Source organism: Phocoena phocoena, chromosome 7 (genome assembly GCF_963924675.1).
Source record: "Phocoena phocoena chromosome 7, mPhoPho1.1, whole genome shotgun sequence".
Classification (NCBI taxonomy): Eukaryota; Metazoa; Chordata; class Mammalia; order Artiodactyla; family Phocoenidae; genus Phocoena; species Phocoena phocoena.
Genome location: NC_089225.1, coordinates 36,230,017 through 36,283,404, shown reverse-complemented (window position 1 = coordinate 36,283,404; position 53,388 = coordinate 36,230,017). Strand labels below are relative to the sequence as shown.

General features: G+C 35.7%; 2 protein-coding genes across 3 annotated transcripts; one reads left to right on the top strand and one right to left on the bottom strand.

Annotated features, from left to right (window-relative positions):
- Window positions 1–2,530: 2,530 nt before the first annotated feature.
- On the bottom strand, window positions 2,531–52,769 carry RIF1 (replication timing regulatory factor 1). Of its 2 annotated transcripts, XM_065880220.1 has the most exons (35): window positions 52,666–52,769; window positions 51,845–51,923; window positions 49,733–49,829; window positions 48,502–48,629; window positions 48,314–48,408; window positions 47,260–47,449; window positions 45,376–45,468; window positions 42,987–43,125; window positions 40,604–40,755; window positions 37,845–37,962; window positions 36,806–36,970; window positions 36,210–36,320; window positions 35,472–35,534; window positions 35,105–35,205; window positions 33,516–33,602; window positions 30,329–30,399; window positions 29,936–30,116; window positions 28,474–28,581; window positions 27,959–28,108; window positions 24,237–24,336; window positions 18,523–18,787; window positions 17,343–17,385; window positions 16,395–16,597; window positions 15,741–15,840; window positions 14,479–14,598; window positions 12,883–13,034; window positions 12,426–12,506; window positions 12,290–12,344; window positions 8,684–11,917; window positions 6,425–6,571; window positions 6,038–6,115; window positions 5,833–5,948; window positions 5,158–5,311; window positions 3,224–3,332; window positions 2,531–2,745 (listed from the first exon to the last, which is right to left on the bottom strand). In XM_065880220.1, exons 1-35 carry the CDS (start codon window positions 52,767–52,769, stop codon window positions 2,531–2,533), a joined length of 7,404 nt encoding a protein of 2,467 aa, XP_065736292.1. The 2 variants fall into 2 exon arrangements, with proteins under 2 accessions (XP_065736292.1, XP_065736293.1); XM_065880221.1 differs by lacking the exon at window positions 6,038–6,115.
- LOC136126076 (signal recognition particle 14 kDa protein-like) lies at window positions 19,370–19,841 on the top strand. Its single transcript, XM_065881136.1, has 2 exons — window positions 19,370–19,466; window positions 19,606–19,841. Exons 1-2 carry the CDS (start codon window positions 19,370–19,372, stop codon window positions 19,839–19,841), a joined length of 333 nt encoding a protein of 110 aa, XP_065737208.1.
- Window positions 52,770–53,388: the final 619 nt, after the last annotated feature.

The window sequence follows — 53,388 nt, the reverse complement described above, 5'->3', positions numbered from 1 at the left end:
ACTTATAAAGTTCACATTTCAATCTTATTTTTGACTGTATTATCCTACTGCATAATTACTTGAGCAAAAGCTCTCCACTATTCAACAATGGCTTTCGAACTTGTTCAAACAGCAGAGCATCTTCAATAATGGGCTCACTGAAATAATGGAAATTTAAATCCACTATGAAATACATTTTGGAACATGGAAAATTATACTATGGCTCTGCATTCAACTAGATTCTTTATAGATACAAAAAATAAGAAATCACATTTGAGTGTTCTCAGTAACATTTGCCATGTTTTATTAACCATTAGGAATTATCTGAAAAAACTGATTTCACTTTAATAGTGAAACAACACACACTGGAGCTGATCAAGGAATATTAATGCTTTCAGCTCTTCCGGAATCACTCAGGAAAAAATTTGCAGAAAATTTTAAGGCAAGAAAATTGAAAATAAGGTGCCTCACATACACACTTATAACTATATCAACAATGAACACTTAGCAAACTGGTTTTTGCCCTCAAATATTTAAAAATATATCCTCATTAAACCACAATGTTTTAAAATTAAAATCTGTGCTTGCATCAAACTCAGTGATTTAAGTAAACGGTAATCATTTTGGTCACATTTTCTGCTATACTGTTCACCTTCCCAAGAACTTCATTCCACCAGCAAGTAAGTTTAGTTCACACAAATATTAAGATACGAAGTCATGAAATGAGCTAATTCTGACTCCTCTCAACACACATACACATCCCTTCTTACACATGTTTGCAAAAACATATATGCCTCTTTACTGTCAAATACAATTTGGGAAATAAATGATAGACAATTTAAACCACAATTATAAATGTTTAAAGAAATTCCTAATTTTTCATTAGTTATTTCTTTAAGCTACAATCCTCAGTTTAGTGGTCCCAGAATTTCTTTTAAAATCATCCTCAGCATATAAATATCACACTTAGACCCTAAAATATTTGCGATACTGATAATGGATTTATTATTAAAGAAAAACCAACTTTTACTGTGAATGGGTGGCAGCCCCTTTCTGAATGTAAAGCTAACCAAGACACAAGGATTAGACTTTCTATAAGTTGCTGAAGAATGTGTGCCTTTTCAAGTAAGGGTTAGTTCTGAATAAGTCTGAAACTGAGAAGATCACTCGCTCATTCTATTTCAAAAACAAATGAAATACTCTCATTGTTAAAAAGATGAAACAAATATGGGAAAGTCAGGCACTAATACCAGTTGGTAAAAAATCTACAAATGGTTTAATTACATACACCCTACTTTTTTACTCGGTAAAACATAAATATTTTGAACAGTTTCAAATTTCTCCCAAGTTTGCTTTAGGTATAGGTAAAAAGAGCAGATAAACTCTAGATTCCTTATGGTCCAAGTTATAATAAAAATACTCAAGCTAAATCCCCATTAAAGAGAAATGTAATGAGGCATGCTTTCTAGTGGCTGATACCCTCTTCTAAACCAAAAGGGATGGGGGTTGCAGGGGAAGGTTATGGGAATGAATGGCAAAGTTGTCATGTAACACTTTCTCATTTCTATTACTTTACTCTTTCTGGCTACTTTAGAAAATAAACTCATGTTTTAACTAACACTATTAACTAAGTACAAAACTATTTGTTGTTTTATTTGTAGAGACAGAATCCTACAAACATCTGCAGCAAGCCCATGAAGCACTTCTACCATCCATACTGATATCTCAGTATTCAATATATACAAAATTATGTTTCTATTAAACAAAGGTATTCACAAGAAGCTGCAGAAAAAAACTCATGCAATTAACGAAGACTGAAATTTATAAATTAAAAACTTAATCTATACATAATGTACAAATAGTCGTGCATTTTAAAATGAATATTATATGTCTCATAAGTATATTTTCACAGGCAAATGCTGCTGAACAAATATTTGCTAACGCAAATGAATGGAATTTTAGTAAATTCTGCTTTAATATTTAACCCCAAAAGTTGAAACTTTTAATATTTTTCTTGAAATATAAGTATTTTCTTGTCCAAATAACGTTGATGTCTGCGAAGAGCGTTCCATAAGATTCTCTTGCATCTCATTTGGGGTGTTTTACCAAGAACAAATTTCTTAAACCTCAGGCACAACAAATAGAAATTTTAAAAAAGGAAATCAAGTATAAATACCTTATCAGTTCAGCAAAAAGTTCAAATAAAATTTTTCATTTTTACTTACTGAGAACAGGTATATTACATAAAATGTTCCATTAAAATACGCATGAGTAAGTGAAATAAAATGTATGCTATTTAGTTTTTGCTTTCACATTTCAATATTTAAATTTTTGGAAAAACTACACATAGCAGCCAAGAAAACATGTTATACAGGAAAAAATGATCTCACTAACAAAACTGAACTTAATAAGATATTGCCCTTCAGCGTCTGAAATGTTACCAACTTTGCAAAACATTCAGTCTGAAATTGTGCTATATTTCAGAACTTACTTTATGAATCAACAAATCCAGTGATTTTTTTTTTTTATACTTCAATTTTCTCTTAAAACACTAAATAGAATTTTCATGGGCTGGTGACCTCCAACGTGACTGCAGATTTTTAATTATAGAGTTTGCCATGCTACCAAGTTTCTCATGCATTTCAAATAGCTGGCTTCCTGAATAATTATGGAGATCTTCTGAATCTAGTTGAAGAGCAAGTGCACTAATCTGGGCCACAAGGTTTTTAGATAACGGAGTCTCTAAAGCAACAGGATCAATTAAATCTAAAAGAAAGGAAAAAAGCACAATTAAATCTATTCCAGATAAATCTTAAATTATATCTCTCTCCTTTTAAGGTAATAAAAATTTAAGTGCCCAGGTTTCAAATTAAGAATGCAGGCTGAGGTATACCTGCTCAAGGTCAAGAGAATAGGCAACAGAAAAATTACCATAGCTTATTCTGTGCCATTACAGAAATCATGACTACTTCATTTTTATGAACATAACTGGAATGCAATGTTTGTAGTTTATATCCTCATTTGAGGCCTTGATAGAGCAGAAGTTGACAATTAGAGAAAAAGCAACTAGACATACTTGAAGTCGTATCAGTTATTTTTTCACACACTTGGCAACTATTACACAAAAAAATACTTGTCTAATTCACAGGGCATGGTCAAATTAAAACTAAAAGCACAATAACAAAATACTTCTTCAAGAAAGTCAGCTGATCTTATAAAATTGTCCCACTTTGCTAAAATATACCTGAGGCAAGTCTTTCTTCATCAGGAGAAATAGATTTATTTTCCATTACATTTACTGTTTTTTCAGAAATATCAAAAACTGGAATCTCTTCTAGTCCACGAGACTTCACCTTGATTTATACATTCAGACCAGTAAAAAAAAAAAAAAAAAAAAAAAAGCGACAAATTGAAAGTAATTTTTAACAGGACTAATAGTAACAGGACCACTAATGCTGGAAAACAATGTGACATACTATGTTTCACAGGCCATTACATGATAAGCTTAGCTAATACTGCTAAGAACCCATGTTCTACTAACAACACACAAAAATAGCATTACATAGCACTGTTTTTTCAAAGAGGTGGTTATGGGGTTTATAATATTTCCTAATGGACTTGTCACGAATTATTGCAAATGGTAGCCATGAAAAACTACACTATATTCCCCAGGTTCAGGAACAGGGAAAAAGCAAATCTAAGGCAAAGATTTCCAAGCTTAAATAATATATGGACTTTTTTTAAAATTTAAGAACACAATTTTCAAAGGTATTCCCAGGGCTTACTGATTGTTGATTGAGAAAATACTAATTTCAGAACGTTAGAGTTACCATATGACCGAGCAATTAGATTCCTACATATATACCCAAGAGAAATAAAGAATGTTATGTCCACACAAAAACTTGTATATGAATGTACCTAATAGCATATTCATAATAGGAAAGTGTGTAAACAACCCAAATGTTCATCAAGTGATGAATGGATAACCAAAACGTTGTATAGCCATAGAATGGGATATTATTTAACCATAAAAAGGAACGAAGTACTAATACCTGTGAACCTTGAAAACATTATGCTCAGTTAAAGAAGTCATTCACAGAAGACTACAGGTTATATGATTCCACTTTTATGGAATGTCCACAATAGGCAAAACTACAGAGACAAAGATTAGTGGTTGCCTTGGGGGTGAAAATGCAGAGTGACTGCTAATGAGTACAGGGTTTTTTTTTCGGGGTAGTAACAAATGTTCTAAATTTAGGTCTTGGTGAGGGTTGTGTAACTTTGTGAATATACTAAAAAACCACTTAATTGTGTGTTTTGGGTGGGTGACTTTTATGGTATGTGGCTGGATCTCAATAAAGCAGTTGAAATGCTTCAGCTATCAGACTGAAAATTACTAAGAGTTCTTTTTTTCCCCACTGGTTAAATGTTTTTAAAGATCAAGTAAAATTAATAGTAAATCAAGGACTTTCACGAATACAGCAGAAGTCTTCAGTAGTCTGCAAACTCCAGTCCCAGAAATTCTAATAGAACACCAGCTTTCACCCTTAACAAACCCTATTTTTCATATATTCACAGTTTTGCATAGTATCAATGAATACATAAAGGGTTTCTAAATGGGTTTCAGGAGAGTCTGTGAATTCTTCTGAAATGATACACAAAATTTCCCATATATTGATACATTTTTATATGGCAAAAGCATCTTGGCTTTCATAAGAATCTTGAGAAATGTCCATGACCTAAAATGTTTGTGTTAAAAGTTGATAGGAAGAACAAGTAAAAAAAAATTGGCCACAATTGTGTTGGATATCAAAATCAAAATACTGTTAACTACAAATACGCAAGATTTTTGTAAATGTTTAGATTTGAACATCTAGGTTTTAGAAATGGCAGCCATGAAACCAATCACCTATTTGGTGGAAATAAAAGAGATAAGAGGGTAGGAAAATAGAATTCAAAGAATAAAGAGGTATTATACACAATAACAGTACAAAATGAGCAAATCTATGGAATTATAAATGAATCTTTTAAGTTACTCTTAACTGCAGGGGAAGGGAAGATAAGGCATCATATAAAATGAGCTTTTTAAGCAAGAATAGTTTAAATGCAAACTTCTGTAACTGTATTGCTCAATCATTTATTTATACATGATGTTATGACTAACATCAAAGTTTTTACCTGCTGCTCATGATATACTCTGAGAGCCTTTTTTACATTAGACACTTTTGGAGAACGGATAGGAAGAGTTTTTATTTCAGATGCTGTAAGAGTACTCAAATCACCAATTGTTTTTATATTCTTGGCTCTAATGAGTTGTCCCAGTCCTCTTGCCCTAAAGAGATGACAGAAACAGGAAAAATGTCATATAGTTTTATATTTATTCTGTTTGTAAGGGCCTACCCAATTGAATTTCCTGATTTAAGCTCAATCATAACTGAATTTATATAGACCCACCTAGCCCACTCTGAGGACAGGCATACATGCATTTACTTTAAAATTTGAATCTGATGTGTATACCTGGCTTAAGCAAGACTAACCTTTACAAACATCTTATAAAATGGAACTGATTATACTCCTTATAGTATTTATATTAGGATTAAATAAGATAATGTATGCAAAACCTGGCAAATATTAAGCACACAATTATCTTAGCCATTACTGTATTATGATCAATGCTTCTATTATTGCCATATCTCACCCATCTTCCCAGCTGCATTTTCATTCATTTCTAAAACAAAGTGTGTGAAAGTACATATAAATCAATTCTAAACATGAGAACCTTGATCATTTAAATATCCCTCTTAAGTAAGTGGCATCTCTAGGTATAAGCCAGAAGCCTAAATAACCACTTACCACATGTTGGACGTAATCTGAGGTAAAATGATGTCAACTGGTGCTACACAGTTCACCAAAGCAGGGTAAACACTTTCTGTTGGGCATGGCACAGATTCCTTAGACATTTCTGCAATCTTAGAATAAATTTCAAAAGCTGTTAAATAGAGGTCACCTGACTGAACATGAAAATATAAAGTTGCATGAAAACTAAAGCACTTCTTACTAAACACTTCTTTGAGCTCTTAAATTTAGCGCTACGTGATCCTGGGGACAGAAATCCTTTGGCTGAAGTAGTATTATGCTAGATAGAAGAAAGGAGAAAAAAAAAACTCAGAACCCTAGATAACTGTAAATTTTACAACTCTATTTTCACAACTTAAGCCTGCAGTAATGTCTTAAATTTTTCAGAAAATGTAAAATTTAACAGTATTACTGGATCAATGACTTGCTGGATCATCATTGCCTCTTACCACCTCTTGTCTGCTTACCAAGTAAGCAGACAAAAGAACAATAAACCAAACCAAATAAGTTTTGTGTCTTAGTTAATTTTAAGACAAATTACCCAACACAATTCTGTCTGCATGTGTATTTTTTAAAGCCTACAGCTTACCTTAGATTGCGCAGTAGGTGAAGTTTTAACACTTTTTACTACGGGAGAACTATTTGAAGAATGGCACCTAACAATAGAGCATCGCCTATCAATGTCATCTGCCAATCCTGCCTGGTATATAGGATCTGCAAAGGAGACACGGCGAACCTGAAAACATAGGTCATGTTTTTATTTAACAAAATTAAAAGTTAAAAAAAACCCCACAACACTGTAAATTCTCATTATAAGGTTAGCCAAAAACAGAATGTGAAGCTTAATTTAGTTCACTAGAAGCCAACTGCACATAGTTGTAGTTCTTCCTGGTGACTGCTTTCACAGATATTACTCAAGACCAAGGGTCATTCCAATTATCTATAGTCTAAACTGCATAATACAGCAACAAGGAGAGTGAAAGAAGGATAACAGCAGAAACTTAATGAAATTGCATGTGACAGTTAAAATTGTATAATCAAATTCTATTAACCTTACAGGCTTACTATGGACTGTAAAGAACAATGTAAAGAGGCAGAGACAGTACTAACTGGCCTCTGGTATATCTTACTAAGCTCAGTTCTTAACTCTTTGAGGGTCCAAGAGTCAGCAATTGGGTGGCTTTTTTTGTCTTTCTTAGCCCAGCTTGAAGTCATTTTGGCCTCTTCTAAACTCTTTATTCACTCTTTCAGCTATCTAAGCACACAAAAGAGCACTTAAACCATTAAATATGTATATAAATGCCTCCTGGTCTTGATTCCCAAAAGACTGGGCAGATTTTGTACATATCTGCTACAGAAAATTACTGTATGCTGTACTGTTGCCTAAATAAAAATTAAATGAGCTACTATGGAACAAAACATGACTAGTTAACTGATATTAACAATCTAAAGTACTGAAGAAATCAAATGCATTTTACCTTATGGCCTATTTAAACTTAAAAAATAATAATAGTAAGAGCCTCAAAACAAAAGCAAACCAAGACCAAACTGAAAAAACCTCAAGTGGTGTTAAGTCTTCCCAAGAACTAATCTCTGAATTCTCAATATGAGAATTTTCAGTATATCTTGGGGAAGTCTTCAAAATGTGCTGACTAAAGGCAAAATTAAGTGCCAGTATAATTATATTTATATATACACGTTTGTATACATAAACACATGTGTCCTACAGTAAACGGTAGGTTCAGTTTCAAAATTAAGTTAAGGAATGCCTACATTGTACTTTTTCAAAACATCTACTTTGATAGAGAGGACAAGTTATGTAAGCACATGCAACTTTTCCTTTCTAAATTGTATTTATTCAACAAATTATGTGCAAGTCACAGGGCCAGGGTTAAAACAGATACATAGGTAATCCATATGTTTACAAACCAAAGTAGATAAACTTTAGTGAAGAAAATGGGGACATAAACAAAATAATTACAAATGAAATCATATCCAGAAATTAATGAAGGCACAGCCTAAAAAGATTGCTTTTTCTTTTTAATTAGACAAGGTGTGAAAATAAGTTTATATAAATACTTAAATGTGAAACAGCATAATGTCCTAGTACATAGTAAGTGCCAACTAAAGCTACTTTATCAGTTTCTAAGTGTTTCCTCATATATTATGATACGAAGAGCAGAAAAAAAATCACCATGAGAGATTATCTAAAGTTTTCAAAAAGTGAACAATGGTGATGGTTGTATGAAGATCTGTAGCTTAGTGCCCTGAAATAAAGGAATATCTAAAGGGCTTCAGGGACTTCCCTGGTGGTGTAGTGGTTGAGAATCCGCCTGCCAATGCAGCAGACACGGGTTCGAGCCCTGGTCCAGGAAGATCCCACATACCACGGAGCAACTAAGCCCGTGTGTCACAACTACTGAGCCTGCGCTCTAGAGCCTGCAAGACACAACTACTGAGCCCACGTGCCACAACTACTGAAGCCTGCTAGGCCTAGAACCCGTGCTCCACACAAGAGAAGCCACCAGAGAGAGAAGCCCATGCACTGCAACCAAGAGTAGCCCCCGCTCACCACAACGAGACATAGCCCGTGGGAAGCAACAAAGACCGAACGCAGCAAGCAAGCAATAAATTAAATAAATAAATAAATAAAATAAATTTAAAGGGCTTCAGTCTCCTTTCTCAACCTTTCCTTCTACCTGCCCTTTTCCCTAGCCACCATGGTAAATGTTCAAAATGAATGGTCATATAAACCTAATATTCTGTCATTCACCAGGTATCATCACCATATGGCCAAAATATTCCAATTAAACATGGACTCATTAATATTCAGCTTCAATCCCCCTACCTTGTGAACAGGTGATGAGCTTTCATCTTCTTGGGGTCTTTTTAGTCCTCTCTTTAAAATGCTGGTGGATGGAGAAGCCAAAGGAGACCAGACACAGCGTGTCTGCATGCCACTAGGACTGTCATTTGCTGACATGAGTAAAGGATCAACATCCTTTAATTTTTGAGGAGATGTATTATTGTCTTCTGATACCAGTTCAGAAACAGCTGTTTCAGCTGTCAGAGATTGTGGTGTCTCCTCCACTTTCTCTGAAATATGGTGAACTTCCGGTAAAATTCCATCATTTCCTGCTACCATCTGACTGTCACCTAATTTTGTTTCCTCAAATTTATTAGGTTCAATATTTGTTTCAGTTTTATTAGAGTCAACCTTTCCTTCTTCAGAGCTCATCTCAAGTGTGTTGGGAACAAAACTATCGATTTCTGCATTCAATCTCTTTGTTTCAGCTTCTATAGGCTTAGAGGCTTTGGTAGTTAAGTCCTCATCCTCTGTTTCATTGACACGGTCAGTTTCAGTAGTCACCTCACCAATCACTGTTTCTTCACAATTTTCCATTTCAGCATTCATTTCTCCAGATGAGCCTGGATCAGATTCATCACTTCCTCTGTCTAGTTCCCCAACTGCTATTTGTTCAGAAATCTCTAACTGAGCACTCACTTTTACAGGTGCAGTATTATCAGAATGACCAATACCTGAATTAAATTCCACAGCTATTGCTTCATCAGCACTGAGTTCTTCAGGTGCATCCGTACTTTGACTGTTTTTCTCTGTTACCTCTTCCTCTGAAATATCAGTTTTGACACTCTTTTGTTTAGAGAAGCTAGCTTCAGATTTATCATTTTCTGCATTCAATTCCATAGCATCTACTTCTCCTGGATTTAATTCTGCATCTGCTTCAACATTAACAAGGTTCTCTATAATACTCAATTCCTTTTTGGGGATAGCCTCTGGCTTTTCTTCTTTGGTCTCCAAAGTTAAACATTCCAGTGAAATATCTTTGAAGTCACCCAAACATGGGTCAATAGTTTTACATTTTTTATTAGATGGCTCCTGGCTTTCAAGAGATATTGCTACCTCAGAATCCCTATCACAAGTTTCTTCTTTAAAATTTACCATTTCAGAAGGAAGAAAGTCTTTAATAGTATTTTCTTTCAACTCAGTTTCAGATATAATTAATGAATCATTAATAGTATCATTCTCCTCCTTGAGATCCAAATGAAAATTCACACTATGATGCTCATCTAAAAGTTTTACTTCTGAATACAGATCAGCTTTAGAAGTTTCTGATATAGTTACAGGTGTCTGCACATCTGTCTTTTTTGTTTCGCTGACTTTTACATCATAATTCTCTGTATTCTTTAACCCAATGAATGACTTTTCCTGAGGTTGTGATTTTTCTCCACAGCAATCACAACCTTTAGATCTCCTCACCCTCTTACTTCTCTTGTGTTGGCATTCAAGTGTTTGAAGAGTTTTCTCAGAAAGCAAAGAAATGTCTGATGTTTCTGTTTTTGAGGATTCACCCACACTATTTTCTAGAGAATCTCGCTTATGCAATCTTTTATTGGCATTTCTAGTCCTTAGATTTGATTCTGGTACAGAAGGATTTGAAAAGGAATGTTCTGCACATTTGTTAGTTTTACTTTTTCCCTCATAAGTATTTGATACATCACCAGAAACTTGTAATAATTCTGAAGATATTGTAGAATCTTGAAGAGTTACAGTATTACTTTCTTCTCTTTTTTCACAGATCTGAGATTTTGTATCTTTGTCTACTTCAGAATTCCCTTTATAATCATGTGTCTGACTTTCAACCTTTATACATTCCTGTTTTACCATTTTCTCTTCTTGATCTTCAATGTCAACACTGTCATTGCTTTTGTTTTTCCATTTTCCAGATCTTTTCTTTTTAGAACCTTCTTCTTTTGCCTCAGAACTATCAGATTCTGAGTTTTCAATGCTGGAAAGTAAACCCTGGGATGCTCTTCTTGTTTGATACCGTGTTCGTCCCCTTACTGTTATCTCAGAGGATTTATCTGCAATGTCCTGGGCACCATCTCCCTCAGATTTAGTAGTCTCAAGATCTGGCTTTCTTCTATTTTCATCGATTTCAGCATTAGCGCTGGTTTCCCCAAAAGTCTTCTCATGTAAATTATTTCCTTTCTCAATTAAATTTTCCTGTACAGTTTGTTCAGAAATCAGTTTTTGCTTAGGTAAAACATCATCTTTTACATGCAATGGACTCCTCTGCAGAGTCTTTTCTTCTTCCTTACGTCTTTCCCTTTTTTGATTATTTTCTTTATCTTGGCTATCAGTGGTTGGCTCTGCTGTTTCTGAACGTCGCCTTAAAGATCGTCTAAGGGTTTTATGATTTGGAGTTATCTGAACATGACTATCCTCATTTACTGTTTGATCTGTTGTTATTATGGCTGGGGGTGTGTTTTCTTTGGATTCCAAATTAATTTCTAAGGTTTTCTCCTCTACAGTACTGTTTTCTAATAGTACAGTATTTTCTATTGTTGGTTTAAGCATCGTATCCTCATACTCCACTGAAGACTCAGAGAGATGAACCTGATTATCTAATGCACATTCTGTTTGATTAAGCAAACCAGGTGGGTTATTTTCTAAGGCTACCATGCCATCAACAGATTCCCGAGTACTTTTCTCCTGATCAGATCTCATCAAGGGCTTAGACTTTTTATTCCCTATTGGTTCAGGCTTACTCGACCTTCGGACTGATCTCTTAATCCCATGCACTGTTTTTGCAGAGTCAGATTTTGAAAGAGCCACTTCTCTTTTCTTTGCTTTTGGTGGATTATCTGTTTTAGCCGTGCCTTCCTGATTATTTTTCACTATAACAGCTGATGACATATTATTCAAAGGGGATGGACTAAAGGGTCTATTTTCTGAGCCATCAAACTTCTCCAAAGTAATAAAGGATTGCCTTCGACTTGTAGGCTGTGGGGGAGGAGTTCCAGAAATAGTGGCATTAGAAACCGAGCTACTGCTGACACCAAATGTATTTTCTGTACTAGATGCACATTCAGTTGGCGTCTTCTTTGATACAATTAAAGCCTTTTTTCTGGCATCATTACTGCTCAGTATTTCTGGATTGGTTTCCTCAATAGAACCACACTCATTATTCGAAAGGGAAGCCTTTTCAAGGTGTTCATCCATACCACAGTTTTCCATGACATGTTGAGGAATGACAATGTCACTCTCCTTTTGTTCCTCCTGCACAGAAATGTACATATACATATAGATTAACCAGCAAACAAGTCTGACTTTCTGGGGAAATTTTTGTGTAAAGCTTTAGTAATTCAAAGGGCAATGTGACTTTCAATATTTTGCAAATTTTCCAAAGGTGATGGTAGATGCCCATTAATTTATGTTTCCAATTGTAAGTATTCAATAAAGCCAAATACATTTAAACACACATGCACTCACACACAGATGCAGACCCACACATATAATGACTATAATTCTGCTAAAGTCTGCTAAGGAAAGTTAAGAGATTATACAATAAATCTTAACATTAATATAAGAGACTCCATAATAATGGAAGGGTGATTCTAAAAACCCCAAAATATGAAATACCAAATATACCTTAAATATCATCTTGGAATCTTCCTTGGATTTTTCAGTTAAAGTAGGAATTTCCCTGAAATAAATAACTGCATAAATTAGAATACTGTTAATTAAAAATTAGAAAACCAGTTACTTCAACAACTTCCATACTTACATAGACTCTTCCTGACCATACTGAGAAAATAAAGTATCTTGTGAAACATCCAGATTATTATACATGGCAGGAATATCACACCTGAAAAGGATTTTTTATAAGCAACTTCAATATCTGATATTCCTACAACTAGAAATTAAACTTACAATTCTACATCTAGTTACATTTTAAGAATAATAAAAAATCAAGGTTTAAGTGCTTCCAGATTTTCCATGAAACCATCTCCCCTACCTTTTCCTCCCATACCTCAATAAAGGAATTGTTTAGAAACATTTAGCGCATTTCAAGGCAGCCTTATACATTATGAAATATAGTTATGCAGTCTATCTTTTTGACACTTAAAATATAGCAGCACAGAATACACAGTATCTTAGTTATAAACTCAAAATTATGGTTTGCCGCATGAAATCTAAATGTAAATATGGAATACTCTATTCAAGATTAAAGTACTACAAACCTCTTTGTTTTGAGTACTTCCTTCTGGTGTTCAGTTAGTATCCTTTCCTTTGTTTCTTTTCCTTCTGGAGGTATAAACACAAAGTCAGTAGACTTTTCTTCTTCCAAAGGCATTTCACTCTTTGCTTTTGGAGTTGAAGACTCTAGTTTCAACTGCAAATTGAAAACGTTAATGCGCATTTTGAGTTTCCAAATTATTTTCCAATACTTCAATCAATCTCTCTTCGGGCACTCTGATAAAGGTTTTTGATAATGACTAGGAAGTTTGAAGTTCAAACTCATACAATATTCCTGGTTAATAACTAACAATTAGTACCATGTCCGTAACTTTCACTCTGCCTCTACTAAATACTCAGAAAATAAAAATTATTATACCTCTTTAAAAAGTAGGCAAGGACTTCCCTGGTGGCACAGTGGTTAAGAATCCACCTGCCAATGCAGGGGACACAGGTTTGAGCCCTGGTCCAGGAAGATTCCACATGCCACGGAGCAACTAAGCCCGTGCACCACAACTACTGAGGCCTGTGCTCTGGAGCCCGCGAGCCACAACTACTGAAGCCCATGCGCCTAGAGCCTGTGCTCTGCAACGAGAAGCCACGGCAATGAGAAGGCCACGCACCATAACAAAGAGTAGCCCCCGCTCGCTGCAACTAGAGAAAGCCAGCGTGCAGCAGTGAAGACCCAATGCAGCCAAAAATAAATAAATAAAATATATAAATTTATTTTAAAAAAAACAAACAATGGATCTCCATTTCCTTTAAAAAAAAAAAAAATGTAGGCAAATGTGTGCTTACCAAAAAAGCATGGGCAAATGTTTTTCAGGCCAACACACAGAAATCAAGTGTTTTGGCAGGAGGAAAGTATATCTGCAGTTTCAAGGTGAAGCACAGACTACTCAAATTAAGTAAAAGGTGCCAAAATAATATGTCCTATATACCAATAATATTGGTACCATAATGTCATTTTTACAAATTTTCAGCACAGTTGTTCATTCTACTTTTCAGTTGCTCATTCTCACAGTTGTTCATTCTACTTTTCAGTTGCTACAAGACTGTGTCAAAGTTATTCTTTAAAAATAACGTATTTCTTTCATTTTGCCAGGGCCATGGTCTCAAGATTCCAGAACACTCCTTTACTGGAGATCCTGGAAGAAGATTATCTGAAAATTGGTTAATTGGTCACTAGCTACTAGATATTTAGTTTTATATGTGAGCTTACAACAGATGTCTTGTGGATGCATTCTCTTCCTATTCAATAACAGAAGTTCTAAAACATTCTCCTTTCATGCTACCTATGTTATAGTTAATCTTATTTAGTTTCATTCCATCTCAAGGGGGCTGCTGCCTCGAGTAACTATACTAAACAAATGCTCAGTGTTATGCAGACTTAACTTTACTAAGAAGTAATCATCTCCCAAGGCTTCTAGGTTACCATGCCATCTTAATAGTCTTCCCAGGCCACACTTTACTATTTCCCTACAATCCCATCTTTTATTTAGTGTTTAACAGGTTTTTCTTCCAATCAGAAGTTGTATATTTGCAAGCTACCACATACTTTAATTTTAAAAGTTCTATTAAATACACTTTGAAAAACATACTTTAGCTGGTGGTTTCATATTGTCTTTTGTATCCTTTGTTTGTGCCAAAAAAGAATCTCTTTTTCCACTTGAGGTTCTTTCCATGCCACTTATCTTCATATTTAACTGTGAATTTTCTGTCTGTTTTTGTAAAAGTAAAACAATTTCATTATGTGCAAATGTTTTTTATTTATCCTTTTCACATTTTGATAATTACAGTCTAATCAATATTTCAAATTTCTTTTGACTATTCATATCTACTAAGATCATGTCAAAGAAAGCCACTGTCTAATGCAGTAACAGCAAAGATTTGTTGTCTCCAACTTATATAGCAATAGTTGTTTTGCATCCTGAAAATAAGATATATCAAATAAACACTATAAAAATGAATCGAATTATTGAACTCAAATACCCCTCTTATTACTGGAAATTGTTTTAGAAGAAAAACCAAAGCCATAAAACTTTAAACAATAAAATATACATGACAGAAAATACTATCAGGTCCCTCCCAACAGAATATATGGCTTTTTCAGGCCAAATTACACTGAAGGAGTCTAAACAAGTCTAGATAATTATCTGATAAGAATTTTTATTTTACCCAAAAACCAAAACTAAGTAAGAGCATTTAGCTAGCTATAACACTTTTTCTCTTAAGGTTCTAAACAAAAAATAGTGGGACTCCATTTGTTGTTGAATAGGAAAAAAGTGCCTAAGGGTGTTCTACCTGATGAGTATATATACATAGTGCTTCTATCTTTATTCCTTAATCTTTAGACAGTAATCAAGTACTATTAGCCAAAGTAACCTTGGTCCAAATGGATAATGTGATATCAAGGATGTGTTTCTCTGGCAGAATGAATGAGATTCAATGCAAAGAAATGAGAAAATGAAGTGTAGCTCTTGCTTACATAGGGATTAGTAACTAGTATTCCCAGTTTATATAAAGCAACATTTAACCATATATTTCAATAATTCCAACCTTTGCAAAACAATATACGAGGTGCCATAGTTAAATAAAAAAGATCGTTAATGAACAAGAACCAGAGATTATTTAAATGAGACTCCATGGTGAAACTGCCCTTAATTCATAAGTTTTCTAGGCCACACAACTAACTTTATGGAAAACTGTTACGGAACACTTCTGTTCAGGTTTTACTTGTTTATCACTTCAGTAAAACATTCTAAGCTTTTGTCCTTTTTAAAACTACACTGAAACGCAATAAAAGAACTACTCAAACATCATGCAAAAGTAAACAACGCCCCCCCCCCCCCCCACAACTTACTGTATCTGAATATGGTCCACTGGATTCCTCAATAATTTCAACATTTTCCAAACCAGGCAACAGAAGCAGAGATTTTTGTTTGGCTTGTTTCAGTATTGGTCTTCAAAAAAGTACATAAATACATATGCCTTAAGTAAGCAGTACTGATGACACATTAACAAGAACACTTTAATTATAATTTTAAAGTGGCAAAATACAGCCAACTTAAAGACTGTTTTTTACTCCACATACATAAAACTGGGAGAAATTACAGACAATATTTGAATTTTTCACTAAACTCTTCAGTTTCTGAATTTTATTCTTTAAAAAGTTTTCCAATTTTCCAAATTTTAATCATAAAATTTTGAGCAAAAGTAGACTGTTACATTAAGTACATGTCACTTAACAGCCACCAATTTCCTGCCTTTTGCTGGAAATTTCTTTTGTTAAGGATAATCTGAAATTGCTTTTTATGTTCCTAAAACTAAGGTTACTCTAAGGACCAAAGCAAAGGGTCAGATAATTTTAATAATCACCATGTACTCCAAATAATAATATTTCAACTAAGAAATCCTCTGCAATGATTCCTCATAAGGAAATTTTATGTTAAAACCAAAATGTCAATACATAATCAGAACAGAGTAACTGTATAAAAGAGTTTTGTTGTTAGCATACTTTAACTCCTCAGGATAAATCAACATCGTCACTTTAGCAAATGTGGCATTCCAGAACTGAGCACTTTGTTTTCTAATCTGTTTATTCTTGTGTGAAAATACTATGCATAATAATGGCGTGATCTGTTCAAGAAGTTCACTGTCATAAGTCCCAGTGTAGCTGACGTGTAGACAAGCAATAATTTCTCCTAGTAGCTTTTCTAACTAGGAAAAAGAAAAAGTTCATTAGGATAACACTTAGAAATGTTACTTTTCAAACAGAAAAAATAAAAGCACAAAGCATACTAAATTAAATTCACAGAACATGCTGTTATTTCAATTTTTTTTTTAAAGCTCCCATCACCTTCAATATATAACACTCTTTATAGGCAAGAACTTACTTTATCGATACAACAGCTTGAATTCAAGCTTATTCTCCATTAACAGAAAAAATTATGTTTTCACATAAATTATAAGTTTTACCTATAAAAACCTTGGAACCAATTACTTTCATATATAAAGGGATAAGACAGATGAGTTATATGAATTTAAAGCAATATTAAATCTTCCTTTAAAAAACTATCCTTTGATTATATCCACGTCTTGTTACTAAAAGTTCATTAAAATTAAGGTGTAATAATGACCCTTTAAAAAAAAAAATCAGGGGCTTCCCTGGTGGCGCAGTGGTTGGGAGTCCGCCTGCCGATGCAGGGGACACAGGTTCGTGCCCCGGTCCGGGAAGATCCCACATGCCGCGGAGCGAGTAGGCCCGTGAGCCATGGCCGCTGGGCCTGCGCGTCTAGAGCCTGTGCTCCGCAACGGGAGGGGCCACGGCAGTGAGAGGCCCGCGTACCGCAAAAAAAAAAAAAAAAAAAAAAAATCAGTAAAATTATATTTAAGGAAGACAATTATTTAAATCCTAAAATTTTTCTTCATGAAAGTGTATTTTTTGGACAATGTCTATTTTTACCTTGTTGTTCATACAACTATATACTTTAGGAACTTCATCAAACCTATGAAGAAAAACAGAGTACCATTTATATTTTAGAACATTAAACCTAGAAATATAATGCAGCACAAAAAAAATGACACACGTGTAGTGATATACAAAGGTGCCCCAAGACCTAACAAAAATTGTCAAACTGCAAACATTTACACATGAAACAAACCTGTCTTTAAAATAGGAGTTAAAAAAAACATCTGGAATAGACCTCGAAGTATTAATACCAGTCACTTGTTTCCATGCTTTTTAAAAAGCATTATTATTTTTGATGAAGCTTAAGGACTAAAAAAGATTTGCAAAAACTTAATGGATTTGGAGTTCTATTTTGTAGTTTATAAAATCTGTTCCTAAAGGTTTCTCTGTGAATTTATGAAAGACAAGCTGTATTATAACTGAACCACACAAGCTTGCTATAAAGAACATTAATGAATTCTTCCAAAATGCTTCTTTCAAGTATGTTACTTGGGATTTTTTCATGTTGTTTTTTAGGCACTGCTTTCTTTGGTTCAAATATAAAAGGTAATGTAAATTAATACAAACTTCTGGAGGGTAATTCAGAAATTTAAATGCATATACCCTTTGAACCAACCATTTCAATTTTAGGGCCCTGTTCTGCTATTTAGTGGCAAATGATTTATGTACACATACGTTCAAATGTGATATTGTTAGTTATAAGGAAAAAGACTAGAAAACGTATGTCCGCCAACAGGAAATTGGGTAAAGTTTCACGAAGCCCTACGCAGACCTTAAAAACAATGAGACTCTTAGGTGTATGATGCAAGATGCATCCAATATACTAAGTGCATACTGTATATAATACTGAACTGCAAAGCAGTATGTCAAGTCATATATATCATACATTTAAGAGGTATGCTTTTTGTATTAACAGTTCTGAAAAGACATGCACTAAAGTAAAAAGAGGGTTGGATTAATCATGAAAAATAAAGTGACTTCCAATTTCTACCTCATACTTATTTATTACTTGAACTATCTTTTTAACAAAAGCATAGTTTCATATATTACCCTTTCCACTAAACTTTAAAGATTAAGATCTTTAACAACAAAGCTGATATGAAAACAATAAATGTTTGCTACCTAAATCTAGTTATATATGTTTAATTCAAAGTTATTAAGCCAAAATACTTACTTTGAGTTTTCGTAAAATAATGCCAGAGGTCTTGTTAAAGTTGCAAATATTTTTCGGATCATAGAAGGCAAAGAAATATGTCCAAGTACATTGGAAAGAATGCTGGTGATTGAGTTGCCAATAGCGAGGAGAGTATCAGAATGTACTTCCTTGAGGCTCAGAGTGTGGAAAGAACAGATCACTCTCACAATAAGTTTAAATAAAGAAGCCAATTTTCCCAAGGGCTCCTTCTTCTTTTTGGACCAATCTGAAGGTCTCTGTGGTGCTAGGATAAAATTCAACTTATTAAAAACTCAAGTGTGTTCAGAAGTGTCACTGTTCATATTTACAATTTATGTCTCACGTTTACATGACATCTACATCTAATACATGTGTTTCTGTAGAGTGATACCCACAAATCTTAAAGTGAAATACCATTAGTGGATAAACATCACTACAACATTATCTCTAAAAGAGAATCAGAGATAAGGGAAAACTGGCAGAGCTAGAATAAGAATTCCACAAAATGACTCTATTTTCTCTAAGGAATTTTTAAATGCATTAAAATTTTTATTTTATAGTCTCAGAATTTCAACAACTAATTTGTAAGAGAACACTAAATTATATAAGCTGTGCTCCAAAATTAAAAGTTTAAAGTCCATTTTAAAAATAAGAAACAAGATTTCCCTTAGAATCATTGCTTCCTGGCTCATCTATAGTACACTAAACCCCACAAATTAATACTGAACAAGTCAGAGATCCAAATCCTCAGAAATAATACAAGGGAAAAAGCCTAGATTTAAAGAAAAAGATGTATCTCCAACGGCTTGGGACTTAATGCTGACGGAGCAGATCTGGCAGTGCCAGGATGGTGCTGCTGGAAAGTGAGCAGTTCCTGATGGAGCTGACCAGGCTCTTCCAGAAGTGCCGGTTGTCGGGCAGCGTGTTCATCACCCTGAAGAAGTGTAAGCAGCTGTGGATGCAGCAAGGCCGGAAGGGAGCTGGGAGGCCGAGCGATGCCCCGGCCCGGGTGCCCAGTGACTGGGCGCACAGGCAGAGTCTGTCTGACGCGCGTCCCCGCCTTCCCGTACCTTCCTCCACCTGATGATGGTCGAACTAAACCCATTCCAAGGAAGGGTTCTGCGGAGGGCTTTGAGTCCTCAGACAACAAGTGTCTGTTAAGAGCTACTGATTGGAAAAAGAAGATCAGCACTGTGGTGAGCTCCAAAGAAGTGAATAAGTTTCAGATGGCTTATTCAAACCTATTGAGAGCTAACATGGATGGGCTGAAGAAGAGGGACAAAAAGAGCAAGAGTAAGAAGAGCAAAGCAGCGCAGTGAAGGGCACCAGGTTTCCTGCTTTCACCAGTTAACCACTGAATTGCTGTGTTTCCTTTGGTTTTTACTTTTGGCCACAAAGCTGGGTTTCTGATTCCTCTACAATAACTGTTTTCATGTGAGATTAGGGTCAATTTTGGATGGAAGAAGGGCTGCAGTGTTTACAGGGTAGTTACAAGAAGCCAGTTTATTTTATATCTGGCTAAGTGGTCTGTGTTGTATGATTGTATGTTTCTGGATAATAGTTTACAGTCTCTGTAGCCGTCTGTGAAGAGCACTGTATCATTAAACCTGTATATATCAGTAAAAAGAAAGAAAGAAAAAGATGTATCTGTCCAACTCTCCTTTGCATCCTTCTTAGACTCCATCTCTCTCCAGGGGTTTACCTAAACCCATTATGTCTTTCAAGAAAATCGTACCTATTCCAAAATTACCTTTGTTTCCCTCAAAGAATCCATTCTTTTAAGGTTAAGATATCTCAGATTTAAGAGAAAACTCTAATGCTTATTAATTAAAAATATCATGTGGTGAAATGAAAAACAAGTGTTGCTACTCAAAGGAAGTCAACCTTCTTCCCTAGAATCAGTTTTCCATACATGAATAATTTAAATTGGAAAGGCCACCCAGAAATTCTTGGCTAGTATGTTGAGGCTGAAGACGGCCCGTAGTCAGGGGAGCAGTTACATACAAGAGACTGATCAAACAGTATATATGCTGAGGCAGGTAAATAGAGAAAGGGGATATCCAAGACTAGAATAAACCTTATATGAGAAAATAACTGAAAGTAATTCTAGAGAAACATAACTGTGTAGTTCACAAACACACCAATGTATTTCCCACCTCTGTCCACTCAGAGATCCAGAAGCAGTGACACCTTAATAGCAATGAACAGATTTTGGTTTCTAAATGCCATTCTCAGCTAAAAGGAACCATATTCCTTGGAGATATGGCTAGTTCCAGGCTGAGGCAGGGAAAAATATAAACATCTTATGTCAAAGTTCTCAAAGAATAATGGAAACATATGAAAAGGTTAATAGACGCCAACAAGAACATTAAATTTTAATAGAAATAAATTATAGCCTACTGAATAACAGAAATCCATGCTGATAAAAACAAAATAAATAGGGGACAAAGGAAGCTATATCTTACATTAGGATGTCACTTGCACCTGTGTCTGGTGCTTAGTGGCTTGATAAATAATTGTAGAATGGTTTATTATGGGAACATAATGAGATAAATAATTAAAATGGGGACAGCTTTTAGAATTAATGTAATTAAAGCAAAGGAGATAAACTCCTTGATACAAAGTAACGTAATTAAATGAAACAACATGAACTACCACTTTGGGAAACATCATAGTGTTTTAAGCAAGAAGCATCAGTGGCTGAAAAACTCATGGGTAAAAGTATGCTGGGTTAACAAGATATTTACACAGTCTCAATGTACCTGTCACAAAACATTAACTTATTAATTATAAGTATTTACTAATTAACTTTACAGTGGAAAACCTGGCAGATACCATCTTAACCAAATAGTAAATGTTAATAACATCATTAGTAATGGGACAAACTGACTTGTGTGCCTGTTGACATAATGCACTGAAAAATATACTTCTGTAGTATCCCAGTGAAGAAATGAAATCTCAATCTAATCTTGAGGAAATACTGACAGAGCCCAATTGAGAGACGCTCAGAAAGTAACTTTATTTGTATTCTTTGCTTTTTTAAAAAAAAGAGTTATTAATTAAAAAAAATTAATTTATTTTATTTATTTATTTATTTTTGGCTGCCTTGGGTCTTCATTGCTGCGCACAGCCTTTCTCTAGTTGTGATGAGCAGGGGCTACTCTGTTGCAGTGTGCAGGCCTCTCACTGCAGTGGCTTCTCTTGTTGTGGAGCACAGGCTCTAGAGCACAGGCTCAGTAGTTGTGGCTGGTGCGTGGGCATCTTCCCAGACCAGGGCTCGAACCCGTGTCCCCTGCATTGGCAGGCGGATTCTTTTTTTTTTTTTGGCAGGTGGATTCTTAACCACTGCACCACCAGGGAAGCCCTGTACTCTTCACTTTTAAAGGTCATGAAAGACAAGACTTGGGAAATGTGCTAGATCAAAGACTTGTCTACAAGTACTTTGAAATGGTTCCAGGAAATAAAAATAAAAAGTATAAAGGGGAGTGGGGGATGAAAATAATAAGACAAAAGCAATCAACTGATAACTGAGGAATCTGAGTAAAGTATGTTTAGTGTTGGGCTTCCCTGGTGGCGCAGCGGTTGAGAATCTGCCTGCTAATGCAGGGGACACGGGTTCGAGCCCTGGTCTGAGAAGATCCCACATGTCGCGGAGCAACTAGGCCCGTGAGCCACAACTACTGAGCCTGCACGTCTGGAGACGCTCCGCAACAAGAGAGGTCACAACAGTGAGAGGCCCGCGCACCGCGATGAAGAGTGGCCCCCGCTTACCACAACTAGAGAAAGCCCTTGTATAGAAACGAAGACCCAACACAGCCAAAAATAAAAATAAATTAAAAGAAGGCTCAACATTAAAAAAAAAAAAAAATGTTTAGTGTCTGTGTATAACTTTTGCAATGTTTCTCTAAAACAAATTACAAAATAAAAGTTATCCAAAAACTCTCAAAGTGATCCTTATGCATATTTATGAATAATAATAATTTTCTTTCAACTAGTTCTAATTTTTGTTTCCTCTCCTCCTCAACTTTTGCTGGCAGCTTTTAGAAATCTCCCCTAGTTTCCATAAATTTAAACAGCAAGAACACCTCTTGCAAGACAAGGAATGAAGACAAAAGACTTCTAATTCTGGGTTTACAGATCATGGATAGAATGGATATTCAGTTAATTCTAATTTTTCATAAGTAACAAAATAGGTAAAATTATGTCTACCTGGAGCTCATCGTCTTGCCTTATCAAACTTCGGTGGCTTACAAAATAATTTCTGATATCATCTGTTATATAACCTTTATAGTTAAGATATTTAGAGAATTTTATTTTTGGACTAAGAGGTAATCAGATTAAGTGTTGCTCAGCCCAAAAGGGGGCTGAGATTAAAAACAAAAAATCCAAGCACATCCATTTCTGTAGCATCAAGGCTGGGATGCTCTGACCTGTAATACACTTTAGTCACGTAACATCTTTCTCTACATTACTATTTAAAACTGAAACACCCCCCAAAAAACCCAAAAACTCCCCCCCCCCCAAAAAACCCTAAAGATATTTTATGTTCTAGTAATCTTTACACTAATTCATCAAGGATAGATCTTATTAAAAGAAAACTGAGGGACTTCCCTGGTGGCACAGTGGTTAAGAATCTGCCTGCCAATGCAGGGGACACGGGTTCGATCCCTGTTCCAGGAAGATCCCACATGCTATGGAGCAACTAAGCCCGTGTGCCACAACTACTGAGCCTGTACTCTAGAGCTTGCGAGCCACAACAACTGAACTCGCATGCCACAACTACTGAAGCCCGCGCACCTAAAGCCCATGCTGCGCAATGAGAAGCCACCGCAATGAGAAACCCACACGCCGCAGCAAAGAGTAGCCCCTGCTCGCTCCAACTAGAGAAAGCCCGCACGCAGCAATGAAGACGCAATGCAGCCAAAAATAAACAAATAAAATAAATTAAAAAAAAAAAAAAGAAGGATATGAGCCTTAAAAAAAAAACCCAAAAGAAAAGAAAACTGAGTATGTTCTCAATCTTTCAACAGGAAAAGTAACCTTTAAACATCCACATTTTTCATTACTGGAAGGTTCTTTCCTATACAGTATGAAAATATATAATCACTGGTAGAAATATATAAGTTCAAAGAACCACCTAGTAGAATAAAATAGCTCAGTATTTATTACAACATAATTTAGAATTAACCAAGGAACATAGTTATAAAAATAAGACAACTTGTTATGATTTCAATTGTCCAATTTTATGGAGTAAAAAATTGAGTTAAACTTTTAGCATCATTTTAAATTTCCTGTAAAACCATAACTGATTAATCACTGCCACGATTTTCTATGCAGTTGAATGTCAATTTAATGATTATTTCAAATCAGGCTACCAAATAAGAACATTTTAACAAATGTCCAAGTTTTTTGTCCACATAATCCCTTGTACCAGATGAAGTAAAATCATTTGTATTATTAGACAATCTCTAAATAGGACAATATTTATGTTTCTGCATCATAAAAAGGCGTTAGATTGGGGGGGGAGGGTGAGAGAGACACACACACACAGAAGGAAAGAGAGCAAGCATGTGAGCTACTAGCATAGTAACTAACATGGTTACACAGCATCAAAAGTAGGTAAAATGAGATGGGAAAAGCTATTAGGATTTGCCCTGACAACAGTTCAGACAGCCATGTTTATGATATATAAGGTAAGCAAATAAAATACTTACATTTAATTTTGGGCTGATACTTAATATTATATGGTGAAAAGTCGATGCAATCAACCATTACAGTAATAATATGAGTGATCCTATCCAAGAACAATAAATTCTAGGAAAGAATAGTTAAGTATTATATTAGAATCTTTTAACTACTGGCATGGTTTATATAAAGTATAAGCATGAACAAAAATATAAGACTAACTCCCACATATAACATATAGTAACACACGTCATAGCTTATACCATTTAAGGTACATTAAGTATATGGTTATGAATATTTCCCAGTTAACTGCTGTGTGCCAAGTACTATACCTTTTTTTTGTTTCTCAATATTTATGGAAAATAATTCAGCTTTAAGATGCCCATAAAACTCAGCATATAAACCAATAAACTGAAAATGGAAGAGCTAGGTTCAAACTTAAGATTCTTTACCAAATTTCTCTTCAAAATTACAAAAGTGTTCACTAAACCCAGCAGAAACAAAATGTGAAATGTTGCTAAAGCTCCCCGATACCCTTTCCTCCTCCCTCCTCAAATCCAAATGAAATAAAAATAAACCCTTAGAAGCATCAGACATTTTTCTGGAAACTTTTTTTAAAGACAGGGGGGCAGGGCTTCCCTGGTGGCGCAGGAGTTGAGAGTCCGCCTGCCGATGCAGGGGACATACGTTCGTGCCCCGGTCCGGGAAGATCCCACATGCCGCAGAGCAGCTAGGCCTGTGAGCCATGGACACTGAGCCTGCGCGTCCGGAGCACTCCGCAACGGGAGAGGCCACAACAGTGAGAGGGCGTGTACCACAAAAAAAAAAGACAGGGGTGCAAGGGAGACTGAAAATAGAACAAAGGAAATCCCAGCACCATGAGTCAAAGAACACCTCAAAAATAGTGAGCTTTCCGAGAAGAAACTGAGTAACAGAAGACACAGGGAGGGTCCTGAGAAAAAGATATGATGGTCATTATAAAAATCAAATGGGTAATTAAAAGACTACTGAAATTTAAAGTTCTATAATACAGTTGCTCTGCTTTTATTCTCCATTACCTTTCACTTGTCCAATTCACTGGACTAATTCACATGTCTGCCACTAAAGACAACCTCCCCCAGTCAGTGTTAAGGACCAAGAGGAGGAAGGGAGAGCCCCCAGTTAACCTAAGAAAACCACATGGAAGGTTCAGTACAGATGATAACCTACACATCCATATAGAAAAGATGTTAAAGCTCCAGTGCTTCCTTCTTGCTCACAATTACAAGGCAAAGCTTGCTTGTAACTACAATTGGCTATCAAAGCCAGAAAAACAGGGGATCTCTCCTGGGTTAGAAAACACATTCCAGCTACCAATATTGTTCAATATTAACCTTTATTGACAAATATGAAGAAGGTGTGCTAAATACCAGTAGAACTAATCCACGAGGAAAGAGGTAGTAACAGAAACAGAAGAAAACTACTATCTTCAAAGAGGAAATCATATCCACTTAAAAACATAAATGTAAAAATAAAACTACTATAAAACACCTCAGCATTTAAACAAAGAATGGAAACAGAAATATCACGGTCCCAGAAATCAGTACCAAAAATAAAGCAAAACACAAACAGATATAAAGAAAGAAAAGTAACAGACATAGAAGATGACACCTGAAGATCTAAGCACTCTTCCTGAGATGAAGGCACAGCTCTTTAGATTGAAAGGGTCTACCAAGTACTTAAAACAGTTTAAAAGATGCCTCAAGACACACCATGGTGAAATGTCTAAATTCTAAAGGCAAGAGGAAAACCCAAAAACTTTACTAACTAAAAAAGAGGTTAATAACAAAAAAATTAGAAATTAGTGGGACTTCTCTGTAGTCCAGTGGGTAAGACTCCACACTCCCAATGCAGGGGGCCTGGTTTTGATCCCTGGTCAAGGAACTAGATCCCACGTGCACGCTGCAACTAAGTTCACATGCCACAACTAAGAAGCCCGCATACCATGCTTCAACTAAAAGATTCCCGCATGCCAAAACTAAGACCTGGTGCAGCCAAAATAAATAAATGTTTTAAAAATTATTTTAAAAAATTAGTATCAAACCATGCATTTGTAACAGTAGCAGTAAGAAAAATAATAAGTCTTAGATGCATATTTTGTAAAAATGAAAAAAATGTTACAGAAATGAACAAATGAACAGTATCTTCAAAACTGATAAAAATTTTTCTGAAACCTAAAAATTGTAACTACTTAGTTACATATTTGACAAGGAATTATCAGTCACATACATGTGTGTTATTCCCAAAATACAAAAATTGGACAATGACGAACTCCAATCTCACTAATGAAGATATACGCAAAAAATTTTAAAACACTTATCTACAATGTTTTAAAAGATTTTCACTGTGACCAAGAAGTGCCCTTCTCAAGGACACAAGTTTGGTTTAACATACAGAAATGCACATTACCAACAGATCTCATATACTCCAGCAGCAACCAAATATGGGCAGCAAAGAGACCATACATAACAGCTGAAAAACAGCTTTAAAACTTCCAAAAAAATCAAGCAAGCTTGGTTAAGTTTAGAATTAAATAAATATTCCTTAATAGAAAAACTCAACATTATAAAGATGTAAATTCTTTTCCAAATTAATCTATAAATGCAATATAACCAACTAATGACAAAATCCCGACAGGGTATTTTATAAAACTTGATATGTTCTACATTTCTTGCAGAAGAGAATAAAGATGTAAGCCTACCCAAGACAATAATTTAAAGGTGAAAACTGAGGGTCAAGCTTCTCCCTAACAATTATAAAAGCCTTCAACAAATTCACTGTCTAGGTGGCCAGATAAAAGCCAGGGATATACATCAACAAGACAGAAAGTCCCTAACCTCATGGAGCGTGGGGGGAAGTTACAGAATGAAGTACACAAACGATTCTGATGACAAGATGCTCAGATAGAAATTAACAAGACTAATTAAATAAGATTCTTTGAAGAAGGAAGCACAAGCTTCAAGGGCAGTTGTAAGCAGTTCAGATTTTTACTCCAAATGCAACAAAAAGCTACAGAAGTGTTTTAATCTGATTTACATTTTTAAAGTCGCTCTGACAAATACTATAGTACCAAAATACCATAATCAGAATTATGCCAATATTTTAAAAAAGAGATTATAAATACTTTTACTCTTCTCTGTAGGGGTAACCACTATTAAGAGCTAGAAAATCTATCTTTTTAGATGGAAAAAAACATTCTTCAGAGTAATAAATTTCAACTGGCAAGAACACTGTATTCATGTACATATGTGAGCATAAATATGTAACTTAGGGGTAGAAAGAAAGAGGTCTATTCTAGAATGATACATACCAAACTGCTGACAGCAGTTGTTGCTCTTTTTATAGAATAAGGGAAAGGAGTGAATAGGAACCTACATTTTTAGATCTACAAACTTCTAGAGGATACACTTTAAAGAGCTAACAGATATGATAAAGCAAGGTCCAGGACAGTAAGGTCCTTGTACGGTTCATCTAGAATGGCACAGACACACAACAGAGGAGTAAAATCACATCACTGTTAAATGGTCCTGATACATGGACCTTAGAGTCCAAAGACACAAAACTTTTTTGCAAAGCTGTTACTCGTTTTATACACTAACTTCATTACTTATAAACTAAAAGCATTAGTAAATGACAGTTCACAAATGTTATCTCTATTTACTTGAAAAGAATCCTTTACATGCAAAAAAGGTCAGTATCAGGATAAACTCACTGAAAGGCCTTCATCTTCCAAACTGGACATTATCTTGGAAGAAAGTTCCTCACAGCACAAATTCTCCTCTGCAGTTGCCACCAAAGCTGCACAGCGAGCAAATGCTCTATATAATTCTGACCAAGTTTTAAGTAAGGTCTTCATGGTGGCCTAGTAACAATAAAAAAGAAATTTAGAAAACACATCTACACATCAGAATACCTAACAGAATACATCTTTAACATTTTAAAAACACGGTAACATTTATAGGTGTCAAGGAGGAGACTAGTATTGGGTAGTGAGTTTGCCCACCTCCACAGAGCTCTAACTGAAGAACTGTAATAATGCCACAATACCAACAATTATCAAAGGTCAAGAGGAACTACTCTCTTCCTTCACCACTTTCCTTTCTCCTAAGCTGATTATAGGTCATAAGAAAGTCTTGTTTTAGGTAAAATTACTGTAGGGGTTCATTATAAAGGGTGACATAATATTTTCAGAAAAATGCAAATTCATCAAGTAAAACTTTGCCTTACCGCTGGAATTTTTTGTGCTGAAAAAATATGGTTTATTGGTAAAGTCAGTGCACAATAGATGGCACTAAAATTATGTTCTAAGGCATCACCTTGATTCACTTCATTGGTCTGAAACAAGAAAAATAATGAAGAAGTTAGACAAATTACCATCTAATTCTAGCCTGAAGTAGTAACATCTTACTATGTGTAGTCAGTAGAATTGTGTCTCCAATGTTGAGATGTTCAACAGATGGTGAACTCCTAACCTCTGCAAACTTTGGAAATAGGGTCTTTGCAGATGTAATCATGCAATAATGAAGCCATGCCGGTTTAGGGTGGGCCCTAATCCAATAACTGGCATCCTTATAACAAAAGGGCAAGTTGAATAGACAGAAGCTACTTTGAAGAATGCCATGTGAAAATGGAGGCTGAGACTGAAGTGATGCATCCACAAGCCAAGGAACATCAAGAATTACTGGAAGCTAAGAGAAGCATGGAACACACTCTCCTTCAGAGCTTCAGAAGAAACCAAACCTGCCAACACCTTGATTTTGAAATTCTGGCCTCAAGGGCTATAAAAAAGTAAATTCCTATTGATTTAAGCCATCAGTTCATGGTAATTTTTTAAGCAACCCTGGGAAACAACACACTGGTTTTAAGTCCTAAAAAAGAACCCCAAAGGTGACTCCAAAATCTTTTACTATACACAGAAGGTAGATTCAAGCAAGGACTTATAAAAAGGGCCTCTAGCATCCTTTAAACAGTTGGAAATTATTTATGAACATAAACTTTTTTCTTCAGGAAGAATATGTTTAATGGAGTGTTGGCTCGAGCAGCCAAAATAAGGGCTACTGTATAACCACATAAAAAATTCCTTGGAGTCTTCAGTCCATTTGAGAGTTATAACGGACTATTTCCCAAAGAATAATTCCATTTAAAGACTGATGAACAGATAAAGCAGCTGATGAACTATTAATAGTGACAGAACTTCAGCTCCATACGCTGACAATATTGCCACTTCATAAAGTAATTAAACGTAGGGTTAGTCAACTCTCAACAATTAATGATTTAGGAACTACAATATGGCTTTAAGGTAATCACCAACATAGGATCCCATCAACCATGGGATCCTAAGAATATACAGTCTAGTCAAGATACCCATATTATTCCCCGTAGTACAAATGAAAGAATCCAAGATATAAACAGGGGAATCTGTATGTATCATGTAAGCCTTCTGGCTTTCTAATTACTGGAGAAAATGGACTGTTTAGTCCCCACTAAGTTATGCTTTCTTGAATAAGGCAGAAACATGATGAAATCAACTAATCTAAAGAGTAGAAAATTAACCAATCCTGTAGAAAAAAACATGTAATATCTTCCATTCAAATACAAACTTCTATTCATATACCCCTGTGCTCTAACAAGGAAGAAAAAAAGGAAGATATTAAATTTGGGGGAAACATGCAGCTAACTTATATCATACCTGATTTATCAATTCAGTTAATGGGGTGACTATAATACTCCACATTCTCCAAAGATGCTCCTTGTTTTTCAACTGCTTTGCATTTTGATTAATAACATTTAAGACAGAGTCACTGAAAGCCAGCGGTGAAGTTGGACCAGAAAGAACACAGCCTACAAGTGTTTCCAGGTTGAGAAAAAACCTGGAGGAAAAAATTTTCAACTATGCATTAACTGTACGTTCTTTGAAAATACATTAATTACATTATAGCAAGGTTATAAAAATAACTGACAAAGAATCCCAACTCTTATTTTGATTTTTTTCATTTTTAAAAAATTTAGAGTAAGTCAAAAGAATATCATTCATCACAGGACAAACTTTCCAAGATAAACAAAATAGTTTGTTTAAAATTACCTTTCATCTTCTACACCACATGCTAACAGATTATTGAAAATTAACTGAATTAAGAACAAAGCAGGAGTCCCCTGAAAAAAGATGGGAGATGGCAATCAATCTTCCTGTTACAAACAGTATATTCTTCTTGTTATACTTGTTTTCTACAATCAATTATGTGAAATACGACCAACTTTCGAAATTACTTAGGAAATGACAAAAATGATAGCAAATGTACTTCCACAAACTACACACAAAAAGCAAGCTCTTTATATTTTAATCATAGCTGTTACATCTATGTGAGCAATTAAAGAACAGAGAGAGATTCCAGATATAAAAAAAAATGTTGACTTAAAACTTGCTGGATCAATAATACCTACATCCAGAAGATATTAAATATATTTCACCATAAGTAACCCAATGCTACTAAGCTTCCAAAATTTATAACAGTAACCAAAACTATTATTATATAAAAGCAAAGAGAAAACTTTCCTTCTAGACCCTTTGTTTAATCCAGGAAAATAGTTCCATTAATAGTGCCATACTTAATTATTCACATTAATTATAACGAGTGTACCTTGTTTTATTGTGCTTTGCAGATATGGCATTTTTTACATATTGAATGTTTGTGGCAACCCTATGTCGACCAAGTCTATTAGCACCATTTTTCTAACAGCATTTGTTCACTTCATGCCCCTGTCACATTTTGGTAATTCTCACGATTTTCAAACTTAACATTATGTGTCCTGACTGCTCCACTAACCAGCCATTATCCTGTCTCTCTCCATCTCCTCTGGCCTCCCCATTCCCTGAGACACAATACTGAATTTAGACAAATTAATAACACTACAATGGCCTCTAAATGTTTAAGCAAAAGGAAGAGTTGCACGTCTCTCACTTTCAATCAAAAGCTAGAAATAATTAAGCTTAATAGGGAAGGCGTGTCAGAAAGGCTAAAAGCTAGGCCTCTTGTGCAAGTTAGCGAAGTTGTGAACGCAAAGGAAAAGTTATTGAAGGAAATGAAAAGTGCTACTTCAGTGAACACAAGTAACAGTAAGAAAGCAAAACAGCCTTATTGCTGATATGGAGAACATTTTAGTCGTCTAGATACATCAAACCAGCTACAACATTCCCTTAAGCCAAAGCCTAATCCACAACAAGCTCCTAACTCCTCAATTCCGTGAAAGCTGAGAGGTGAGGAAGCTGCAGAAGAAAAGTGTGAAGCCAGCAGAGGTTGGTTCACGAGATTTAAGGAAATAGCCCTCTCCATAACATCAAAGTGCAAGGTGAAGCAGCAAGTGCTCACACAGAAGCTGCATCAACTTATACAGAAGACCTAGCTATTTAATTAATAATGATGGTGGTTACCGTAAACAACAGATTTTCTACCTGTTGATAAAACAGCCTCGTACTGGAAGAAGCCGCCATATAGGACTTTCACAGCTAGAGAGGAAAAGTCAATGTCTGCTTCAAAGCTTCAAATGACACGCTGCCTTTTATTAGGGGCTAATGCAGCTAGTGATTCTAAGTTGAAGCCAATGCCATTTACCATCCCAAAAATACTAGGGCCCTTCAGAATCATGCTAAATCCACTCTGCCTGTGCTTTATATAAATGGAACAAACCCTGGATGACAGCTTATCTGTTCACAACATGGTTTACTGAGTATTTTAAGCCCACTGTTGAGATCTACTCCTCAGGGAAAAAAAAAAAAGAGAATCCTTTCAAAATATTACTGCCCATTGATGATGCACCTGGACACCCAAGCACTCTGACGAAGATGTACAATGAGACTAATGTTGTTTTCATGTCTGCTAACACAACATCCATTCTGCAGATCAAGGAGCAATTTCAACTTCCAAGCCTTTTTCAGAAATACATTTCATGGGCTTCCTTAGTGGCACAGTGGTTGAGAGTCCGCCTGCCGATGCAGGGGACATGGGTTCATGCCCCAGTCTGGGAAGATCCCACATGCCGCGGAGCGGCTGGGGCCGTGAGCCATGGCCGCTGAGCCTGCGCATCCGGAGCCTGTGCTCCGCAACGGGAGAGGCCACAACAGTGAGAGGCCCGCATACATAAAATACAATAAAATAAAAAGAAATACATTTCATAAGGTTATAGTTGCCATAAAGAGTGATTCCTCTGATAGACCTGGGCAAAGTAAACTGAAAACCTTATGGAAAGGACTCATCATTCTAGATGCCGTGAAGAACATTCATGGTTCATGGGAAGAGGTCAAAATATCAACATAAACAGGCGTTTGGAAGAAGTTGATTCCAACCTTCCTGAATGACTTAGAGGGGTTTAAGACTTCAGTGGAGGAAATAACTACAGATGTGGCAGAAACTGCAAAGAACTAGAATTAGGATTGGAGCCTGAAGATGTGAAAGAATTGCTGCAATCTTATGATAAAACTTCAACAGATGTGCAGTTGCTTCTTATGGATAAGCTAAGAAAGTGGTTTCTTAAGATGGAATCTACTCCTGGTGAAGATGTTGAAGACTGCTGAAGCGACAACAGGATTTAGAATTATTACATAAACTTAGTTGATAAAGCAGCAGTAGGGTTTCAGAGGGCTAACTAATTCTGAAAGAAGTTCTACTGTGGGTAAAACGCTATCCAACAGCATTACATGCTACAGAGAAATCATTTGTGAAAGGAAGAATCAATCACAGCAAACGTCACTGTTGTCTCATTTTAAGAAATTCCCACAGCCACCCCAGCCTTCAGCAACCACCACCTTGATCAGTCAGCAGCCGTCAATATGGAGACAAGACACTCCAGCAGTAAAAAGATGACTCACTGACGGCTCAGATGATAGGTAGCATCTGTTTAGCAATAAAGTACTTTTAAATTAAGGTATGTTTTTTTGTTTTGTTTTTTTTAAGGAATAATGCTATTTACTCACACTTAACAGACTACAGTATAGTGTAAACATTAACTTTCACATGCATTGGGAAACGAAAAATTTCATGTGACTTTCTTTACTGTGATATTCACTTTCTTGGCACCGGTCTGGAACTGAACCTGCAGTATCTCTGAGGTACACCTGTACTTTGCCTATCATTTTTTCCTTTAACATAATCAGCGTATTCAAATCCAATTCTTTTGGAACTTTGCAATCTAAGTTTCACTACCTTATGAAAAAAAATACCATGGATCTTTTTGTTTATTAGCTAATTTAGTATCATTACATTTAAGATACTTGCATTAAGAATATCCATATTAGCAACCTGATATGCTGGAGAACCTAATACTTTCTGAGGAAGTCCTTTAATTGTAATTTCCATGAGAACCTAAGAAAGACAAAAGGTTTTACTGTACATTAGCCATAAAAATAGTACCTTACTTAGTAAAAATCTTATAGTATTAACTATATTTTTAACAATTTATTACAAGTAATGTTTGTTCATTAATGTAAATACATTCTCATTAGCTTAAAATGTTCAAATACAGAAATATAAATAATAAAATGATGAAGTCCTTTCTTATCTCCAGGAATAATCAATGTTACCAGTTTGGAGTTTATTTTTTAGACCTAAATTTCCATATATGTAAGTACAGAGAGAAACATAACTTCCTAGGCTAGCTGTCTTATACCTGTTTTATACCATTAATGATATTGTACTGTAAGATACTCTGGAACTAATTTTCTTCACCTGACTGTGTTACAGTTTTCACATCAGTCTATGTAGACACATTCTTAACTGATAAACAAATGTGCCGTTTGTTCAAACTTTTTAAAAATTAATGGTCCTTGAGGCTATTTTCATTTTTTATACTACGAAAAGAAATTCTGCAATCAATTATGTACTCAATAGTGCCAGAAGCAAGTATTTCAAAGAACTGCTAACTAGAAGCTGTATCTAAGACACGCCTCTCAAATGTGACAGAGATTACCAAACTGCCATCCAAAAATATTATTATACTGGTATTAACCTGAATTATATAACATAAGTGAATAACATGACAAAAATAACTGTTGGTGAAAATAAGCTTTCACGTATTCTCATTTGAACAGACACTAACAATAATAATTAGCATTCATTGACACATTTATTTTGTTCCAGCCCCATAATGCTCTGCATTTATCAACTCATTTAATTATGAACTACTACTACATCTCTTCTTTATAGAGAGACAAGAAAGTAGACAGAGTGTCTAAGTTCATTCAGTTAATAGCTGGGCTGAGGTTCAACCTAGTCTGTACCAGAGCCCTTGCTATTAACCACTATCCTCTATTGCCACAGTAGATATGGCTGTCATGGCACATAAAGGAATCACTCAGAATCTACCTACGGGTGTAGTTTGTTCCATCTGCAGTTTATTTTGGGAAAGTCACTATTACAAAAAGTATATCCAATTCACTTTTTCCCTCTCTACTATGTAGGACATATTTAAAATGCAAAAGCTCTCCAAGATTATTACCAGATATTTTTTTAAATGTACATACTAACAATCAGTGGAACCCAGCAATCTTGTCACAAAATTAGTGTTCATCCGAGTTTCTTCAGTTCAAGTTTCATGCCCCTTATCCCATTTTCTCTGTACGGCCTATTCTTTTTCCTATGACACTGGAAGATTTCTGTAGTTGCCACTGTCATAATTTGCTTTATTAAGAAGGTTTCAAATGACTCTACTTAGTCAATGGAACAGCATTTACTACAGGGCCAAATGGCTGATAAATACTTGATATAAAATATTTTCCCAAATCCTGATCTGTGGTAGTACCTTCAATATAAAATTCAATTTCAGAATATGGTTTTAAAATTCCAGCACATATAGGTCTTATACTTACCAGTGTTTTCAATACAGGAAATACTTCTGACTTCACTATGCTTTCCAAAGATTTTAATAGAAGAGTCAAAACTTCAGAACCTGGTCTCTCTTTTTTGTTACCTATCAAAAAGGAAAAGGAGGGGTACAGTTCTAAACATGTATTTTTAGGGGTGAAAATACAGTCTTTTCAGGGGTAAAAATATATACTCAGAGAGCTATTAAAAAGTAATTTTTTTGTTTTTTTCTTACTAAATAAAGTGCTTTGTTTAAAGGTAAAGTCTGGAAGATAAGATACTTCAAAAAAGGATTTTAAAATTAATTTTATATATGAAAGCCAAACAATTCACTGAGTGCTATAAAAATCTTTTGATCATTATAGTGCTTACCAGATTCAATAACTGACTTCACCAAGCTAACTAGCTCCTTCCAAATAGCATTGACAATTGCATCTGCCAAACAAAATAAAAGGTACTTTAGAATGAAATAGATATGACTACAAAAGCTCTCCCTTTCAAGCTTATACTACAGAAATAAATTGAGCAATACTTAAAAATTTAAAATATAATTCTCCTTGTAATAGTCAACCTTGTAATCAGTTTACAATATACTATTCACCTCATTTTTGTTTAAAGAAATATTTTTCAAAAGGACTGTTAACATACTCAGGGTAATTCTTTTTTTTCATCGACTGTATTTTCTGTATTGAAAACCTTTCACTTTTGAGACAAGGATTAAAGACTGAGAAGGATACCTGAAAGCCACTAGAAAAAAATTTTCCAACCAGTACAATAGCACTCTATTTAATTTTTAAAACCTGTCATCATTACTTGATAGGCTTTAGAACACAGGAGTTTAGGTGTAGATACTAAAATCACAGAGCCTAGGTATGAATCATAGCTCCGTCACTTACTATGTAACTCTGCACAAGTTATTTACTTCTCAGTATAACACAATCCCTTATCTGCAAAATAGGCTAACACAGAAGGTTCCTGTGAGGAGTCAATGAATTATATGTAAAGCTCCTGCAGCACAATCTGGAAACAGGTGGCACTATATAAACATTCACTACTTTTTCTTTTTAAACACAGGTTTAAATAATAAAAATCTTCTCTTAAAACATTTACCAGAAGCATCTTTTCTAATTGCAACAAAGCTATCACGAACAGCAGTGATAAATGTATTTGCATGTTTGGAAAAAAAAGAAGAGCTGCTGATTAACGGATGTTCAAGTCGCTCTAAAAGAGAAAAAAAGACAATTATGCAAAACCAAAGCTTTATGAAATAAATTTCTCAATGTAAAATGTTAGGTGGTCTGATATGTTTTCTATGAAAAAGATTTAGGGACTTCCCTGGTGGCGCAGTGGTTAAGAATCTGCCTGCCAATGCAGGGGACACGGGTTCGAGCCCTGGTCCCAGAAGATCCCACATGCCGAGCAAATAAGCCCGCGCTCAGCCACAACTACTGAAGCCCATGTGCCTAGAGCCCGTGCTCCGCAACAATGGAAGCCACCGCAATGAGCAGCCCGCGCACCACAAGGAAGAGGAGCCCCACTTGCCGTAACTAGAGAAAACCCACACGCAGCAACGAAGACCAAACGCAGCCAAAAATAAATAAATAAATTTATAAAAAAGAAGATTTATAAAATCTCTTTCCTCACCCCAAAGTACAGTGTTCTGAACTGTGTTAGTAACTGAAATGATTTTAAAAACAATTAAATACCTAAGCTCAGCATAAGTTTGTTTTGCTTAGCAAAACTCAAGACTTCTGGACCCAACAAAAAATGAAGCAACATTTCAAGCCCCAAAACTTGTATAGAGGGGATTGTGGCCATTCCACCAAAATTTGAACTCAAGTTCATCCGGGGAGTTCCATATGGAGAAGCACCTTTAAACAAACAAACAAAATTGCTAAGTTATGTACGATTGAATTAGTTACCCAAATAAATATATTTTGTTTACTTCATTTCAATGCAATGTACTTTTAAAAGTAAATAATTTGTTTTTCAATAAAAGTTGAAGAGTTTTTGTTTAAAGCCCACAACAGAGTTCCTAATTAAATACTAATCTTACTAGGTTAAGAACAAGACTAGTGTCACACACCATTTAAATGAATTCTCAGACATTAATCCATACCTTGACATTAATATGCAGGCATTCCTAAAACTTAAAATATAAAAATTTGACTCAGAATAGTTAACGTAAAATAGGAACAGCAGGGCTTCCCTGATGGCGCAGTGGTTGAGAGTCCACCTGCCGATGCAGGGGACACGGGTTCGTGCCCCGGTCCGGGAAGATCCCACATGCCGCGGAGCGGCTGGGCCCGTGAGCCATGGCCGCTGAGCCTGCACGTCCAGAGCCTGTGCTCCACAACGGGAGAGGCCACAACGGTGAGAGGCCCGTGTACCGCAAAAAAAACAAAAAAATAGGAACAGCGAATAATTTTCTTTCACTGATATACGTACTAAGCCACATTCCTTACATCTGTTAAGATCTGACATTTTAAATTATAACTCTAATATTCTAATTCTGAAACAAATGTTAAGAGTCTGTAATGCACTTCATATAATGTAGTGGAAAAAAGTTGATCTTATCCAACTACAATACAATGACAGCAGTACACAGTAACACATACAGAAAACAAACAAAACGATTTTGTGATAAGGCAGCCAAAATTATGTGAATTACATGGAGCAAAGACTTGATTCAAAGTCTTTTTGTAAAAATAAAGGAAGAAAACCCCAAGTAGGTCTCTCTCTTACCTTTGTGTACAGGGGTCGCAGGATTTAAAGCTGGAGAAGTAGCTACACGAGATGAACTGCCTTGAGGTGAAGCATTAGAATCAATGCTTATTGTGCTTTGAATCAGAGGCACACAGACCTATTGGGGTTTAAAAAGAGAAAGAGATGCAGGGAACTGAATCTGTAAATATGTGTAACTGTCCTATTTTTTTAAAGTCTTGTATAGGGGCTTCCCTGGTGGCGCAGTGGTTGAGAGTCCGCCTGCCGATGCAGGGGACACGGGTTTGTGCCCCGGCCCGGGAAGATCCCACATGCCACGGAGCGGCTGGGCCCTTGAGCCATGGCCGCTGGGCCTGTGCGTCCGGAGCCTGTGCTCTGCAATGGGAGAGGCCACAACAGTGAGAGGCCCGTGTACCGCAAAAAAAAAAAAAAAAAAAAAAAAAAAAGTCTTGCATAATACAGTTAAATATCCTTAAGAGGCGATCTCAATTGTTTTGATATGTTGAAATTTTATTGGCCTTTTTGATGCAGAGGGTAAAAACTGAAACTTGGAAAAGTGAAAATTTTTATTACAAATATATTTGCCCTAAATATGTACTATCTATAAACTTCAACTCTACATTCCAGATGGAAAATTATACACATAAATAGCTTTTACAAATAACATCTACATGAGTTTTAATGCTACTGGTAAACAGACCATTTTAAACATTTTAAAAAACACCTTAAGAAAATATGAACTAAGACAACTCCAAGCTTATTTCTAAGATCATTCCAATACCTGTCAAATGTAGCCAATGAGTAGATTATGCCAAGGAATGGGTCGACAACTGGGTAAGATCAGCCTACTAGGAACTTAAAATGGTAGAATTTGAAAAAATTATGACCCCAGTTACAAGTTACAATCAATGCCCAAGTTTAATCAGTTCATGCTCTATCAAGCTTAAAAACTTCAATGTATTAAGCAATTAAAAATGTAAAGAGAACTTGCTAAAAAAAATCCAATACTTGAGGAAGAACTGATAAACAACAAAGTATGCAGGATACAAGAATGACATACAGAAATCTGTTGCATTTCTTTACACTAACATTGAAACATCAGAAAGTAAAAAAAAAAAAACCCTTTTAAAATCACATCAAAAAATAAAATACTTGTTGTACACCTGAAACTATCACAACATTGTTAATCAACTATACTCCAATATAAAATAAAAAAGTTAAAAAAAAAACCCAAAAACTTAGGAATAAACCTGACCAAGGAGGTAAAAGTCCTATATGCCAAGAGCTATAAAACATTAATGATGACTTAAAGAAATGGAAAGATACCCACGCCCTTGGATTGAAAGAATATTGTTAAAGTGGCCATACTACGCAAAGCAATCTACAGATTTAGTGGGATCCCTATTAAATTACCCATGGCATTTTTTACAGAACTAGAATAATCTTAAAATGTATATGGAACCGTAAAAAACCTAGAATTGCCAAAGCAATCCTGAGGAAAAAAAAACAAAGCAGGAGGCATAACCCTCCCAGACTTCAGACTATACTACAAAGCTACAAAGTTATCAAAACAGCATGGTATTGGCACAAAAACAGACATATAGATCAATGGAACAGAATACAGAGTCCAGAAATAAACCCACACTTATGGTCAATTAATCTTCGACAAAGGAGTCAAGAATATACAATGGAGAAAAGACAGTCTCTTCAGCAAGTGGTGTTGGAAAAGTTGGACAGCCACAGGTAAATCAATGAAGTTACAACACTCCCTCACACCATACACAATAATAAACTCAAAATAATTTAAAGACTTACATACAAGACATGACACCATAAAACTCCTAGAAGAGAACATAGGCAAAACATTCTCTGACATAAATTGTAGCAATGTTTTCTTAGGTCAGTCTCCCAAGGCAACAGAAATAAAAGCAAAAATAAACGAATGGGAGCTAATCAAACTTACAAGCTTCTATACCATAAAGGAAACCATAAACAAAACGAAAAGACAACAAAAAATGGGAGTTTGGGATTAGCAAACTATTATATATAGAAAGGATAAACAACAAGGTCCTACTGTATAGCACAAGGAACTATATTCAATATCCTGTACTAAATAATGGAAAATATGAAAAAGAATATATGTATATAACTGAATTACTTTGCTGTTCACCAGAAACTAATACAACATGTAAATTGACTATACTTCAATAAAAAATAAATCAAAAAAAGATAAAAGGAGTTATCAGGACTACCCTTTTTTACTTAAACAAAAATAAGATTAAGCTTTCATGTTTAAATGCAGCAAGGATATCAAAATCTAAAGGAATCTGTAAAACTCACATGTGACAATAATGAAAAGCTACAATGGGATTAAATGATTGGTTATCACTATGTAGCCTGGAAAAAGGAGATATAAAAAATTAGAATTGATCCAACTCTGTGTAGCACATGATTTCTATTTCAGTAATGCTGACTCTACTCTCAATTATATTCTAAGTCACATGCAATTCCTTTAAAAAAAAATCTTTCATGATGCCACTAGAGTAAGAATATTTGAGTGTTACTGATTAAAAAGGTTTTAGATGCTCCATTTCAGATGACTGGAGAGTATCCTTTGAGGAAAATGAACTCAAGTTCTGTGTCTGGGTGAAAAAATCTTTTATATAACGTGCTCTGCTAACACAGCAAAAACAGCACTGAAAGATTAAATTGGTAAGAATCTAAGAACACATTAATAAAAAAAAACACATAAAGTATTGTAATCAACACTTTAATGTTACCTGTTCAAAATTAGCAGGAAGATGAGGTCCTAGTCTCATCAATAAATACCACCAGACTTCTAGTTTTGTCAGCGCTAGAGTTTCTGTTCTCACATGGATAGAACTCAAAGGCTGCATTAACAACTTCAGTCTTTTTGCACTACATAGTATTTCTTAAAAAAAAAAAAAAATTAGCACCCAGGTAAAAACATTAAAAGAGGTAAAGATTAAACTTTAAGAATGATAGTATGCAACAGCCTACTATAGCAAGAGAATAGATTAAAAAAAAAATTTTTTTTTAATTACCAGCTGTTCCTGTTCTACCCCAAACGTTCATCTTGACAAACTTTAGTACGACCAGGTCACAATACTTAAGGCTTATTTTAAAAAATAATAACTAATATTTATTAGATACTGTGTGCCAGGGGTGATTTTTCCACCATTTAGCAATGTCTGCAATATTTCTGGTTACAACTGAGAGGCAGGGATATGGAGACTGCTACTGGTATCTAGTGGGCTGCATCCAGGGATGCTGCTAAACTTCCTCTAACACACAGGGCAGTTCTCCACAACAAACTGTCCAGCCTAATATACTAAAATGTTGAGAAACTCTTTCTAAGCTGCTTTAGTATTCTCATTATCCCCATTTTACAGATTAAAAAATAGAGGTATATTTTTACCTCAAAAAAAGTTGTCATTACCAGTAATTTATTTTACCAAACACTTTAACTGTTGGTGCAATTAATGAGATTTTGGAAATCTAAATATTCATTTAGATTTAGTTCTACCCTACATTAGCGATAATCAGATTGCTTAAATTCCACACAAACACTAAATACACTTTAAACAAAATATTTATACCTGAAGTGTTTACTATATCAGTGACGGGAGGATATATAAAATAATACAGTCTGTGCTAAATCAACTTATCAAAAAGACTTGAAAAGGATTGTGAAGCATCTGTCAAGTCATGTATTTGGTGGAATAACATTGATCAATGTTTCTTACAAGTATTCTGCCATTCAGCTTTCAATTAACATTTTTATAAGAAGAAAATGAAGTCAGACCACTGTGGAAACAAATCCTCTAATCCTTTCTGAACTCCTATCTATGAGAGGAGGAGAATACCAACAACTGCTGTGCAATACCCCATTCTCTTTTAGTTACAAGATCTGCTTTCACTCAGAACAGTGATGGGTATCTACTCTTTTACTACTTTATCTAGTTTCCCATTTAGCCATTGTCCCAATGAGATTTTTAAGTGGAACTGTATATGGAATTTCTGAAATGTTGTTTACAGATGGCTGACTCAGCTGCAAAGCAGCTCATTTTTGCCCCTTCTGCCTTCCCCTCCTTCCTGTAGTCTGCAATTAAGGCATACTGAAGATGACAACAGAAAAAGACAGGCATCTGATTCCTTAATGACTTCCTGGATCCATAATACCAGTCATAGACTCTCTAGCTCTTGACTTATTTCAAATGAGACAGCATTTTATTTACCTTCTTTAAGTCACTCCTATTTTACGCTTTAACACAACTATACATAATTCCACCAGATTTAATCCTGGATACCTCACACTGAGGTTCATAAACAATAACCAAAAAAAGGTGACATTTCCAATTAAAATCTGTGTCTGGCAATATTTTCAATAAAAGTAGTTGTAGTTAATGCAAATAGTTATTTACAAAACACATTTTAAAAGGGATTAATGGTCTTTGGCAAGGGCAAACACAGGATGAAATCAACATTATTTAGCAGATCTTGTAAACTATCAATTATACCTAAGATTAACTACCCAGTTAAGTAGGTACTCATACTGACCCACTTTTGGGTGTAATACTTTTGCACATATATATATTAAGCACTTCCAGTGAACAATAAAAAGATAAGGGTAAGGTACATCAAAAGGAATCACTTCTACATATTAATGTTAGCCCACTATCAGGTGCTGTTCTAAAGATCCTGAAAAAAAGTTCCTCAGTCTGATACTTTGATTCCATAGCAATCAAAATTGTTTGCTATCATCTATTGACTGTGTGACCTTTGATGAACTACTTAATCTTCTGAAAATAGCGATAATGCTTACCATCTAAGGTCTACTGTGATGATTAAGTGAGAAGTATGTAAAATGCTCAACTAAGTGCTGGAATTCACTAAGAAAGCCACAAACAGCATCTGTCACTTTGTTCAGTTTTTGAAATAGTGTAAAATAAACTTTATATCTGTGATTTTCAACAATGCCTGGCCTTTGAATTCTACTTTTAGCCACAAATTTATTCCCCTAAAATAATATTCAATGATAGGTAAATATTCAATATGAAGTCCCCCCCCCCCCAAAAAAATCAGAAGAGCTTTGTTTTTCATCTTAAGCCATAAAAAATCGAATTTTTAAATATTACTTACCTGGATTTAAAGCAAAATTATCTATTAAACTCTTCCAAGCAATAAAAGCTATTTTTTTAATCATGGGTGCTCCACTACGAAATCCCAGTTCTTCTAGCTGTAATAGAGAATTGATGAAACTCCCACTTCGATGCAAGGTCTAAAAAGGAAGAATCATTAAGAAGTTACTTACCTGCCTGAAACAATATATAGGCACTATCATCATTCATTTATCTAACTCACCCAGTGTTAACTATGTAAAATCTAAGGAATTTAAACTTTTTAAAGTACTAAGTTTTGTATGCAAAATTCTGCATCACAAAATATAAAGCTCCATGAAATAGGTAATGCATAATACACATTTCTAAAACGTTAGAGAATATGAGAAATGTGATAAATCCAAAATTTTACCAACATATTAAAAAAAGTATTCATATGAAAAACTCTGAATATTAAAGAAAAATAAATTCAAACTAATAATCTTTTCAAATACACTGAAACAGGCAGGAAAAACAGTTAAGTAAAAGATGGATAAATGACAAGTAAACAATGCATCCCAAGAAAAAATACACAAAAAGAACTTTAATAGTCATAAGTGACTATAGTCCACACATAATCTGAACAGAATATAAATGTAACAAAAACAACTGGCTTAGAAATTCACAAAAATCCACAAGAAAGCTACTAGAGCCAATAAAATCATTTCAGCAATGTTGCAGAGTACAAGACCAACACACAAAAATTTGTGGTTCTATACAACAGCAATGAATGATCTAAAAAGGAAATCAGGAAAGCAATTCCATTTACAATAGCACCTAAAAGAATTAAACACTTAGAAATAAATCTAATCAGAGGTGAAAGACTTTTAAACTAAAACCTACAAAGTATATATCTAAAGGCCTAAATAAATGGAAAACCATCCGGTGTTCATGAATAGGAAGATTTAATATCATTAAAATGTCAATACTACCCAAAGCAATCTACAAATTCTACACAATCTCTATCAAAATTCCAAAGGCCTTCTTCACTGAAAAATAAAAGCTGATCTTCAAAAATTCATTATGGAATTGCAAAGAGCCCCAAATAGCCAAAACAATTGTGAAAAAAAAAATTATAAAGTTGGAAGACTCACTTCCTTGACTTCCAAACCTACTGCAACAGTACAGATTAAAGCATATGGTAATGGCATAAGGAGAAACATAACAGACCAATGGAATAGAGATCCCAAAAATACTCTCACATACACTGTCAACTGATTTTCAGCAAGAGTGCAAAGACCACTCAACAAAAAAGAGACTTTTTAACAAATGGTGTTTGGAAAATTGAGCATCCACATACAAAAAAATGAAGCTGGACCCTTGCCTTACACCATATATTAAAATAAACTCGAAATGGATCAAAGATCAAAATTTATGAATTAGCAAATCCAGAGAAAAAGCAGAATGGAGGTTACAAGAGGCTGCAGAGGGAGGGGCAGAGGGAGTCAATGTTTATGTAACATGTATAGTTTTTGCTGGGGATGATGAAAAGGTTCTGGGTGTAGACATTGGTGATGTTTACACAACTGTAAATGCTTTTAGTGCCACTGAACTGTATACTTAGGATGATTATGATAAATATTATGTTATGTTTATTTACCACAATAAACAAAATCACAACTCCACCCCCTCAAAAAAACCTGGCTTAAAGATAGAACATACAGTTAATTCTCATTATTCACCATAGTTATGTTCTATAAAGTTGCCTTGACACTGTATTAGCAAATACTGAGCCATGGCTTGTAGGGAAAATGCAGGTTTAGGTTCCTGCAAGCCTCTGATCACATTTTCATCGACCATTTGACACACAACCTTGTTTTATGTTTGTTTTGGTTTAAAGACATCTTGTTGATTCACTAACATTGAACTCACAGCGGACAGCACTGTAACTCACACCTGAACAGTCTATCTAGCACATATATTTCCCCCTTAAGGCACATCATATAGCCTTCCGCTGCTTAGCAACCACAGACAGCACTTCAGCACTACATTTTGGGGCCATTTAAAACTGAAATCACCAAGAAAAAGCATGAAACGTGAAAAATGTGGCATTAAATGGATCATGAAATGGACATTTGTTTAAAGGACATTAAGAATTGAAGCAAAAAAAAAAGAACTGAAGCAAAAATGCAGAACGTAACCTTGCTCAACCTCAGGTGGGAACATGCATGCTGCAGGGACTCAACTTTTTGCCACTACACATGCCTACAATTGACTGCAAAAGCAGCACAAATACTGATGTTGGGTTAACAAATAAATTTTAGTAATTTTCATATACGGCATGCATGAATAATGAGGATCAACTGTACTATGGAAAGTTAAGAAATTAAAGGGTCTGGCATGTAAAAACTGTTCATTAACTGTGCACTTACCTTCCCAAGAAGTTTGACAAACAAAGGCCATAATTTTAACACGTAAGTCTCATTTTTACTCATAAATAGCTTCTGGAGTTCTGAAAGTAATTTCTAAAAACCAAAGCAAAAATATTTACCAAAGACGCTTGGAAAGAAAAAGAATGCAGTATTAAATTGACCTCAGCAAAGTAACTTTTCCCAGTATTTTATCAGGAAAACTTTCACATATATAGCAAAGCTGATGGAGTCTTACAGTAAATATCCAAGTATAAATACCACTAACATTTTACTATGCTTGTCTTATCACATATCTGGCCATTCTTCCATCCATCAACAGTTTTTTTCCCTACCAATATACTTTCCCCTAAAAACTTCAGCTTGCTTATCATTAGAGTTCAAATGATAATGCTTTAACCACTCACTCTAACTTTAAAAATTAATAGCTTCATGGGTAACACATCTGAGAAAATTTAAGTTCAAATTTATTAAGAATTTTATACAGTGGACCCCTGGACAATGTGAATTTTAACTGTGCGTTCTACTTATACTCAGATATTTTTCAGTAGTAAACACTACAGTACTGCACAGTCCGTGGTTGGTTGAATCCAAGGATGCAGAGAAACCACGACTACAGAGGGCCAACTCAAGTTGTTCAAGGGTTCACTGTGTACGCTCTTAAGAAATAAATTTATCAATAAAAAAAACTTACAAAGCCACTGGTGTCACTTTTAGACTCCAAACCTTACCATCAGGCATCCTGGTTATTAAAAAATAAACAAAACCCCAGGTTTTAGAATCTGGACGCCTCCACCACCTCCTGGATTACTGTAATGTCTCCCAACTAGTCTCCCTGCTCCTACGTAGAGTTTTTTTTTCCTCAACGCAAAGTGATCCCTTTAAAACCAAAGTATGCATATCACTTGTAGACTCAAAAGCTTCAAATACGGTTTTCAATATAACCCAGAGTAAAAACCAAATGCCTTACAATGGCCCCCGAGGTCCGATGTGATTTGGCCCTGTTTCTGGTATCATCTCCTCCTCCTCTCATCCTCATCATTCTATCCTACTGCCCAGTGTTCGCTGAACACAACCAAGTACTCATACCAGAGCAAGGCCTTTTGCGCTCATGGTTCCTCCTGACTCAAATGAGCTTACTGCATATTATTCAGGTAGCTAACTCCTATATCGCCTTCAAATCACCTTCCAAATAACCTATTCTTTTTCCTTCCCTGACCACCTCACCCTTCCTCTCCGATGGCACTTTCCATCCAGTCCCTGCTGTTTTCCATTAATGCTCTTTACTAAATATACTATATACTTTATTATCTCTATATGTACTACATACTTTATTATTTCTATACTATATAGATACTATATACTATACACTTTATTATCTCTCCCACTAGAAAATAAGCTCCACAAGTTGCTTTTGTTCACTGCTATACACACAGTACCTAAAACAACGTCCAGTATATAACAGGTGCTCAATAAATGTTATGAGAAAGGTTGAAAAACCTAAAACCTGGGGCAAGCAATAACTTTAGGAAATTGTACACACTAGATGCACTTGTGTGCATTAAATTTGTATCTACTGGGATTATGCTTTAACAATCCAGATAGCGATGAATCAGTTAATGTTCTCCCTTTTCCAAAAATGCAATTTCTTGCAATCACCATTCGTTGGGGATGGGGTAAAATGCCTGGATTGTAATAACACTGAATAGACAGCTCCCTTCCTTACTATAATATAGGATCAGTGTGACTACATTAACTTAAACAATTCTTTGTATTAATTCAAAGAGGAACTTCCTAGATCATAGAGCAATTACACCAATATGAGCCCTCAGCTTGGTGCAAAACCTTACAATGCAGTATCCAAAAAATCCTTAAAGTATTACTTACGGTAGTCATAAGCTGCTCTGTGATAGATGCTATTTCTTGTTGTTTCTGAAGTAACAACGGCATTCCCATCTCTAGAGCAGTAGCTCCCCGCAAATGTACCTTTTGGGCCGAATGAACCACTAATGGTATGACCAATTTTGCCCATCTAATTGACTCTTCTCCCATTTGAATTGGGGCTTGTTCAATTAGCCTGTGTAGAGAAATCAATGACTAAATTAGTTTGACCTCACCTTTTACGTCTAAAGTACCAGGAAAATATACAGTACACAAGTATGCAGAAATATGCATAGTATGGTCCAACTGTTTTACAATACTATATACACATATATACACACACAAAAATAGATCTAATTTTTAATTGCTAATTTGTAGACTTCCCTATTATTTTAATAAACTTTTCAAATAAGGAGAACGCATCATCTTTCCTTCAGATTAAAAAAGTGTAAATACTAATTATTTTTACAGAATTAAGTTCAATATTCTTATAAGACAGGACAGCTAGAGAACCATGATACACTGTGAACATCAATCAGGGCATCAGAACACTAAGTAGTTAAAACATAGAGCTCAACAACTAAAGGAAACTTTTAAAGAATGAAAAACAAGTTAAAGCAAAGCACATCAACAATTTATGCTGTCAGCACATCCATTATGAAAAGCAAGGATGTGTAGGAAGAAGACAGGGGATTTTCCTGTTCCCCTCCTCTGCTGCTAGGAATTATTTAATGCTTTCCTAAATGCCTGTTACAGCTCACGTAAAAGTCTGTATTATTTTTTAAACTCTTGCAAAAGCTTTAACAGAAATAATTTTTAAAACCAGAACTGTGTTAGCAGCAGCGGCAGAACCAAGGCTGTATTTTAAGGACTGTCTCAGTAAAAATAAACCTAGTAACTTATGCACATCTACCTCCTTCTTCCTGTTACTTGTTTTTAGTCTAGAAGACATTTCCTTCTTTTAATGTTTAACTCAATTTCAAGTCCCAAAAGACTACTCCTTAAAGTTCTAAATTTACTGAAACTGTTCTTCTAAATTCCATAGCATACAAACTCATACCTTATGATGACATTTAATGCTTCATAATCCACAACAGCAGAATGCATCTCTCCTCTATTAAAGACTATTTCTAATGAATCAATTATACTAGATACCTGAAAGACAGAACCAAATAAATACAAACCAAATAAGTATGAAGTTTTTAATTGGCATGTGGTTAAGAAGACATATACAAAAACTATACTCACTACTTTGCCAACAACTTCAGTGGGAAACGTCTGTTTGGATATCACCCAAAGTGCCCTAGTACGTACATTTTTATCTGAATTCTTAACAATATCATTCAGTTTTGAAAGCAGTTCTTGAATATTTGTCTCTGAAAAATAAGCAGTTTTAATTATGTGGAATCATTTACATCCTTTAAAATCTCTAACAGAAAAATAGAGAAGAATCCTGTTCCCTTCAGTGTCAAAAAGTTAAATGCATATCCAGAGAAAAGGACCAGAGAACCAATGTTGATATCAAACTTCTTCCCAAACACAAAACTCAGGTCAGAGGGAAGGTATTCTCAGAGAAAACAGATAGTAGCCTCTAAATCAGATATTTTTCAACTAAAATATTTCTATAAGGTCTTATTATTAGGTATGAACATACAAGTCAATTTTTGGCAAGACATTATGAATCCTTTATCTCTGCTCCAAAATGAAAAACTCCTACTTTAGATTGCTAACATTTCTATATATAAAAAAAGCAGAAACTTTTTCCTCAGAAAAAAAGATGGTAACAACTTTCTTATATCCTTAATCCCTATTCCTAATTTCCTCTCTCTAAAGATCACCTCCCAGGTTTCCTTTACCATGACAAGCTACCTACAGAACAATAATTAAGATCACAATCCTCCCCGGATATCCATGGGAAACTGGTTCTAGGACCCCCTCTCAGGAATATCAAAATCCAAGAGATGCTCACGTCCCTTACGCCTTCCACATCCGTGGGTTCTGCATCCAAGGATACAGAGGGCCAAGGATGCTTGAAAACTCAGAAAAGCATTAGATCCTGTGCTTTCATTACCACTTTTAGCTCCAAATTATCTCATTTACCACTAGGTGAAAGAACTTTTCAAATTACAGCATGTTCCTTAACACATGCTTGCGTAAAATAAATGACCATCTAACTTCCAAAATTAATTCCATCTAATTATAAACTTCCAAAGCAGGTGTGTTTTTATAAAGGACAAGGTTCAGTTTTTGCAACAATTATTTTTAAATAGGCTTATTTTATTTTCTTTTACAGCAAACTTTATGGTAACAAAGTCAGAACTACATCTAAGGAAAAGAAACCTTCCAACAATGATATAACCTAAACACTTTCTCAGAAGCAAATCCTGAACTACAGGTTATGAAACTAATAGAGAGGTAACAGTACTTTTAACAGTATCGAACTATAAACTCTAAAAATACTATATCACAATAAATTTACCTGATAATCCAGAAGTAATTTTCGGATTATATAAGCAAAACCCCAAGGCCTGCAGAGCAGCACTACTGAGCTCTGAGTTTTGACTGGCAATGTGAGTCTTCGAAACAAAATAACATTTGTTACAAACAAGTACAACTGTAAATTAATTTTTAGACAGCAAAAGTTGATTAAAAACAAAATTACATTTTAATTCCAACAATCAACTGATCTTTGAGAGCAGATTAAAAAGGATTAAGATCAGGAGGCCATGGATACACCCTAGCAAAGAAAGAAGGAAAGTAGGTAGACATCAGCTAAATAAAGAATATTTTTCTTAAAAGGAAAAGAACATCTCCACACATCTGAAAGCAAAAAAAAAAAAGCCAACAAATGGAAGATGCTGAAGACACTAGACAGGAAACAGAGTAGGAGCAAAACCCTTCCACAAAAAGAAAGCAAGACTCAAAGGCAAAAGCTGACATATTAGCTATGGAGTGGAGCAACACCTCTAACACAGAGAGGGAAGGAGCTGGAATGTAACATTTACTAAGTAGCTAAAGTGCTAGGACCTTTAAACATTATCTCAATACTTCACAGACAGGAGAATTTGAGTCCATAACCATCTGGAATTCAAAGCCCAATGCATATTCTATATGTAAAAGTTATAAAATCCCAAACCTGTCAAAGGGAGTCTTGCCATATGCCCCAACCCTACATTTACTTGTAACCCTGCATTCTTGGTACCATTTCCCATTCCAAAGTGATTTATCTTCAAATCCCCCCATTTCTCTGAATCCAATATCCAAGGAATCCTCGACTATCTGCTACTCTTGACAGAGAAGAATGGTAAATGTTAGTAGTCAAATATAAGAACAGACACTTCCTTGGAGCACCCCTTTCAAAACTAATCAAAACAAACAACCAAAACACTACACCCTGAGATACAAAGTCTTAAACACTTAAGACGATGAGAGCTACTACTATATCTCCTAGATAGTAGCTAATATGTGTGTGATCAACTTTTGATTTTCCTATTAACCACCCACATGCTTCTAAATAATTATTAGGCATTTTAGTTACAAACCCTATTTACAAACAACGCAACTTGACTCAAAACACATACAAATGAGTTTCTGATCCTACATGCTCTCAAATACCAAATACATCATGCATGTCTTCATCACAACAAATACACTACAAGAATGTGGAAAATGACAATGAAGAAAAATGGGACAATAAATACCATTAATATTGTTTACACTATTAACAAGTCTTGACCTACTACACAATAAAGTTCTTGCTTACATGAACAAAAACTACTGATGACTATAACAGGAATATTTAAGGGTAGGCAAGGTAGTACCCCCAATGCCTCAACATTTGGCCCAAAATCATGGTAAAATGTATAATGAACATCTTGACAGAATACTTCTGTTTAAAAGCACAAAAACAGGGTCACAAAAATAAGAACTCAAAGGGACTTTGGAGATTTAGTTCAACCTCTTTATTCTAAAAACAAGGAAATTAAGTTACGTGTTAAGGAAAGTCAAGTCACAAAGGCACAGTATACTCAAGTGACGACAAGAGCACAGGTCCTCAGTTTGATGTTAAACTACACAACCTCCCTATAAACAAGCAAACAAGATAACCATAAGCGGTTTTTTAACTAAGCAAGAGTGGCAAAAACTAAGGGTGAGTGAAGATAAAAAAATGAATGTTACCCACACAAGTAGACCAATGACAAAACTACAGATTCATTTTATTTAAAAGTACATTGCTACAAAAGGAGAAAAAAAACAGATTAAATAATCTCTGATCACTGCTTTCCTATTAAGAGTGCAAGTTTTGGATTCAAGTGGCCATGGCCGACTTTAGGCACATTAAACTAATTTCTTCTGCAAAGTGGGGATTAAAGACTAGCCTCACTGGGACAGGGAGGGTTAAGTGAGAGAAAACAAGATAATTAAGACAGCACCTGATACAGCACCTGATACACTGTAAGTCCTCAAATAGTACTATAATAACCCCGGTGTTATTTATTTTAGACTCAAAGTTTTTGAGTTAATTGGCAAAACCTGTTTTCCCCACAAAATTAAAAACTATTTACTATTTACAACAAATATACATACATACCTTTAAAACTCTGAATAGCTGAGGAAGTTTCTTCTCAATTTCTATAATGATTTCTTTTCCATCTTCTCCAGTCATACGACTTCAGAAAAGCAGAAAGAACACAAATTTATGCAAACAGCAGACACAAAATTGAACTATGAAATACCTGCATAATCTTTTTAAACATTATGTTAGAACACGGGCAAATTAATTGACCCAGTGCGTAAGATGCTTAAGAACATATAAGAATATAAATACGAAGAAACCCTCAGAATAACTTGTGCATCCACACTGTCCACAGGTTTTGACAGCTTCCCTATGTGAAGAGGAAACAGGGAAATCTATCCCTAGTTAAAAACTAAGAAACTTACTAAATCTTTATCGCTTTGTACCAGTTGTTACCCTTTCCTTGCAATTTCCAAACTACATTTAACTCAGAAAAACATGGTCTGCAGGGGAAAATTAAAAACGTGGGAAGCATTTGCGATTAAAAGAGAACTCGGTTTATTGCTCTCTATTAAAAAACCAATTGTGGGTTCCCCCACTGTCCCGAAACACAGGTGGCTCACGCTGAAAAACCATTACTCCAGCACGCTCCCTTCCAACCAAACTTTTCTTAACCCTTCGCTTGCAAGACACACGTGCAGGCTTCCTCATTCAAAACTTGCACCTTAACGGCAGCAGCACCCGCAGCCGGGAACGTCACCTAGCACGCCGCACCCCGGCGTCCCCGCAGCTACCAGACTTCCAAAATACACAAACTCGCTTCGCGTGCCCACCCAGACTACCTCCTCTCCAAGACCCGCCAGGGTGCCCCACCCCATACCCCCAGCAGGCCTCACCTGGTCAGAGTCAGGTAAGCGTCGGTCTGCTCTCCAAGGGAGGCGGAAGGGTCTTCCAAAGTCTCCAACAGCGGCACGAAAGGGCTGTGGCCCGGGGCCGTCATGTCGGCCCCTCCCTGAAGCCCAGACCGGAAAAGGACAATCCAGTGACCGATGGTAACAGCTCCGCGGCGGCCCCGCGTGAGTCCAGGCCCCAGCCCCGCGTGAGTCCGGGCCCCAGCCCCGCGCGCCCGCCCCCGCCCTCCCAGAGCCACCGCGTCCACGCCCCGGGCCCCTCGCGCACAAACTCAAGGTCCGAACCTCCGCCTGCGCGCCGCAACACGCTCCCAGGCCCACGCCGCGCTCCGCCCAGGGCCCGCTCCCGCCACCAGTTTCCCGGGCAGCTTTCAACAGCAGGAGGAGACCGGCGCGGCTTCGAGAGAAGCCCGGGGAGCGAGGCGTCTCACCGCGAGGGGGCGGAGGTTGCGCCAGGCTGACGGTTCCCCGCCGCCTATCGCTGTGACCCCGATATTCACCCCCACGTACGAAGATAGGCCTGCGTCCTCTCCGCCGCTGCCCTGCAGCACCCGGACGCAGCCCGACCTCGACTTTCCCGGCTCCGGCTGTTTACTCACGCGTGCGGCCCGCTCCCTCCTAGACCAAGATGGCGGCGGGGGCGGGCCCCAGAGCGCGCGGGAGTAGGACAGGCCTGGCGGGAGAGGCTCGAGCCAATCCAACAGGCAG

Bases quoted from the DNA above. Each gene is read 5' to 3' on its own strand.
- LOC136126076 (XM_065881136.1), top strand. From the start codon at position 19,370: ATGGTGCTGCTGGAAAGTGAGCAGTTCCTGATGGAGCTGACCAGGCTC. The intron at 19,467-19,605 runs GTAAGCAGCTGT...TTCCTCCACCTG, and splicing joins GTTCATCACCCTGAAGAAGT to ATGATGGTCGAACTAAACCC.
- RIF1 (XM_065880220.1), bottom strand. From the start codon at position 52,769: ATGACGGCCCCGGGCCACAGCCCTTTCGTGCCGCTGTTGGAGACTTTG. The intron at 47,450-48,313 runs GTATGAGTTTGT...TTCTCTACACAG, and splicing joins GCATTAAATGTCATCATAAG to GCTAATTGAACAAGCCCCAA. The intron at 36,321-36,805 runs GTATTTAATTGT...TTTCTCTTTTAG, and splicing joins CAAACTTATGCTGAGCTTAG to AGCGACTTGAACATCCGTTA.